The sequence below is a fragment of the Diadema antillarum genome, unplaced genomic scaffold (genome assembly GCF_040938485.1).
Source record: "Diadema antillarum isolate AM-2024a unplaced genomic scaffold, OU_Dant_1.0 scf00000180, whole genome shotgun sequence".
Taxonomy (NCBI): domain Eukaryota; kingdom Metazoa; phylum Echinodermata; class Echinoidea; order Diadematoida; family Diadematidae; genus Diadema; species Diadema antillarum.
The window spans coordinates 1533181-1605269 of NW_027271069.1; the positions used below are offsets into that span (position 1 = coordinate 1533181).

The 72089-nt window shown below is 36.3% G+C and overlaps 1 protein-coding gene and 3 long non-coding RNA genes across 4 annotated transcripts; all 4 read right to left on the reverse strand.

Annotated features, from left to right (window-relative positions):
* Positions 1 to 857: 857 nt before the first annotated feature.
* LOC139723076 (uncharacterized) lies at positions 858 to 2810 on the reverse strand. The gene is made up of 3 exons (XR_011710317.1): positions 2660 to 2810; positions 1890 to 1931; positions 858 to 972 (listed from the first exon to the last, which is right to left on the reverse strand). It is a non-coding gene; the product is annotated as an uncharacterized lncRNA (long non-coding RNA).
* A 16401-nt stretch (positions 2811 to 19211) lies between these two features.
* Positions 19212 to 30940, reverse strand: LOC139723008 (uncharacterized). Its single transcript, XM_071634287.1, has 9 exons — positions 30907 to 30940; positions 30546 to 30629; positions 28478 to 28753; positions 25226 to 25447; positions 24311 to 24373; positions 23473 to 23535; positions 22611 to 22725; positions 19872 to 20022; positions 19212 to 19310 (listed from the first exon to the last, which is right to left on the reverse strand). Exons 4-9 carry the CDS (start codon positions 25365 to 25367, stop codon positions 19212 to 19214), a joined length of 633 nt encoding a protein of 210 aa, XP_071490388.1. The 5' UTR covers positions 25368 to 25447; positions 28478 to 28753; positions 30546 to 30629; positions 30907 to 30940.
* A 111-nt stretch (positions 30941 to 31051) lies between these two features.
* Positions 31052 to 38174, reverse strand: LOC139723077 (uncharacterized). The gene is made up of 3 exons (XR_011710318.1): positions 38063 to 38174; positions 37248 to 37563; positions 31052 to 31122 (listed from the first exon to the last, which is right to left on the reverse strand). It is a non-coding gene; the product is annotated as an uncharacterized lncRNA (long non-coding RNA).
* Positions 38175 to 59613: 21439 nt separating this feature from the next.
* On the reverse strand, positions 59614 to 61486 carry LOC139723078 (uncharacterized). The gene is made up of 3 exons (XR_011710319.1): positions 61296 to 61486; positions 60558 to 60620; positions 59614 to 59731 (listed from the first exon to the last, which is right to left on the reverse strand). It is a non-coding gene; the product is annotated as an uncharacterized lncRNA (long non-coding RNA).
* Between the last annotated feature and the right edge of the window lie 10603 nt (positions 61487 to 72089).

A 72089-nucleotide genomic window follows, 5' to 3' on the forward strand; every position in this document is an offset into this window, starting at 1 on the left:
ATGGCAACGCAGTTTCTAACACATTCGAAAAATGTCTTGCACGTCTTCATCCCGACACTAATATTTGTGTGCCACGCTTCGTAAGCAGTTTGCTTGAAAAAGGAGGAACTTTTTCGATCCCTAATGTTTTCCCGATCAATCGCCGTAATATGCTGTTACCATGGAAACGCAGTTTTTGAGCCATGAAAGAATGTGACTTGTACATTTACCAAAGGCCAATGTGCGCGCCAAATTTCATGATCATTGCTCGAAACATGCGGAAGTACCTCGATTACCAAAAACGCTATTCAGTGATTTATGGTCATAATATGCCGTCACCTTGGCAACGCAGTTTCCAATACATTCGACAAAAATAAAATGTCTTGCACATCTCCATCCCAAAACCAATGTGTGTGTGCTAAACTTCATGAGCATTGCTAACAACTTGAGAAGACTTGCAACGCACCGATTTTATACTGCGAGCAGTGGACTTATCGGCTTTTGCAACAAAATGAGAAGTGGACTTATCGGTTTTTGCCGCAAAACACATTGAAGAGTACAAAATGTCAAATTGTCCCACCTTTGTGTAGATTTCTAAAGATTAAACCTTTTATTACGTAGGTAACCGGCATGCTCTCTACAACATTCGCGTTCTACGCCAACAGAGTGTAACAAAAAATCGTGAATTAAACGAATTGAACAAAATGGACTTACCGGTTTTTGCGAACAAACTCTTCATACATACATATATATATATTTTTTCTATTTATTTATTTATTCATTTATTCATTCATTTATTCATTTATTCATTCATTTATTTATTTATATTGGGTAAACACACAAAGATAACGAAGAGAAAAGGATGTGCTCTCACTCACTTTTTCCAGCGATGTTTGCACCAAGCGATAGATAAAATGGAAAGTACTAAAACAGCGAAACAGACGGGGGATCCAATAGTCAGTGCAGTATATTTTGTCTCCAGGTCTCCAGAAACTGACAAACAGAATTCATCAAATAGATAATTCGTCATCAAATAATGATTGAATGTTTGCAAACATGCTATGATCTTCTTAGCATCTCTTCTTCTTCTTCTTCTTCTTCTTCTTCGTTTGGGGGGGCGGGGAGGGGAGGGGGTCAAACTTCTTTTAATCCGTTCTATGCCAATGAGTCAAACATGCACGAATTTCACACACAGACCTATGGACAGGGACTATAAACGAGGCACGAGGCACTGAAGCAGTATGACGTGCAAGTGATTAATTGTGTCCCCTTTTTTTTGTCGATCACCGATCCCTAATGAATATAGAAACATGTCATCTGAAATGCGTGATCAACATTCAGTTATTGAATTTCCCGCATTTTCATTACTAAGATTGTAAAGCTCCGAGGTTTAAAGTTGTTTACATTATAGTCCTATTATGTCCATAATCATACAAGCGTAACGGTAAAAGAACGGCCAATAGACACAATTTTGTTAAACAATATGGCTCTTCAGTTCATCTTCTTGGGTGAAAGAAGTCTAATAAATACATAATATCATTGTAGCATACAACTAAAATTTGAAGATTATTGATTCTTTTTAAAAAATCGAAGGATTTGAAATGGAAGAATTTGTCGAACGGGCAAATTTATCGCATATAAAAACAAATCACCTCGTCTACCACTTCATGAGAATTCAACTCGTAATAATAGTTATATATGTATATATGTATAATACTCATAATAATATTCCATTATAATTGAAATACGAAAAAAAAAATGCAATACCGTCCTCTAACAACCTTTAATCGTACTAGCATTCGACACATTAAACATTTTCTTCAGGGTTTTGGACAAACCAAAATTATTTTTAATGAGAAATAAAAAAAAAAAATGAACGTACTGATTTCATTTAACGACACGATGCTCACCTGGAAAAGCTGTGTCCATTGTTTCTTGCAAAGCCGTCCATTCTTCAGTGGCAAAAGCAGACGACAAGGGAGTAGGAAGTGCACGCTCAAGATAACTCACTGCTCTGGGTAATATACTCATTTAGTCTACACGTTTCCATGACATCATACAACGAAAAGAAAAAATGTGCCTCTATGCCACCTCCTTTTTTTTTAAGGCGAACCGTAACGAAAGTTTGACCTGTGTTTCAAGGTGAACAGTGTTTCAGGCTAGTTATGGCGTCAAGCAACATGTTTAACATAATGTCGTTCTGTACCACATATCCACAAATCACTTATTACAGGGAAAGGGGTTGACACGATGTGAAAAACGATGGTAAACTGTTAGAAATGCATCCACCATAGACGAATTTGGTTTTAAGACACTGTAAATTATGTCAGTCATATCTTGGGGAATCCCAAACCCTTGAAAAATGAGAAGAAAAGACGATGATTAAATGACTTATATGAAAGGAATCCGGTGCATTATAAAGGACGACAGCGCATAAATCAACTACGGTTATAGGCATACTGTTAAGCCCCCCTCCGTAAATGATGGCTTAGATTATAGACATGACCACAAAAACGTCACTCAAACGGGACAGGTCATTATCATTAAACTGTTCTTTAACTGATGTAGGATCCTACTTATAACACGTACAGCATACTGTAAATACTTCATGAATACTCATTCTCACAACATGAATACTTCAGTTCAAATAACATACGAAATGTGCAATTACAGTACTCACTTGAAGTGAAGTCTGTGATTTGTGCTATCGTTGTGCTGATTTCGGCGTCATGCCACTCAATATCTGTGACAAAACTCACAAAAATACGTAAACATGTATTAACACGACTAACGGACTAGCGCGATAAGAGGCAGACGAATATCTCTGACAAAGTATTTTAATTGAAAACATTATTACCATGCGCATCGTTCATAATTCACTTCAAGCAAAAGGATACTTCCGTCGGGCAGTTTGGATAAAAGTTACAAGAAGACATGGGGACATTTAAAAGCAATCAAATGACTCATCGCGATGTAAAATAATCAACAGTTAAGACATAGAATACTAGTAGTGATAACAGGAAATGCAGATAATGAGCACACATTTCACATGACTTAACAAAATCACAATCATGAGTTACAAGCCTATTGAACCATTTCTTTTGGAAGCTATTGTATATGTGTATGAAATAGGAAATGTATGAATAACTCAATATACTGAAATAGATAACAGCAAATTGAGCAAATCTTCTTCAATTTTCTAATAAATGCTCTATAGATGTCATCATAACTATGCTTTCTCAAAGTTTGAAGAGAAAATATAAAATTGAATTTATTTGTTTGTTTGTTGTTGTTGTTTTTTTTTTTATGGGGGAGGAGAATAGTAGGTATGTCAGATGGCATAATAGCCATCACCTCGACTTCTTATATATCGAAATGAACAACTGTCTCATTTCTCTATTATACTCCCACTTATAAACTGTAAAATGAATTTGTACAACAGACCGTGTGTTGCATTTTCGATTGCCCGGCAAGACGGATCTGATGTGTTCCAAACAGGGAGGTAAGTTGACCATCCAGGTAGTCCCACACACTGCAGTGTCGCGCTGCCATTCAACATGAACCCTTCGTCACAAGTAACAGTCATCTTAGATCCAAAGCTCGTGATATTAGAGTCCCAAAAACCATCAGACACAGGACCGGGATGCTTACAAAACCCGACAGAAACTTTCGATAAAGAAGAAAGAGAAATTCCGATAAACAAATGTTTAAAAAGAAGAATAAGAAAAATGAAGAGAAATACTAAAACAATACAAAGAATTCAATATATAATTTACGGTTATCTTGAATTACTTATTTCTGCTGTCGCAACCCTCAAAACAGTTGAATTTAAATTGTTTGGATAAATCTTGTGATAATATAACAGCAGTGAAGAAAGTATGAACATCTTGTGAATTATCAATATACAAATTGCCCCAAATGAAAACCCACGTAATTATAACTGCCTCTTTTTGGGTGCGCTTTTAAGTATAAGCAGAAAATATGTAATACAGTTTATTATTTATTTTAGCGTCTTCAAGATTCTTTTAACAGGTATTAGCAATAACAGTTAACTTTCACTTCAAGTGATTATAATGTACGTTGAACATTTTGAAGTACCGGTAATGTCACACTCATCTCAGAAGCTGTGGTAAATCAACAGGTGTAATACAAAGTATGACAACCAGTGCCGTTATTGTAACCGACATGTTACCAATATGATAAAAAGCACACAGTGTTATATAGAGAGAAAAATGACATGAGGGAAGTTTTCTTACTCTCATAGGACACACGTTTTAATACTCACGGTCAAACAAACAATGGATTTGCGGACCGGGTTCAAGTTCTTTGTTGGTTTTAGGTGTCCAATAATGAGCACTGCTCACGTCAGAAATAAAGTTGGCAAACGCTTCTGATTGATAACATGTGCAGTTCCTTTCATTGACAATAGCAATGTCATGGTTTTCGGATTTTCGTCTGCAGGTAGACACGCACTCTTCGTCAGAATGAACGTTAAATCCAGGAACATATAAAGCCTGAAAGGAGCGACGATCGTCCCGGTAGCATCCAAGAAATCCAGGTTCTGTGTTCATACAGGATGTGATTGTTAAAATCTACAGGTGATTTCTAATCGCTGAATGGTTATTGATCCACACTTATGACATTCTACTGCTGACACTATTCAAAATAAATCACTTCATAAAATCCCGATTGTTGAAGTAATATAAATGCATCTGTTTATTTCAAACGAACCGTGCTTTCATGCAGACTAATTTCTCATTGTTTGAAAACAGCATACATAATATGTACATGCATGACGACCTAGCATTTGAACAGAATAATCTGACAAGACGAAGGAGCTTTATAACATTTTCAGGACATGAATGTAGGAGGGGAATTTCTTGGCGCTCAAAAATGGCTAGCTGAGATTTAGAGTCTTAACAAAGAGAATCCTCAGACGCCGATTTAGCGGATATAACTATACTATCACACTATCAACCCTTGTGAAGAAACCAAATGACATTCCACTTTCAGAGATAACCCGCAAAAGGTTTGTTAGACAAAAACAAGATTTTCTGTTTGATATTTATTTTGTATGTTATGTACTTGAACCACACGTAACATGTGACCTTCTTTTGATAAGTTAAAGGTTGAATGATGTGACGCTTTTGAGGTAACATCACGCGAGCATAATAATGTCTCGTATAATTGTATATTTCTGTGAAAATTCTTAAGCTATCACATTATGTTGTGTCCGTGATAAACTACATGAATCTATATCTATTCTTAAACATGAATTAAACAGTCACACATGGAAATTACAAACCATATCAGGCACTAAAAAAATGTCTACACATGCAAACACACTATCAGATGAATATACATTATGTGTGACTGTATTAGTTCCACTCTATTCCCCCAAACATATCACACAAACCATAGATAACAGATAAGCAGATAAACACCAATATTCGGACAGTCGGCGTTGTTGTTTAGATTCAGTCAAGCGTCTATTGGTGAGGGATAAATGCTCATTACGTCCTTTTTAAAGCAACAGTTGAAAATGGCGTGATTAATAAAGTCAGCAAACGTCATCCTATTTCTTAAAAGCAATTCATTTATGACAAGCTATTCATCTTTCTGTTTTTACTAGTATTCAGTGTCTTACTTCCAGTCAACTTCTCGTATTTATCATCTTGTCTTGGCTTTTATGTCCATGTCTTTATAAGAGCAAGATGAGAACACGTCAAATATACAAACCTACAAACATTACTCTTCCGCCAACCCCCCCCCCTCCAAAAAAAGAGAGATAATATTATGATAATATGCCTCATACATACATAATAAACTGATAAATTGCTAAAACTTTTCATGTTCAATCTCACCTTGGCATCTGAGTCTCACAGCCTTGTTCCGGCTACACTCAGTTTTGTTTGATAGACAGTCATTTACTGTTCCACGGTGACAACTTGTGCATTGATACATCGAAAATTAGTAAAGACATTAGCCGGTGTGAATAAACGTTTATCATATCTCCGTAAATTCTGCCACGCCAAGGTGATCGGAAGTTGGAGCAGCGGAAAATTCGTAGCAATGACCTATCTCGAGAATTTTACTCGAGTATTCCGAACCTTGCGTGTAAATTCAATTTTGTATATTCGTCTGTTTCTTCACGAATCACTATGTAAACATTTAATATACATTTTGTTTTTAATCTTTACGCAGAATATTACAGTTAGTCTTACCTGTAGAATATGAAAGCCATTGAGTGTTGTCCGACGGTGCTGTGGTTGGAATAATTTCAGCCGTATAATTTTTTACCGCTCGGAAGCCGAGCTCTCTGCAGACTAAGTCAGCAGCTATGAGGTTGAAGCCGTCATAGCACATCATGTCTGACTCCAAGACCACCAAGCCATCCAGCGGAGAGCGTCCGGCAACCAGCTTTACCAACGGCATTTCTTGAAATTGAATGAATTTAGCATAAGTGACAATAAAGTTGCACTTGTGATTTTTATGTTGAATCCATTTCTCATTTTTCAAATGAGAATTTTCCAACAGCCAAATACAATTCAAGACACTCTGGACTCTATAGATACTGCTTCGTCTAAATGCGAGTATGTAAAAGAGAACAAGATTCTTAAGGCATTAAAGGGGTGGTACAGTATTGATCGAGATGAGAATTGGGCTTATAACTTTTTGCAAGATACCTAGAAAACACTTGTGATACAGTACGAGGCACGCCATTTAAGAAGAACTTAAAGTTTATTTGATGAAAATCGGGTTTGGAATGACTGAAAAATCCAAGAACAACGTAAAGCAAAGCGATCGTAGTAAATTGTGGGTCCCACACTTCATTAGAATAATTATTGTTCTCTTTTGGATATCTCAGCCATTTCAAAACCAAGTTTCATCAAATAAATGTTGAATTCCTCTTAGAATTACGTGCTCTTTCATATTTTATTAGAGGTTTCTCATTATCTCACCAAAAATGTTAGAAACCCGAAATTAGGTCTCAACCAAAACTATACGATCCCTTTAATTGTCAATGAAAATAAAATATCAAGTTCTTCTTGGTATAGATAATAAACAAAAATACAGGAAGAAGAAACTCACTTCGGTACTCTATAGAAAATGCCGATATCCGCGTGGGTCCCAAAAGTGTTTTTAACTGCTTGTATCACAAGATGATATGATATATTCCTAGCATATTTTGAGGGCAAACAGATCTGATAAAGTGAATTACACAGAACGTGGTTATTCTCTGTTAAGAACAACGATAGTTCTAATTCACGGCTGATCAATTCGGACAAGAATGATGTAGGAAACTACGAAACACACGGATAGCAATTGATGTTGTGCCTCAACGACAAAGTCAGTTTGTTTTGATATTGTGAAAGTAGACATCCCTCATTCAGTGATTGTTTTCGTAAAGTGGACTTTATTTTACTTATTTATTCAATTTTGTTCGAAAAGCTTCCAAAACCGACAAACGGAACTAATAAAGTAAATTATGCAGAACGTGGTTATTCTCTGTTAACAACAACGATAGTTCTAATTCACGGCTGATCAATTCGGACAAGAATGATGTAGGAGACTACAAAACACACGAATAGCAATTGATGTTGTGCCTTAACGACAAAGTCAGTTTGTTTTGATATTGTGCAAGTAGACGTACCTCATTCAATGATTGTTTTCGTAAAATGGACCTTATTTTACTTATTCAATTAATTTTGTTCGAAATGCTTCCAAACCGATAATGTAATAAAAAATAACATAAACATATCGTTTCCGTTAATTGGAAATGAAGCTATTGACATCATCAATAATCTATAAAAGAAATTTTTAGGCTACCACGGATTCACAACGTTTATTGATGAATGTCGTGAAAGATATCACATTCCTTCCTATGTTTTGCTGAAATACATTTTTCTCGCGAAGACAGTTAAACACCCTTCTTGATTTCATATCAAATACATACATGAGGCCAGGGGTTAATTTCAGATTTTTTTTTAATTTTTCTCTCAATGTTACTTAAACATTTATGTGATATTTAGTCCACTTACCCACTTGAAAGTTCATAATCGTTTTAAAGTTTATATCGTCAAACACTGACAAGGATGATACATCTGAACAAACTAGTGTCTATCTCGCGGACCTGTTTTACTTGATGTCAAACTCATGGGCTGTATGATTCGTGGGTCTTTGGCTCGGGTGCACGAGCTCGACACGCACGAGTCACACAACCAAAGAGTCATACATTTCATGAGACAGACACTATAGAGTGAACATGGCCCACGATCTCGGCATGAAATGAAATAGGCCCAAGAGGTATAAACCAGAGATTAGTGTGTATTTTGTACAGCTGGGTGTTACGAGAACGGCATATATAGGGAAGAAATAACTAACGAGAGAGGCAACCGTTTCGTTAAGCTACCTGTCGCGGTGGATTGACGCCTATGAAGATCGAGGTTTTTCTAGATTGACCCAATTGAAAACTTTGATGCGCTTATTCAACTGGTTACAATCTCTATGAAATATGAGTTGTATCGTCCTTCATTACACTGTATTATCATTATTTTTTTTTTTATTTTGAGGGGTGGAAGACTGCCACGAAGCCAACCCTTCACTGCAAAAAGTCCGATGTTAAATATGAGACACCGAGCTGGTGTTCAATTTCCGGTGCTCATTCATGGTGTTATATTAACACCTCCGGGTGTCATTTAAAAATTTAAAATTGTTTTTTGAATAGTTTCTTAGTTACTGCACTTCTTATTAATTTTGAACTTCAACAAGACGATAAAGAATTTTCCGATAAAGTACTTGATATTTGAAAAAATGTGTAAACAAATTTACACCACAGTAACACCAGTTGGTGTGGTCCCCTATTGAAGCTGGACGGATGTTATACCATTGCAATTAACACCACCAATATCAAATCAACACCATGCGGTGTCATTATTGAATTAACTCTAGCGCAGTGTCAAAAATATCACCAGCCACAGTGTCAAATAAACACCACGAAGTGCCAGGCGAACACTTTTTAACACCGTCACAATTCATTTTCAACACCTGTGGGTGTGGTCCTCTATTGAAGTTTGATCGGTGTTAGATTTAACACCCATGGTGTTAAATCTAACACCGATGTTTTTACAGTGTTCCCTTTCCGCAGAACATAAATGTTTATTCAGAAAAAAAAAACATTAAAATTTAGACTAATTCAGACTGCTGGGAAAAAAATCAATAGTGATATACAGTTTACAATGAAGTGTTTCACAAATTGTCCATGTCGACAACTGATTTACATAAACTATAGGGGGAATAGATACGAGCAGTAGTTATCAGTGAAGATGTTGATTGAGTATGAATTCACAGAATAACGGTTTATCGAGGTATTTCTTATCATTCAGAAAAAGATGCATCCATGTTTACTATCATCTTTTCCTTCGCAATACTACCATTTTTAGGACAATTAATATGAACAAAACCACAAACAGATGATGCATCGCTTCAAAAGCGTTTACCAATTGACACCATTACGGAGTTTCACAGAAGGCTGCAAATTTCTTGTAAGTCGGGGGGGGGGGGGGTAATTTGCTTGTACGATAGGTAACTAGTGCATCGATAGAGAGTAATAAAAAAAAATACATTTCTGGCTGGAAACGTGGTAACTGTAAATACCACGACTAATTACGGAAGATCTAAACTTGAAGCCCTACATTGGTAAGAATCTCGCATCCGTGAGCGTGACTAAATTGGTAACAAAATTGTTACTATGTTTAATGCTGAAACTTGGAAACCAAACTTAGTGCAATTTGATTTTAAGTCATCGGGTTCTGCTGTCTGTTGTTCTAAACCAGTACCGTGAATATTTTTGTATAAGAAATGAGGTTTGGTGACATTTTTGCTTTTACACGCTCTTTTTATACGAATCATTGTGTTGTCTTTTAAATTGTTAACACATACATGGATCTATTTTCCGGCAAGAAAATGAGATAAGAAAAAAATTGTGCACGTTGATTGGGGAAAAACAACGGAGCAAATAAGAATTATGAAAAGCTTGCTTCTAAAAGGCGCTAAATCCAATAAAAATGATGGATTCAGCGCTTTTTGGAAGCAAGCTCTTCATAAATAAACACTGATACTGATTTTATACGAGTAAATTGATACTTACCCTCTAAACACTTCACGTTCATTTTGAAATTCGCTTCACCAGGTCTATATATGTTTCCATAAACTCAGCTTTGTCTCACGCGCCAGAGATAAAACGGGGTGCGGCAACTCGCCTTTCTTAATCAGAGTTTGAAACGTCCTGTTTGATATTACATCCAGTATATCGAATCCCATAAATCCATTATTGATGGATTTAATTTCTATGAGAAATCGCCGTCCTAGAGGAGCTTGTATAACCCAACTATTGTTGGCGATGTATGCTGTATTACACCATATGTCCAGGTCTAATGGCTTCTCCGAGCAGTTTAGAGTAAAATCTGCAGGAGGACAGAAAAGTAGTGCAAAGGCATACTTGCAAGTAAATGTTAATATTTAGAGAGAAAAAAAAGATTGTGTCATTAAGCATTCATAAATCATTAGTACTGTGCCATTTGTAGACATTGTGTGTAAAGAAATTATTGTTTTTCTTTCAGTGTTCGTCGCTTTACTTTCTGTACCGAATATCAAGAGTCGACAGGGACACTAGTATAATCATCAAACAAAGCATCAATATTATTCAACTAAATAGAAGGTTAACGTATAGGACACATCAGTGCTTTAATTACCACAAATATAAAGCAAAATAGCGAATGAAATATCGGAACTAGATTTGTTAGCTTTTTGTGTGTATGTGTGCGCGTGTTTTCTCACAAATGCATGTATGCCTCACCAAATAAGTAAAAAGGTAAGAAGCAAGAAGTGTGAATGATCTGTTGGAGAATATTTGTTTAAACAAAAATTAAAAAGAAAAAAATACTTACACGTCATGTTGCTTTCCGAAGTTGAGGAAGTGAACAAAGGCTGGTAGAGCAAGAAACAGGCAACGAACAATACGACAAAATACATTCTTAATCAATTTTAGGTGACATAAATGATAATAAATTCTTCATTAGTCCCTCTTTAGCAGCAACATTAAACAGTGACTCCAACTAGATTAACTAGATGAGGAACAACACCTCCGCCAAAATTAGGAAACTTCGCTTTATTTCCAGGTGTAAAAACGTGAAATCATATGCCAAGTCTCGATATTGTGTGGGTGAAGATCAAATAGAACTTGTCCAGTGCATTGTGGGAAAGTTCAGAATTCTCAAAGCTGATAAGTCTGCCTGTTGATGTCAGTGGAGAAATGGCCACCAAGCTTGCGTGCGCATCTACTTGGCAACTCTTGAGCAGCTGTGTGTGGGTGTATGAAACTACGAATCTGTACGTGATTGATTTTGTTTAATTTCCAACGGCTTGAAGAAAGTGGTGGCACATGAAGACAATTTAGACCTTTAGAAACCATGTCAGAATATACATGATTAGTTTGAACACTTCCATATCAATGCTGTCTCTTTATTTTGATTAATTGCTTTATACCCTCTTGTCTGTATTTGTGCTTTGTTGAAGACTTTTTTTATAATTTTGTCTAACGACAACCAGCATAGGTGATTCACATCGAAATCTCTAAGTCCCCCAATTATGGAACAATGTTTCGGTTCTCATATCAAAATTAAATTGTTCTCATTGCCACTAACCCTTGAACTTGTGTATCAAAGGCAAAATCTATGCATATTTGGAAAGCGGACGAGGCAGTATATGGATCATTGAATAAACTTACTACCTCATTTTCCAAGGTATTTTGGCATTTGTCGCTGAAAACGATACTGATTCTGCCTCATTTTGAGTGTGTGTGTCTGTGTCTGTGTGTGTGTATGTGTGTGTGTGTCTGTCTATCTATCTTAGAGTGTCTGTATGTTGTGGCTATGTCTTTCATATATTTATGGGCCTACACTCAATAACTGTTCAAATCCAATTACGTGCTGACATAATTCAATAATCATAACGTTTTAGCTTCTCACATGATTTCAAGTAACGAGATTATCAGTCACAAGGGAGACGAGGTGGTGGTGTAGTCACCTTTCAAATATTTATTCGAAATGTTATAGATTACTAAAACATGGTTTTGTTGCTATCATACTCTATAAATGACTGTATACAAAGCCCCTCCTCCATAAAAAATAGCTGTTGAGGTTTTGCAACTCCACAACAGGTTGATCACAAACACCAAGTACACTTCTTTCATTTTCATTCGAATATATTAATGTATATCTCATACATATGTACATGTATATGAGACCGTGCACCACTAAACAAATAAAAAGTCGCACCCCTTGATTTTACGTAAGGACTCAAAACAGGAAAAATTGGTCAACTAATTCAATCTTGAGTTTTTCATATTTTCTGAAAGAGCTATCTTTCTTCTACAATATTCTTTAGTTTGGGATCATAACACGAATGGGACAGTGTGTTTTCAGTAGTTTTTCTACAACCCCATTTTGGGAGAGAGTGTAGAATGATCAGGAATGTTTTGGAGGCCCCTTTTAATTTCTTGAAATCCTTTGTGCACTCTTCACTTTCAAGTCTAATAACTTTTGAAAAGTAATGCTATTGTGTTGTAAGTTGGCATTAATCATGGACAGAATGTGTAAATAGAACATGCTCAACTTCAGTTTAATTTGATAATCCCTTCATTGTTGGTACTCCGGTGCATGGTTGACATCCTGTATTTTGTCCCTTTCATCGCACAGCTATAAGACCGGCTTGGTGAAAGATTAAGCGATTGAATAGACCCTGTAATTTAGAGCCTCTTTCCTCAGTTCCCACTTTTGCAGAGTATGTGCTTTCTTTCCATTTTTAGGTAGGTTAAGGAAGTTCATTTGAAATGAGTTATGCATCATTTCAAAGCTTAGAGTCTGCTCTTCCAGAATCTGCCCCTACCTAAAAATCCATGTCTGGCGACTTTATATATATACATATATATATATATATATATATATATGCAATCGACATCACTGAATCATGAAAGCACGTACTATATTCCAATTTCATGATTTTGTTCCACATTGAATTCTAATGAAACTTACACTATTCTCTTTGATACTACTCTATCATTCGTCAACTTGTGAACATGAAGGGAGGTTTCACTCCATCGCCTTCCGAATTTCTTTTTTTTTCCTGTTTTGCGTTTGGCTTTTTTACTTTTTTTATTCCTTTATATGATTGCTTTTTCCATGTAAACTTTCGTGCGATATCCATTGATCAATTCAAACGTCTTAAACAAATTTGACTTGTATGCGTCTATTCATTCGTGGGTATTTCCAGATTGCTAACGTTGTCAAGTACACTAGCTCTGAAGCACCTCTTCTGTATATTGTAAAGTTTCGATCTACTCAATGACGATTTTGCCCGCTATCATCATTTCTTTTATGATCAATCCTCAGACTGACTGACAGTAAATGCCGCTTCGTTGGTTTCAGTTTTCAAGGTTTTGAAAATGGAGTCTAAACTGCCGTGATCGATTAAACCTGGACAGGCTTTAAGGGGGAGGGGTGCTTTTGCGGAAGGCTACGTCCGCCCATAAACAGACTTTATTTACTTACACAACGAATTTAACTTTTAAGATATGAAGACACTGATAGCCAGGCAGGGTTGGTGTTGACGTTACATGTATTACCTACTAACGCTTTCCATTAGGAAACAATGATAAAATCACCAAATTTGTCATAATGGAGAACAAGAGACGATAACGTTCGTTTCTGTGTAGTCTTACGTGACCCATGAAAACTATTTCGACTTTAATATGGAAATCATTTATCTATCATACTATGCTAAGTTCTTGGAAAGTTTTCTATGAAAATTTATTTCAGCATTTGAACAAAGTTTCCGGATATAAATGAAAAAATGTATCAAGTTATGTAATTCCGCAATCATTTTTCTGTCATTGAGTTTACTATAGACTGATCATGTAGCAAGTCTTACATGCTGTCTTATCACGTCATGAAGAGGGCTTCCCTTTGTTTTTCGATTTATTTAGTATTTAGCATACAATATGATATAGACAATATGATATAACAAGTATCACTCTCTTATCCAAATTCATGAAATTCTTCCGTCGAGATGTTTTAATTGCAACTGATTGACAAATTGCCCTACATCGACGTAAGTAAGCACTGAATTGATCAACAGCCGATGTAGGGCAATTTGTCAATCAGTTGCTCGGAAAACATTTCGACGGAAGAATTTAATAAATTTAAATAATTACCCAGTACCCGCTGCTTTCTGCAAGGAATAAAACCAATACTTGCTGTCCGGCGGAAGCTTCGTGGTCTAGAGGAGATGACGCCTGTCCGCAGATCAGGCAGTACTGTCAGGAGATGGTAGATTCGAATTCTGCTCGAGTACGTACTCCCGTAATTTCTTTTATCACGGCTACTACTAAAACAATAATCAGTTTAGCGCTCATTTACGTCGATGTAGAGCAATGTGTTAATTAATTGCAATAATACTCCCTATTTCCTGTTTACGCTTGAACAATGTATTATTCTTGCTCTCCGCACAACAGCATTCAGTATCATGTATTGGTAAAAACCACAAAGTGCCTGTAACTGGACAAGTTTTTTGCAGTACTTGTGTATACATTGGCAACTTGAAGCGAACAACAGGGAGAGCAGAAAATGCGAAAGGACAATTCAACATTTCAAGCATAACAAAAGAAAAATTGACTTACGTGTTTTAGAAAGGTTTGCTAATCCAAAATATAAACAGAAAGGTGTTTCTCGTATTTCTTAATCTGAAAACAAAGTAAGGTTCGAAATTCCGGAGGTTCTTCAGTACGCACCACTTTTTTTATTATTAAATGTTATGATAGCATAATTTTTTCTATAAGGGGCTAACAGATATGGATTACGTATGTTTTCTCGGTTTATAAGTGACTAGGGATTCACCACATATGACGGTCAGAGCAGATGGTTGTGCTGGGATAATCTTCTGTCGTTGCTGGAGGTATGGGGCGTAATAGCAGTTCGGGAATAGATCTGGCTCTCTAAGACTGTGAGTATTTGAGTTGAGTTTTGATATATGTGGCTATTAAGTATATATCTGTATATATATATATATATATATATATATATATTTATGTGACTACTACAGTACATAAGTATGTCATATTCAAAGCTTGATCATACCATCGACATTCTTCAAGCTTTTAGCGATCGAAATACCTAGGTCATTTGTAACAACTTGAGTATGTGAATCATTTATTTTATTTGAGTGAACGAAATATACATGATTGTAAGCATATTGTTCCTAGTGATTTTGTATCTCATTAAAATCTGCTGAAGGACCTATCATGTCTCTGTTACTTCATACATGTTTCTTCATGATTAAACAATAGCTCCTTAATCGTCACAATTTTGTTCAAGAGTGTATTGCATATTAGAGCAAGGTAAGTTTCTAAATATATCAAAAGCTTCTGGTTTCGAAGACGGACTCCAACCCACATCACGGTCTCTTTAACACATTGCATTCTGCAGTTGGTTTGATTCTGCTCAAATTCCACGTAGACTGTATAGATTGTCTATATAGAAAACCTGTAAAACTAAATCAGAAAAGGATGAATTCTGAGTGGTGATTTAGTTGCAATCTCTCTAGAGTAGGACAGACACTTCGAAAAGGGGGATATGGACACTCTACTTTTAATAACATGATCTATGATATGAATGTAGTCAAAGACATGCATGTTCATCATATCGTTCATTCCCTATTTTTTTTTACTCAAGGACAGATAAACAAGTCGTAACTGCCTGTATTAAAACATTAATAAGTTTTCAATTACCCATGTTTTCCCGAACTTTTTGTTTTTGTTGTTGTTGATGCTGTTGTGGCTTTTTTTTTGGGGGGGGGGATTTACGCTAAAGATTGACACAGGAGTCTCACTGTTTCTACAACCTATCATGAAATGTAAAGATCATTAGCATCTACAACAAAATACTTTATAACTTCCATCAAATCAGCTTTGAGGTTTGCAGCAGTCCTGTTTGCGGGATTAATTTGATAGCAACACCATACATCATGAAGGAAATCACACACAGAGTATTGTATCCTTTTTCCATCCACAGCACGTCGCAGTCCTTTTCATGCCCTATCTCTCTCTCTCTCTCTCTCTCTCTCTTTACATACATGTGTTATATAATATATGTGTGTGTGCGTATATATATATATATATATATATATATATATATATATATATTATCATTATATTCAGGAGAGTGTAGTTTAACACTGCATAATTTATGTACCGTTGGCTTTTGTGATCTTTGGAGATAAAGGATGGTAAAGGATGTCGCATGGAGCCAGATATTCAAAACCTTTGACATTTATGTCCACTTCAGCTTTATTTGTGAGTATAAACAGATGGCATGATAGAGAATTTCAACACAAATGGAGGTGTATGTGACTGAAATATGGATCATAAGCGTAGGCTACCCGGCTAACCCTATACCACAATTCGAATACGTAATTTTATCGTAACATTTTACGCAATTACAATTTGCTTTGTTAATACTTCTTCCACTGTACCTTATATTGAGGTCTGTATTCGTATGTCAACCTTGAAAATGTAATTGCAGTGAATTGTCTGCCACATATTTCATATGTTTTGTATTCGTCAGATACTTCTGAAAAAAAAAATGTGTTGAAATTACCCTCTGTTAAAACAATGTCATTCCAATTATTGTATTTATTAACCTGACGCATAATTTTACCTTATGTTCCATAATTTTTGGTTCTAGAAAATAAAGATAAAAACTATTCATTAAACGTTCGGCCTCAGAAACAATTCATCCGTAGGTTATGTTTTACCAATGGTAGATGAGGATGGTCATTATTATAACAATCATTGTAATGACAAAAGAACAGGTACGCGTATATTTGAGATCAACATTTGCTTTTGTCTGTACCAACTTTTTATATCTCCTTAAATTATGCTTACCCGTATTGCTACTTTTGAAATGTTTTTCAGTGCAAATCCTCTGTGCTCTTTCTAATGAAAGTGGTAGCATGTAATATATTTATATGTTTATGTTGGAAATGAAAAAAAATGAATGAATGAATGGCAAGTATAGGATACATAACATAATTATCTCATCACGTAAACTAATTTTTGAGACATCTTCATCACTATGTGTAAGACATATGATTAAGATTAAAACAATATGTTGAAATACAGTATGATAATCGCTTAAGGTTAGAGCGAAAACGTAACGCACGTGGTGCCACTATCATTCCATGGTAATTACCAGTATCTAACCTCTCCTTAAACAGATTTCAAAACATTCACCACTGGCAGCTGAAAATGCAAAAATCCTTTAAAGACTGTTCCATTTTATTAAAAGATCAGAATGAGATAGTGTATCTCACCCATTAAAGCTATGGCATTGGGCAATAATGATTTACCAACTATGACTACTTTACTAGAACAACGCAGGGTTAACCATTGCTTTAAAAAATGCAAGATAACTTGATGTGCAAATTAGTTGGACAGGTGTGAGACGATCGAAACATATTATGTGCAAATACTATTGTGGCTATCAACTCTTAAAGTATAACGCTTTATTCGACGACTTCTCTCCTTTACTTTGTTGTTCATGCCACACTTCACATGTCCTGTTAGTCAAAATACTATTTTTCTGTACAACATTTATCGGTGACTGCTAAATTGAAGAATTTAGATTTTTATTGGATGATCTTGTTTGTGATTACACTTTCTAAAGTTGTCTTTCTTATTCTAAAAGCAATTGTTGAAGAGATTCCATTCATTGGTTTAAAGTGCGTTATAGCGAATGTACATAAAACGAAGAAAATTATCTTTCAGAGGTGACATAGAGTACCTCAACTACAAAAATATACTTAAGGTAATTTAAATGCTGTCTATGCTGAAGAATCCGCAAATTCTTTTCAATAAATCTGAGGTCATTGTTTTTCGTCTGCTATTAGAGTTGCTCGAAGTGCCCAATAAATCCTTGCTACTGCTCTCAGATATACCTATAGTGTCTTACAGCAGTGATGCATACATAATTACACTATATAGGGGAAAAGAATCTGTATTGCGTATAAAGATTACTTCTTTAGAATATTTTTACTTCAAAGACACATCGATTGCGCTAATCTTGAGTTTCCACAGTGTTTTCACAGGGAGATGAGGGCATTTGTAAGTGTGTTCCCCAATTATGATGAGAACAGATCTTCTAAATGCTATGGAAACTTCTCTTCATGGACCACACTGAAAAAAGGAGGCGCAGCAACTATAAATAGCTAGCCTTTTCAAATTGTCGTTTTCCCCACGAGTTAGGGGAATCAATGACGTATAACACTTTCCAGCGTTTGTCACCTTATTCCATATTCAATCACAGTTCGGAATCGAAGCATCTCTAAATTTCTAGGGTTCAATCGATTATCATTATTATTAATATCATTATTATTATCAGTAGTAGTAGTAGTAGTAGTATTTCATTCTGCATTTCAGACATTGCACATGTGCATGGGTGAACACAAAACACATTTGATTCAGCACAACAATGCTTTTCTATACATTGCAATTTACATAAGTTAGCCTTTGGAATTATTTTGGCTATGGAGATTTGTTCTGGGGGAAAAGAATATCTTCATATAAAGATGCTGTGGTGAGTACCTCTTTGTCCATCTCCACATACTGATCTCCGGCGATTTCACCAGCACATGCTTCAAGAACAAGATAACCATTTTCATCCAACTCGCGCTCTTCCCTTTGCTTGCTGGAGTATATTGTCACAGAATAAAGAGAATTTAGATCTATCGCAAAAGGGACACGTTTCTCATTTCTCTCGATAGTAGCGTACTCGTGACCATGCTGTGGTTCTCTTAAGGGTGCGGATTGGTTGGAAGTTGATAAAATATCTTCGTAAACTGACCGTTCAGAGACCTCACATCTAACAGCGCTATCTGCCGGTCTGAACTGGATGGACACATCTCTGTTGATCTCTGATCCAAATGATATGGCATTGTTCATGTAGATAGTCTTTTCCTGTTCGCAACTCATAGGTCTGCGTTGACCAACGTTGGAAAGCATGTAACCGTTTTCATCAATGTCGTTTTCAGTTGTAGCGAAGCTCCTATATTGAACAAATTTGACATCTTCCTTTTTCTTCACATTTCCTGTCATGTCCATGTATAGCTCTTTCTTGACATTAGATGTGATGTCTATCTCGGTGAGGTATGACGTCACTGAGAGGTCGCGAAATTGTGTTCAGTAGATCGCTGACCACTTGCCCTTCAAGAGTGTGATCCTATCAAGGACAATAAAGAGTAGAGGGTAGCATGTTAATGCTTGGTGTTCTTTCGCTGACATTAACTTTTACATTTATTTCTAGAGATGCGCAATGTGTTTGAAAAAAACAACAACTTGTATTCATCATGGTAACTGATATGAGATTTTTCGTCCTGAATAAACGAATACATGGCATCACGAGGCTTCTGCCTACATAACTACATATGTAATAAATATCAGTGCCATGCACTGTATCAGAGAAAGGCAGAAGCACGTGATATTGGAGTGACAATTTACCTGGAAACCAAGCACGAAAAAAATCAAATTTCTGGTAGATTTGTAACAAAAGTGTGATTGATTCAAAGTAGAGTTTCTAAAATGCATACGTTATTCTTTTGAACATCAATTAAGAGTTAACTTTGCTTATAGAAAAAATAGTTAATATAACACTTGCTGCGAAAGAAATTCGTTATTTCAAAAGCCATGTATATTCCTCGGTATAAAACCAGGGAGTACTCTATGGAGTTCCGTTCGAAAGTAACGAACTGCTATATTCAACAATATAATCCAAGGTGACTACCTCTGTGCGGTTCTGGCAGATGTGATGCACGTCCTCCTGATTAGTTTTGTTGCCAAGATGTTCCGACAAAGCGCGATGCAGCGCGTCGGTATTGATAGAATGCAATGGCTGGGTACTCAATTTATTTGAATTTTCTAGGTGCCTACGTTTTCTGTTGAGTAAAAAGAAATGATACGAGATGAAAGGTTTGGGGGAATATATGTCGTTGTAATAAAATCTAAACACAGATTTGTGTGGAAACAACTTTGAAAAAATAATCAACATTTGTTTGGGTTTTTTTACGCAGATTTCTGGAACAAAATTTTCATACTGCAAATGTAGGAAACATGAAGTACTTTTACTTTCTGTGGTAACTTTAAGGCATTGAAAGATTGTTTGATTTCTTTTTTCATCGAAAAACTGTTGTGTTTGAGGCAGCGCTGGGAACAGTACGAGATATTTCTTCATTAGTTTGAGTGTCTACAATATGTCAAAAATTAGAATACATGATGGATTGCAAGGTAAATAAGCAATATGAAGAGTTTGTTCGCAAAACCGAATTATCAAGTCCATTTTCATGAAAATTAATCGACGTATACCGTGGTTTAAGGTATTGTGAGACCAATCTGAAGATATAATCAGTTTATAACAAAACGCAATATAACTCGGATTATTTCAGTCTAAAATCAATGTTTTGCGGCAAAAACCGATAAGTCCACTTGTCGTTTTGTTGCAAAAGCTGGTAAGTCCACATTAACCAATCAGCATTTCGTATATGTGTCAGGTGATTTAATTGATTATGCTGCGTTATGCATGCTGTACAGTAACTATGTTGGACTACATACACGCAGGATAAGGACTCCGCTAAAAGCGTGCAGGCTGCAGCGCCAGCGTCGCGACTACTGCGTGCTGATCTAAGCAATCGTGCATGACACTAATCTTCTAGAGGCTACCCAGCTTTCGTCCAACCCAGAACGAAAACGGGAGCGCAATAAATGAAATATGCCGTTGCTATGCCAACGCAGTTTCCACACATTCGAAACATGGTGTCCTGCTTCCCTTGTTCCAAAGAACAGCATGTGTGCCGAATTGCATGAGCATTGCTACAAAACACGAGTTAGTACTTTGATCCAAATATTTTGTCCTGGTTCATTTTCATGATATTTGGTAACCATAGCAACGCAGTTTCCAACACATTCAAAAAACGTCTTCACCACCACCATTGACCACACCAATGTGTGTGTACCAAAGTTCGTGAGCATTTGCTTGAGAAAATAAGGAGGTTCTGCGATCCACAATATTTTTCCCGATTTATTGTCATGATGTGCCGTTTACATGATTATCATTATTACCATAATGTGTTGTTATCATGGCAACGCAGTTTCTAACACATTCGAAAAATGTCTTGCACGTCTTCATCCCGACACTAATATTTGTGTGCCACGCTTCGTAAGCATTTTGCTTGAAAAAGGAGGAACTTTTTCGATCCCTAATATTTTCCCGATCAATCGCCGTAATATGCTGTTACCATGGAAACGCAGTTTTTGAGCCATGAAAGAATGTGATTTGTACATTTACCAAAGGCCAATGTGCGCGCCAGATTTCATGATCATTGCTCGAAACATGCGGAAGTACCTCGATTACCAAAAACGCTATTCAGTGATTTATGGTCATAATATGCCCTCACCTTGGCAACGCAGTTTCCAATACATTCGAAAAAAATACAATGTCTTGCACATCTCCATCCCAAAACCAATGTGTGTGTGCTAAACTTCATGAGCATTGCTAAAAACTTGAGAAGACTTGCAACGCCCCGATTTTATACTGCGAGCAGTGTATATACTTATCGGTTTTTGCCGCAAAACACATTGAAGAGTACAAAATTTCAAATTGTCCCTTTGTGTAGATTTCTACAAATTAAACCTTCTATTACGTATTGGAAAGAAAGCACAAACTCAGGAAAAGTGTGAACTGAGAAAAGAGGCTCTGAAGTACAATGTCTATTCAAGCGCTTAATCTTTACCAAACCGTGCTGGCTGTGCGATGAATGGGACAAAAAACAGGAAGTAAACCACCAGAGTAACAACAATGAAGGGATTATCAGATTAAACTGAAATTGAGCATGCCTCATTAACACATTCTGTCTATAATTAATGTCAACTTTCAAAGCAGTAGCACTATCCTTTCAAAAGTTATTACAGTTGAAAGTGAAGAGTGTGGACAGGTTTTTCAGAAATGAAAAGGGGATTCTAAAGACACACCTAACCACACTATTCTACCAAAAATGTTCGAGATAAACTGCTCAAAAAACACAATTTATTGCCCGTTTTATGATACCAAATTTTAGCATAATGTAAAAGAAGACCCGCTCTTTCAGAAAATATGAAAAAGTCAAGTTCGGCTAGGTTTACCCATTTCACTTATTTTCAGTCCTCACGCAAAATCAGTGTGTGCGACTTTAGGTTCGTTTTGAGGTGCACGGTCACATAATGATCTGTACGACATTCACGTTCTATGCCAACAGAGTGTAACGAATTGAACAAAAAGGACTTATCGGTTTGTGCGAACAAACTCTTCATATATATATATATATATATATAGACAATGTATATATATATATATATATATATATATATACAATGTATATATTACATATATATATGTATATATATATATATATATATATAGTCATTCATTCATTCATTCATATGAGGTAAACACACAAAGATAACGAAGAGAAAAGAATGTGCTATCACTCACTTTTTCCAGCGATGTTTGCACCAAGCGATAAATGAAATGGCAAGTGCTAAGGCAGCGAGACTGACAGGGGATCCAATGGTCAGTGCAGTATATTTTGTCTCCAGGTCTCCAGAAACTGACAGAATTCATCAAATAATTCGTCATCAATGATTAGATGCTTAGAAACATGCTATGACCTTCTTAGCATTTCTTCCCTTTTTTAGGAGGGGGTGGGGGTTCAAATTTCTTTTAATCCGTTCTATGCCAATGAGTCAAACATGCACAGATTTCACACACAGGCCTGTGGACAGTAAGGGAATAAATGAGGTGCGAGGCACTGAGACAGTGTGACGTGCAGGTGATTTATATTGTGTTCCTTTTATGTCGATGTGAAGAAACCTTTCCTTATTGAATAGAGAAACAAGTCATCTGAAATGTTTGATCAACATTCAGGCATTGAATTTCCCACATTTTTATTCCTAAGCTCCAGGTTTTAAAGTTGTTTAGATTATATTCTCATAATGTCCATAATCATACCAGCGTAACAACGGTAAAAGAACGGCCAAGGGACACAATTTTGTTAAACAATATGGCTCTTCAGTTCAACTTCTTGGGGTGAAAGAAATATATTGAAGATACAATATTATTGTAACATGTAACTAAAATTTGAAAATGATTGATCCTTTAAAAAAAGACGAAGGATTTGAAACGGAGGAATTTGTCGAAAGGGCGAATTTATCGCATATAAAGCAAATCACCTCGTTCTTGCGATACCCTCCTCCAACAACCTTTAATAGTACTAGTATTCGACACATTACACATCTTCTTCAGGGTTTCGGACAAATCTACATGATGACCGATTAAATTACACAACGAAGCTCACCTGGAAAAGCTGTGTCCACTGTTTCTTGTAAAGCCGTCCATTGTTCAGTGGTCTGAATCTCGTCTATTATTCAAAAGTAGACAACAGGGGAGTAGGAAGTGCACACGCTCAAGATAACTCATCGTTCTGGGTTTTATACTCATTTAGTCTACACGTTTCCATGAAATATACAGCGAAATGATAAATGGGCCTCTATACCCCTCTACTTTTGCAAATCAAACCATAAAAAAGTTGGTTCTCTGTTCCAAGTGCTTCTGGCTGATGATGGCGGCAAACAACATAATGTCGTTCGATACCACATATCCACAAATCACTTATTGCCATGATTAGAGGGAAAGAGGTTGACATGGTGTTGTGAGAGACGATGGTAACCTGCTAGCACACGCACCCACTGTAGATTTATTCGGTTATGAATACTACAAATGTGACCCTGCACCTCAAAACAAACAAAAAGTCGCCAGCCATGAATTTATGTTCGTTTTGAGGTGCACGGTCACAAATTATGTCAGTCATACCTGCGGGGGCTTCCAAAACATTGCAAAATAAGAAGAAAAGATGGTTAAATTGATTACGCAAGGAGTCCGGGGCATCACAGAGTACAACAGTGCATAAATCGACTCTTGTCATAAAGATACCGAAGCCCCCCCCCCCCCGTTTTGACTTATATAAACATTAACACAAAAATCACACAAACCAAAAAAGGATAGGATTACACTGTTGTTGATTCGAACCTATCAACTCACATCACATACAACATGAATACAACACGAATGCTAATTTACGTGAATACTAGTACATAATGTTATAACATACAAAGTGTGCACGTTTTAATACTCACTTGAAGTACCGTCTGTAATCAGTGATGAGGTTGTGCTGATATTGGCATCGTGACACGCGTTATCTGTTACAAAATTCACACAAATACGCAAACCTGTATTAACACGACAAATGGAACAAGTGCAATCAGAAGCAGAAGAATAACTCTGACAAAGTATTGGAATTTAAACTCATAATTACCCTATAAGACAAAGTGGATCATATCACTTTTCCCCCGTTCGTACAGTTCTAGCCCTTAAGACAATTACTTCTACCGGTCCTTCTTTCTGGAATGAGTTAGATTCTGTTCGGCTGCAATCAAGTTCTCTAAGTTCCTTTAAGCAAAATCTAAAGCCATTTTTTTTTAATCTTATTTATAGTTACTTGCTGTGACCATTTTGATATATCTGTTCTTATTCGCAATGATGCCCCGCTCGGGTGACTTCATTTGAATTCATTTGACCACATTTCTTTGACCAATAGTGCAATTTTATGGAGCATTGAATCCCTGAGTTTTACCTTAAATATCATAAACTATTTTGTACATTCCGTAGAGTTTATTATAATCTCGACATACCGATTTTCGCTTGTGTTCCGTCATCTTTCGTAATTAGCATGTTATACTAAACGCTTATATTATTTCTTTGGAACCTACATCCTACAAGCATTGCTTTTTAGTAGGTTCCTCATATTTACACATCATTTTATTACATGTCCTTATACATTTGTGAAATTATGTCTAAAATTGAATGTTGTGTTATACATATTTTACTGCGAAATCAAATGGAATATGAAACCTGAATATGGAATGTGGAATATGGAACTTGAATTTAAAAAAAAAAGACATGTCATGTCTCATTTCTCTATTCTAATATATAAACCAAAAAAAAAAGTTTGCGTTGGTTACATTAAGATGTACTAAATTAGCACGACAGACCGTTTGTTGCATTGTCGACTGCCCGGCAATACGGGACTGACGCGTTCCAAACCGGGAAGTAAGTCGACCAGCCAGGTAGTCTCACGCACTGCAATGTCGCACTGCCGCTTATTATGAACCCTTCGCCACAGGTAAGAGTCATCTTGGATCCAAAGCTCGTGATATTAGAGTCCCAACAACCATCGGACACAGGGCCGGGATGCTCACAAAACCCGACAGAAACTTTCAAGTATAAAGGAGAAAATTTGTGAAGAAAAAAAAATTATTATAAAAAAAGAAGAAAAAAAAGAGTTTAAATATCAAAGCAATAGAAAGAAAATACATGTATATTAAATATGGTAAACTTACCTCTTCTGTCGCAACCGTCACAATTGTTGACTCTTAAGCCCCTTTTACACTTTCACGAATTGCATCACGGATGACCACGGATCGTCGATCCGGGATCATCCGTACTGTTTCCGGCATGACCGTGTTGACTCCGTGAAGTCATCCGGCATTATCCTTGATCATCCGGCATGTCCGCGGAAAAAAAAATTAAGCTTGCTTAACTTTTCATCCCGGAAATCACGGATGTTAATCAATACGAACTCTTCCTTGTTGGCACCGTCTACTCCGTGCTGCATCCGTATTCCTTCCTTGTAGGCACTGGCTACTCCGTGTTACCTCCGTGAAGACATCGGGACGTCCGTATTAGCATCGGCTCCATCCGGGATGAGAAATTCGTGTATTTTGCCAATACAAGCTCAGAAAGTCTATGAAATATGCTCACATCTTTCCTCATCAGCAGGCCCTACAGCCATCAACTCCTCTTACTGTTAGTAGGCCTATACGTTGTAGTTGTCGCAAAAGAAGCTTCAGTCACCCACACACATCTTCTTGCCTTTTTTTTTTTTGGTCTTTTGATTCGTCTTATTTTGTTTTGCTTTGTTTATGTTACGATGTTCCCGCAAAATGAGATTTTGCAACAACAAAAAAAAAAGATATATGACGTTATAATTCGACAAGCAGAGGCGTATGTAGGCTGCTGTAGATTTTCTGGTCACGGTGCTTGTTACTTAGCTCTGGAAGTCGCCCTAAAATGATAAAGTATGAAAAATCAAAAGCAAATGTCATGTGTCAACTTTTTTGGGATATCCGTGTAAAGACCGCGAAGGGACTCATTTACATCCGTGCTCTTCCTTGATATCCGTGCTAGCTCCGTATCGTTTCCGCTGTCGGTCAGCGTTCATTCCTTGTCTGTCCGTGTAGGCACCGTACTTGTCCCTGTAGCTTCTGTACTTGTCCGTGTAGACACCCAGTTGTGATCGCATTCACACCGGCATTGAGAGGAAAATCGACAATTTGCATGCCGAAACACCAAGGATGACGATCCGTGGTCATCCGTGAAGCAATCCTTGAAAGTGTAAAAGGGGCTTAACTTATGATTATAATGTATCATTTTTCCGTGTCATACCCATCCCAGAAACTGTGATAAATCAGAGGGGTAATACAAAGTCTGAAAACTACACTTTTCTCAAATTGTTAACCTCAGTATCGAGCAAGCTACCGTACCCTTATCTTTAAAGAAAGGTCTGATCCGTCCTTTGCTGAAAAAAAAAAACCTTCATTGGATAAGGAATCATTGACAAGTTGTCGTCCTGTATGCAATCTTTCATTTTTGTTCAAGATTTTGGAGAGAGTTGTGTTTTCGAGACTCTCAGACTATATGCTGGAACATGGTCTATTCGATCCTTTACAGTCGGCTTATCGCCCTCACCATAGTGTGGAGACCCTTCTGATAAATGTTTCTAGTTATATTTTAAGGGAAATGGATTCCGGATCCGTCACAGCAATGGTTTTGTTGGATCTGTCTTCGGCCTTCGACACTGTAGATCACAGAATTCTTGTCAATACACTTAGAAGTTTGGGTATCCAGGGACAAGCTCTCGAATGGTTTAAATCATACCTATCACACCATTCACAGTCTGTTCTTTTGAATGGTGTCACATCGTCTTCAAAGCCATTAGGCTGTGGTGTACCTCAAGGCTCTGTTGGCAGGCCCACCCTTTTTTCTATCTATTTGATCGGTCTGCGGAAAATATTTCAAAGGCATTCTGTTCGGTATCATCTATATGCAGACGACATACAAGTTTTTGTATCTTTTCCACCACATCAAATCCAAGCATCTCATGCACTGCGCTGTCTAGAAAATTGCATCATTGATATTGATGCTTGGATGAGGTCTAACTCATTGTTTCTAAACCACAGCAAGTGTGAATTTATCCTTTTTGGTTCTAAATCTCACTTCAATAAGTTGGATATTAATTGTATTTCGATTGTAGGTAGTGATATTCCTCTGTCAAAGTCATGTCGCAATCTGGGTGTTATGTTTGACTCTCACATGGCTATGTCCGATCAAATCACCAACATTTTTAAATCAGTCCGTTATCAATTGCGCAATATTGGTTTTATTCGCAAGTATTTGACTCGCTCTGCCACGGAAAAACTTGTTCATGCACTTATTTCTTCACGCCTTGATTTCGGTAATGGTTTGTTTTTCAATCTACCAAACTCGCAAATTGCCCAATTACAAAAGCTACAAAATGCCGCTGCACGTATTGTTTCTTTGTCAAGTAAACGCAGTCATATCACACCTATCCTGAAGAGTCTTCATTGGTTGCCTGTACAGGAGCGTATTCGGTTTAAGATACTTCTTTTGGTTTGTCATGTTATTGAGGGAACAGCTCCTGATTACAATGTTTGTTTGTTTCGTCAATACCAACCTTCACGAACTCTTCGATCCTCAACTTCAGGTCTCTTACATATTCCGTTTTCTAGGAAATCTTGGGGGGAACGAGCTTTCGCTCACGCTGGACCAACACTGTGGAATTCACTTCCTCGTGAGCTGAAAGACTCAAGCTCTATAACATCTTTCAGGAGTAATTTAAAATCCTATCTGTTTAGCAGTGCATTTTGAAGACCAGTGTCTTTTGAAGACAGACTTTCATGCCTTTTTTTTCTGCTTCTTCATCCTTCTTCTATTACTGTGATGTACTTGTATTTTCAATCTGTTTGCTTTGATGTACAATTGTAAAGCGCCTTAAGCATTTAATCAAAGTGGAGAACGGCGCTATAGAAATTGTATGTATTATTATTATTTATTATTATTATTATTACACACACACACACACACACACACACGCTGTTATAGAGAGAATAATGAAAATAGGAACATTTTCTTCCTCTATAGGACACACGTTTTTTGATACTCACGGTTAAACAAACAATGGATTTGCGGACCTGGTTTAAGTTCTCCGATGGTTTCAGGTGTCCAATAAGGAGCACTGCTCACGCCAGAAATAAAGTTGGTAAACGCTTCTGATTGATAACATGTGCAGGTCCTTTCATTGACAATAGCAATGTCATGGTTTTCCGATTTTCGTCTGCAGGTAGACACGCACTCTTCGTCAGAATGAACGTGAAATCCAGAAACATACAAAGCCTGAAAGGAGTGACGATTGTCCCGGTAGCATCCAAGAAATCCTGGTTCTGAGTTCATACAGTATGTGATTGTTAAAATCTTCAGGTGATTCCTATTCGCTGAATGGTTATTGATCCACACTTTTGACATTCTACTGCTGACACAATTCAAAATAAATCATTTTTAAAAATCCCGATTGTTCAAATATTAAAAAAAAAATCCATTTATCTTAACACCACGAACCGTGCCTTCACGCTGACCAATAACCATTAGTTTGAGACAGTATACATATTATGTACATACATGACAGACCTAACATTTTGAACGGAATAATCTGAGAAGCCGGAAGAGCTTTACAACATTGTCAGGACATGGATGTAGGAGGGGGATATCTCACAAATGACAAGCTGAGAGTGAGAGTCTTAACGATAAGAATTTTCACACGCTGATCTTAAGCGGATATAACTACAATCACTTCAAACCTTGTGAATGAACCTAATATCATTCCAGGTTCAGTTATGTACTATAGACTACAATAGGTGAGGTAGACGAAATCAAGATGTTCTGTTTAATAGCTGTATGGTATTTAATTGGACCACACATGAAAGTGTCCTTATTCTAAAAAGTTAAAGGTTGAAAGATGTTAGGTTTTGGACGTAACATTACACGAACCTAATATGTCTCGTATAATTGTTTATTTTTCGTAAAAAGTCTAAAGCTATCACAGTATCTCATGTCCATGATAAAGTACACAAACAGTGACACATGAAAATTACAAACAATAGAAGGCACCACCACCACAACAAGAAAGGATTTGCATACACGTGCAAACGCACTATCCGATGAATATGTTATGTATAAAAACATTATAATTATTCGTTCGTCATATCACAGAAACAGAAAAGCAAACAAACAGATAAACACCAGTATTCGGACAGTCGGTTTTGTAACTTAGATGCAGTCAATCATCTAGAACGGTAATGGATAAATGCACATTTAACGTCCTTTCAAAGCAACACGTGATTATGACGTGCTTTATAAAGTCGACAAAAGTCTTCCTATTATGTTAAAAAATCAATCCATTTCTGACAAGCTATTCATCTTTCTGTTTCTACAAGTATTCAATGTCTTTATATACTTTCAGTCATCTTATCGTATTTACCATCTTGTCTTGGCTTTTATGTCTAATACTTCATAAGAGCAAGATGGGAACACGTCAAATATACAAACCCACAAACATTATACTTCCGAACCCCCCTCCCCCCCCCCCCCAAAAAAAAAAAGGAAGAGATGATATAGGAAAGAAAGCACAGACTCAGGAAAAGTGTGAACTGAGAAAAGAGGCCCTGAAGTACAATGTCTATTCAAGCGCTTAATCTTTACCAAACCGTGCTGGCTGTGCGATGAATGGGACAAAACACAGGAAGTAAACCACCAGAGTAACAACAATGAAGGGATTATCAGATTAAATTGAAATTAAGCATGCCTCATTAACACATTCTGTCCATAATCAATGCCAACTTTCAAAGCAGTAGCACTATCGTTTCAAAAGTTTATTTAGAGTTGAAATTGAAGAGTGTGGACAAGGTTTTTCAGAAATGAAAAAGGGATTCTAAAGACACACCTAATCACACTATTCTACCAAAAATGTTCGAGATAAACTGCTAAAAAACACACTTTCCTGCCCGTTTTATGATACCAAATTTTAGCATAATGTAAAAGAAGACCCGCTCTTTCAGAAAATATAAAAAAGTCAAGTTCGGCTAGGTTGATCCATTTCACTTATTTTCAGTCCTCAATATGCATCATACATACATGATAAACTGATAAATCGCTACAACTTTTCATGTTCAATCTCACCTTGGCATCTGAGTCTCACAGCCTTGTTCCACTCACACTCAGTTTTGTTTAATAGACAGTCCTTTACTCTTGCACGCTGACAACCTGTGCATTAATGTATCGAAAATCAGTGAAGACATTAGCCACGGCGTGAATAAACGTTTATCATATCTCCGTAAATTCTGTCACGCCGAGGGGAACGGAAGTTGGGTCAGGGGAAATTCGCAGCAATGACCTATCTCGAGAATGTTACTCAAATATTCCGAACCTTACGTGCAAATTCAATTTTGTATATTCGTCTGTTTCTTCACGAATCAATGTGTAAACATTTAAGATACATTTCGTTTTTAATCTTTACGCAGAATATCACAGTTAGGCCTACCTGTAGAATATGAAAGCCATTGAGTCCAGTCCGATGTTGCTGTATTTGGAATGATTTGCGCCGAATAATCTTTTACCGCTGGGAAGCCGAGCTCTCTGCAGACTAAATTAGCAGCTTCGACGGTAAAACCATCAATACAAATATACCGGTCTGACTCCAGGACCACTAAGCCATCCAGAGGAGAGGGTTCGCCAACCAGCTTTACGGATGGTATTTCTTGAAATTGAATAAAATATAGGTGACCATAAAGTTTCATCTGTGATTTTTGGAATTGAATTCATTTCTCCTTTTCACAACAACACCCCAAATACAGTACACGACACGATGGATTCATGAAGATTATTTTGGGTAAATGCAAATATATGATAGAGAACAACGTTCTTGAGAAATGAATTGCCAATGAAAATAGAGATATCAACGTCTTCTGATATAGATAATAAACAAGAAAACAGAAGAAGGAAAGAAGAAGGAAAAGAAGAAAGACAAAAATTCAAGATTAAAGAAAAAATGATACAGAATGTCGAATTAACTTTTATTCGCCTAAACGCCAAATGATGAAGAAAATGCCTTGTAATTATCTTTCTAAAAAAAAATAATGATTTGAAATGATTTTGGTTTTGCTTTAACTTACAAAGTGGCATCATTGCATCTTGATTAATTCGGGTTCCGTATGCTTCTAGTCGGATAAATTGTGATACAAAGGGGAGAGGGAAGAGCTCATATACATAATTATCGCCTTGGAAACTGGTTCTAAACAACCTCATATAGCCCATTCTATGATTGTTTTCGCATAGTGGACCTCACTATATTTATTCAATTTATCTCATTCGAAATCTTTCCAAAAAATAATAATGATACAATAATAACAACATCTGATGTTGTTTCGCTAAAATTGGAACCCAAGTTATTGACATAATTAATAATCTGAAAAGAAATCTGAAGAGTCAAGGCTACGGCGGAATCACAACGTTTATTGAGGAATGTCGAGACAGATACATACTTTTGATTTATGATTTGAAATTGCATTTCCACTTAAAGATAACTGTAAAGATAGCAAACAATGATTGAACTAAGTAAAAAGCAACCCCTGTCAACTGGACAACTTTCGCCCATATCCCTATCAACGTTATTCTCGAAGATTCTGCGGTTGGGGGAGGGGTAGTTGTTCACGACCTAATTGTGTCCTAAATAAGTGGAATATAGTTTATGGTGTACAGTTTTGCTTCCACCAAAACCGATCCACAACCCAAGCATTCTTTATTTTCCCCAATAAGATAACAATCTATGATGCTTATCACACATTTGAGATTTTCTTTGACCTCTCCAAGACCTTCGCCGTAAGCAACGATGATAATTTGTTCAGGAGCTATCTTTCATGCAGACAAGAATTTTTTTTTCTTCATAATGCTTAATCTTGCTGCAAACAGGTGTCTTGTGCTGTCATTCAGAGATACTGGTCCACTCCTATCCATATCATACATTAATGTATTTCAAATTTGCTGAAATACATTCTTCTCGAAAAGAAATCCACACTGTACTTGATATGATATCCAATACATACATGAGGTCAGTAATTTTCGCTCAGTGTTAAAACAATACATATTTTATTATATTTAGCCATTCTCTTTTGTCCCTTTCAGAGCCTGTAAAAAGAATGGATCCCCCTTGAAGGATTATTTTTTTTTAGAAGTTTAGAAGTTCAGTTACGCTAACTCGCGAGATGGATTGACGCCTTTATCGGCATTAATACCTCGTTTGTGTTTGTAATGTGAGATCGTTTGTCTTCTGTGATTTATAAAGATCGAGGCTTTTCTAGATAGACCCAATTGAAGACTTTGAAGAGCTTATTTCATATTATTTCAAATATGAGTTGTGTCTTCATCGTCTATCATTACACTGTATTATTATTTTTTTTTTGAGGGGTGGAAGACTTGATCACACGAAGCCACTCCTTCCCTTTCTGTAGAATAAAGATGCGTATTAACAAAAATAACCCAAAACAAACATGTGTTAATTCAGATCAGACTGCTGGGAAAATAGTGATAAACAGTTTACAATGAAGTGTTTCTTTTCACAAATTGTCCATGTCGACACCTGATTTACATAATCTAAAGGGGGAATAAGTACAAGCGTATGGCAAGCCAAATTACTTTTTAAAAAGATTTTCTGATATCACGAATTCCCTTTCGTGATATCAAAAATTCGAATTTCTGATATCACAAATTCAATTTTTGATATCACAAATACCCATTGGTTTATCACGTAAAACCAATTTTTGATATCACGAAATCGAATTAGTGATATCACAAATTCAATTCGTGATATCACGAATTCAATTCGAGATATCACGAATCATTCTTGATATCAAGAAATACATTTTGTGATATCACTAATTCCAATTTGTGATATCATTAATTTACATGGAATTTCAGCACATATCTTTCGCAAAGAAATCATTTGATTTCGAGCATTAGTTTTGCGCTCAAATTCAACCGTAAATTCTAGCGTTAGTTGAGGGCAGAAATACACAGGGAATTCGAGCTTAAGTTCAGTGCAGAAAACCAACGGGAATTAGAGCGTTAGTTGAGCGCAGAAATACACACGGAATTCGATCATTAGTTTTGCGCTGAAATTCAACTGTGAATTCAAGCGTTAGTTGAGAGCAGAAATACACAGGGAATTCGAGCAGTAGTTTTGCGCAGAAATTCAACTGTGAATTCGAGCGTTAGTTGAGCGCAGAAATACACAGGGAATTCGAGCATTAGTTTTGCGCTGAAATTCAGCTGTGAATTCGAGCGTTAGTTGAGCGCAGAAATACACAGGGAATTCGAGCATTAGTTTTGCGCTGAAATTCAACTGTGAATTCGAGCGTTAGTTGAGCGCAGAAATACATAGGGAATTCGAGCATTAGTTTTGCGCTGAAATTCAACTGTGAATTCGAGCGTTAGTTGAGCGCAGAAATACACAGGGAATTCGAGCATTAGTTTTGCGCTGAAATTCAACTGTGAATTCGAGCGTTAGTTGAGCGCAGAAATACACAGGGAATTCGAGCATTCGTTTTGCGCTGAAATTCAACTGTGAATTCGAGCGTTCGTTGAGCGCAGAAATACATTGTGAATTCGAGCATTAGTTTAGCGCAGATATTCCTATGGAATTTCAGGTGTTATCTTTACATAGTATAATATAGTTACAAAAAAACCTAAATGAAGAGTCTTCATTTAAAGTGATTAGGAATTGGTTTTAAAAAAATCGAAAAAAATAAATCGTTTAGCAACATATCTTAAATGCCATTATTGATATGTTGTCAATTACTTTAAGGTCACATATTATCATATTCTTATTTTTCTCCATTTCTCGCCGCTGATTTGGCAGAGACTGGTTGACTTACAACTTTTATTTGCGTTTCTCTTTACTCTGCCACGTGAAAGATACTCTCTCGCGACCCCCCCCCCCCCCTGTTACTCCTCCGAGTTAATAAGAGAAATTTCTCATTGCGCAGATTAACAAAATTGAAGTCCTTCGTACCACTGTTTTTTTCTTACTACAAATTCTAACTGTTTGTTTGCCATGCATACTGCTGCATAAACTCCTCATAAGATCTGGATATCTTCACTCTTCTTGCTCTGGTCTGAAGACTTTTGGGCTTGTGCATTCCAGTTTTGTTCTCCCCGGTTTTGGTTCTTGAATAAACCTGCCTATAATGAATTACACTTTAAATTATTTTACAAAATCATAAACATATTGGGGCAGGCAAACTGTACACCCAACACATATTGGTCTTAATGGATACACCCCTTTGTTCTGGAGGACTGATTTTGAGGAGTGAGAAAATGTCTTTAGGAGAAACACGTTGCTTTATGTGACCACCAACCGACACCAGTGGTGGACATTTGGCAAGTTTACGACTCCCTCTCGCACCCTGCATGACTCACAGTCTCTCTATCTTATTCTCCGCTGCTGACATACACAGACCAGAGGGGTGATTGCCCTCGGTCGGTCGTCCGCAATACAAACACATGGTATGCTTTTATAACACACATACACATACAACCACACATAATTATCATCGATTTGGTGGAAGAGTCTTACTGTAAAGGGGATTACCACATGAAAAATGTATCATAATTAACAATAATGTAGTAACAGATGACAATTTGGGGTCCAAAAAGATGAATTAAATGTAGGCCCTAAGTGAACATAGTATCATTGAATTCATGATAACATGTTGCAAAACAATTGATTTGTATCAATAATTCATTGAATATACCTTGATGATCATTTAGGGAATGATGGATGTGTAAATCTCTCATATATAGTTATTTTTATTTTGAACATTGTTCTAAAACAAAGTTAGCAGTAGTATACATTCCATCTGAATATCAGCTGAAAAGTAATGTTCCAATTCCCTGTGTATTTCTGCGCTAAAAAAAAAAAATGCTCGAATTCACAGTTGAATTCCAGCGCAAAACTAACGCTCGAATTCCCTTTGTATTTCTGCGCTAAACTAATGCTCGAATTCACAGCGATTTTCTGCACTGAACTGACGCTCGAACTCCCTGTTTATTTCAGCGCTCAACTAACGCTCGAATTCACAGGTGAATTTCAGCGCAAAACTAACTATCGAATTCACTTTGTATTTCTGCGCTCAACTAACGCTCGAATTCACAGGGATTTATTGCACTGAACTAACGCTCGAATTCCCTGTGTATTTCTGCTCTCAACTAACGCTCGAATTCACAGTTTAATTTCAGCGCAAAACTAACTCTCGAGTTCACTTTGTATTTCTGCGCTCAACTAACGCTCGAATTCACAGGGATTTACTGCATTGAACTAACGCTCGAATTCCCCGTGTATTTCTGCGCTCAACTAACGCTCGAATTCACAGTTGAATTTCAGCGCAAAACTAACGCTCGAATTCCCTGTGAATTACTAATATCACATATTCGAATTTGTGATATCAATAATTCAATTCGTGATGTCACAAAATGGAATTTGTGATATCAGAAATTCGCATTTGTGATATCCCAAATAAGAATTCTTGATATCACAAATTCAAATTCGTGATATCACAAATTTATTTCGTGATATCACAAATTCGAATTTGTGATATCAAAAAATCATTTTGTGATATCACGAATTACCATTGGTTTTTCACGTGAAACCTATTTTTGATATCAATAATTCGAATTTCAGATATCACAAATTCATTTAGTGATATCTCAAATTGAATTTTAGATATCACAAATTCGAATTTCTGATATCACAAATTGAATTTGTGATATCAAGAATGGATTTTGTGATATCACAAATACGATTTCTTGATATCACAAATTAAGTTCATGTGTTACACTTACGGGAATTTGTGATATCACAAATTTAATTCTTGATTTTTTGATATCACAAAATGGAATTTGTGATAGGGCCTATCAGAAATTAACATTAAATGTAAAAAAGGCTTGCCATACGAGCGCTAGTCATTCAGTTAAGATGTTGATTTAGTATGAATGCGCAGCAATTGACATGAGGGTTTATCGAGGTATTTCTAATCTTTCAGAAAAAGATGCGTCAATGTTTACTGTTATCTTTTTCTTTGCAATACTACCGTTTTCAGGACAATTACCACAACAAAACCACAAACAGATGATGCATCGCTTCAAAAGCTTTTACCATCTGACACCATTCGGGAGTTTCCACAGAAGGCTACAAATTGTTTCTCTGATAACGTGGTTTCTAATTTTTTGTCAGACGGGTAGGATAATTTGCTTGTGCGATAGGTAACAAGTGAAGCGATTGAGAATAAAAAAAAAAACCGCTAATATTCTGGCTGGAAACGTGGAAAGTGTAAATACCACGATTAATCACGGAAGATCGAAACATGAAACCCTACATTGATAAGAATCTCACGTCCGTAAGCGTGGCTAAACTGCTAACAATTTTTTAGATGTTTTTATTGCAAAAACTTGGAAACCTATCATATAGTGCAATCTCATTTAAAGTCACCGGGTTTTGCTGTCTGCTGTTCTGAACAAGATTACTGTGAATATTTTGGTGTAAAAATTGAGGTTTGGTGACATTGTGGCTTTTACACGCTCTTTTATACGAGCCATTGTGTTTTCTATTAAATTGTTAACACATATAAATGCATCTATTTTGCGGCAAGAAACTTAGATAAGAAAAAAAATTGCACGTTGTTTAGGGAAAAAGCAAAAGAACAAATATGAAGAGCTTGCTTCTAAAAGGAGCTAAATCCATTAAATATGATGGATTTAGCGCCTTTTGGAAGCAAGCTCGTCATAATATAAACACTGATACTGATTTTATACGAGGAAATTGATACTTACCCTCTAAACACTTCACGTTCATTTTGAAATTCGCTGCACCAGGCCTATATATCTTTCCATAAACTTAGTTTTGTCTCATGCGCCAGCGATATAACGGGGTGCGGCAACTCGCCTTGCTTAATCAGAGTTTGAAACGTCCTGTTTGATATTACATCCAGTATATCGAATCCCATAAATCCATTATTGATGGATTTAATTTCTATGAGAAATCGCCGTCCTAGAGGAGCTTGTATAACCCAACTATTGTTGGCGATGTATGCTGTATTACACCATATGTCCAGGTCTAGTGGCTTCTCCGAGCAGTTTAGAGTAAAATCTGCAGGAGGACAGAAAAGTAGTGCAAAGGCATACTTGCAAGTAAACGTTAATATATTGTATCCGGTTTAGAGAGAAAAAAAAGATCGATATCATTGAGCATTCATAAATCATTAGTACTGTGCCATTTGTAGACATTGTGTGCAAAGAAATTATTGTTTTTCTTTCAGTGTTCGTCGCTTTATTTTCTGTACCGAATATCAAGAGTCGACAGGGACACTAGTATAATCATCAAACAAAGCTTCAATATTATTCAACTAAATAGAAGGTTAACGTATAGGACACATCAGTGCTTTAATTACCACAAATATGAAGCAAAATAGCGAATGAAATATCGGAACTAGATTTTTTAGCTTTTTGTGTGTATGTGTGCGCGTGTTTTCTCACAAATGCATGTGTGCCTCAGCAAATAAGTAAAAAGGTAAGAAGCAAGAAGTGTGAATGATCTGTTGGAGAATATCTGTTTAAACAAAAATTGAAAAGAAAAAAAAAATACTTACGCGTCATGTTGCTTTCCGAAGTTGAGGAAGTGAGCAAAGGCTGGTAGAGCAAGAAACAGGCAACGAACAATACGACAAAAGACATTCTTCATCAATTTTAGGTGACATAAATGATAATAAATTTTTCATTAGTCCCTCTTTAGCAGTAGCATTAAACAGTGACTCTAACTAGATTTGCTAGATGAGGAACAACACCTCTTCCAAAATTAGGAAACTTCGCTTTATTTCCAGGTGTAAAAACGTGAAATCATATGCCAAGTCTCGATATTGTGTGGGTGAAGATCAAAATAGAACTTGTCCAATGTATTGTGGGAAAGTTCAGAATTCTCAAAGCTGATAAGTCTGCCTGTTGATGTCAGTGGATTAAAGGTCACCAAGCTTGCGTGCGCATCTACTTGGCAGCTCTTGAGCAGCTGTGTGTGGGTGTACGAAACTACGAAACTGTACGTGATTGATATTGTCATATTGTTTAATTTCCAACGGCTTGAAGAAAGTGGTGGCACATGAAGACAATTTAGACCTTTAGAAACCATGTCAGAATATACATGATTAGTTTGAACACTTCCATATCAATGCTGTCTCTTTATTTTGATTAATTGCTTTATACCCTCTTGTCTGCATTCGTGCTTTGTTGAAGACTTTTTTTTTCAAATATAATTTTGTCTAACCTCAAACAGCATAGGTGATTCATATCGACATCTCTTAAGTCCCCCAATTACGGTACAATGTTTCGGTTCTGATATCAAAATTAAATTGTTCTCATTGCCACTAACCCTTAAAGGGTGTGTACAGTTCTGGTCGAGGTGAGGATTTAGCTTTTAACGTTTTGCGAGATATTCAGAAACCACTCTATGAGATGTCAAAGAGCATGCAATTCTAAGGGGTATCAAAAGTTTATTTGATGAAAATCGGTTTTGAAATGGCCGAGATATCCAAAAACAAGGTGAAACAAAGAGATCCTAATAAAAGGCGTGGCCTGTCGCCTTTTATTATTATCACTTTTTTGGATAACTCAGCCATTTGAAAACCAATTTTCATCAAATAAATGTTGAATCCTTCTTAAAATCACATGCTCTTTCATATTTCATAAGAGGTTTCTCATTATCTCACTTAGGAATGTTCAAAACATGAATCCCCACCTCAACCAGTACTGTACAGTCCCTTTAAACTTGTATAACAAAGGCCAAATCCATACATATTTGGAAAGCGGACGAGGCAGTATATGGATCATGGAATAAACTTATTACCTCATTTTCCAAGGTATTTTGGCATTTGTCACTGAAAAGGATTTTGATTCTGCCTCATTTTGTGTGTGTATTTGTGTGTGTCTGTGAGTGTGTGTGTGTGTGTGTGTGTCTGTCTGTCTGTCTGTCTGTCTATCTTAGTGTGTCTGTATGCCGTGGCTATGTCTTTCGTGTATTTATGAGCCTACTCTCAATGACTGTTCAAATCCAATTACGTGCGGACATAATTCAATAGTCATAGCATTTTATCGTCTCACATAATTTCAAGTAACGAGATTATCAGTCACAAGGGAGACAAGGTGGCGGAGTAGTCACCTTTCAAATATTTATTCCAAATTGTATAGATTGCTGAAACATGGTTTTGTTGACATCATAATCTATAAATGACTGTATACAAACCCCCTCCTCCATAAAAGTTAGCTGTTGAGATTTTGCAACTCCACAACAGGTGCACAAACATCAAGTACACTTCTTTCATTTTCATTCGAATACATTAATGTATATCATGTACATGTGCATGAGACCGTGCACCATTAAACAAATAAAAAGTCGCACCTTTGATTTTACGTATTAACTCTTTATGTGCCACGTTCGCACGTCCGACTCAGTCGACGGCGTGCCAACTTCGCATATTCTGCTCAACAAACAAAGCCGCCAAAATCCACGTAAAATCACGTAAAACCAATTTTTGATATCACGAAATCGAATTAGTGATATCACAAATTCAATTCGTGATATCACGAATTCAATTCGAGATATCACGAATTCACATTCTTGAAATCAAGAAATACATTTTGTGATATCACTAATTCCAATTTGTGATATCATTAATTTACATGGAATTTCAGCACATATCTTTCGCCAAGAAATAATTTGATTTCGAGCAATAGTTTTGCGCTAATTCAACCGTAAATTCTAGCGTTAGTTGAGGGCAGAAATACACAGGGAATTCGAGCTTTAGTTCAGTGCAGAAAACCAACGGGAATTTGAGCGTTAGTTGAGCGCAGAAATACACAGGGAATTCGAGCATTAGTTTTGCGCTGAAATTCAACTGTGAATTCGAGCGTTAGTTGAGAGCAGAAATACACAAGGAATTCGAGCATTAGTTTTGCGCTGAAATTCAACTGTGAATTCGAGCGTTGGTTGAGCGCAGAAATACACTGGGAATTCGAGCATTAGTTTTGCGCTGAAATTCAGCTGTGAATTCGAGCGTTAATTGAGCGCAGAAATACACAGGGAATTCGAGCATTAGTTTTGCGCTGAAATTCAACTGTGAATTCGAGCGTTAGTTGAGCGCAGAAATACACAGGGAATTCGAGCATTAGTTTTGCGCTGAAATCCAACTGTGAATTCGAGCGTTAGTTGAGCGCAGAAATACAAAGGGAATTTGAGCATTAGTTCAGCGCAGATATTCCTATGGAATTTCAGGTGTTATCTTTACATAGTATATAACGATAGTTACAAAAAACCTAAATGAAGAGTTTTGGCAACTCGTCTTCATTTAAAATGATTAGGAATTGGTTTTAAAAGAATCGATAACTAGATATATCGCTACGGCGACTGATATGCCTCCGCCATAATGCATGGTTCTCCTTATAGGTCTATAGTACAATGTCTTGACAATGTGTGATGACAGTTTCAAACAATTGGCAAAATATTAAAATGACAGGTTTGACACAAATGTGCTGAATGTTCACTTTCCTAGAACTAGGTTCAATTGGATGAATGATTAAAATGTCAGAGTGCAAGTATTTGGGGACCTGATAATTTTTACTTGACTTTTGACCCTTTTATAAGTTTATGCATTGAGTAATTTTTCAAGGTATCGAGAAAAAGTATAATTTCAGTATCAAATGGGAAAATAGCATTATCTAAACCTGGCCTTTGACCTTTGACCTCACAGTTCCAAAGAGAATCACTGTTAGGTTGAACATGCATAAATATGCAAGTTTCATGATGATACCTTGAGTTACTTTTGATATATGGAGGAAAAAGTGCAATTCAGCACTTTCACTTGACCTTTGACCTTTTGACCTTTGTCCTTTTGGCAAGAAACTTCCCACAGAATATATATTGGTTAATACATGTATACATCAAGTTAAAAAAAAAAACCTTCATTCATTGCATAGATATAAGGAAAGTAGTGATATTTTGAGGAGTTGACCTTGACCTTTGACCCATGACCTTTGACCCATGACCCCCAACTTCCCTAGATAATCACTGCCCATCGGTACAAGCATATATACTAAGTTCCATGAAGATACCTTGAACCATTTGCGAGATATGGAGAAAAACATGAAATTTCAATTTTTTTCGCAAAATAACCTGTGACCTTTGACCTTTGACCTTGTGACCCTAAAATCCACAAAAAGTATTATCCCCCAAGGATATACGCTCATATCAAGTTTGATGTAAAACCACCACACGGTTCTTGAGATATCGACAAAAACAAAACCGGACGGACGGACGGACGGACGGACGGACGACCCGAAAACATAATGCCTCCGGCCACTTCGTTGCGGAGGCATAAAAATAAATCGTTTAGCAACATATCTAAAATGCCATTATTTATATGTCGTCTATTACTTCAAAGCCATTATTATATTCTTATTTTTCTCCATTTCTCGCCATTGATTTAGCAGAGACTGATTGACTTACAACTTTTGTTTGCGTTTCTCTTTACTCTGTCAAGTGAAAGATACTCTCTCCCGACCTCCCCCTGTTACTCCTCCGAGTTAATAAGAGAAATTTCTCATTGCGTACATTAACAAAATTGAAGTCCTTCGTACAACTGCTTTTTTCTTACTACAAATTTTATCTGTTTGTTTGCCATGCATACTGCTGCATAAACTCCTCATAAGATCTGGATATCTTCACTCTTCTTGCTCTGGTCTGAAGACTTTTGGGCTTGTGCATTCCAGTTTTGTTCTCCCCGGTTTTGGTTCTTGAATAAACTTGCCTATAATAAATTACACTTTAAATTATTTTACAAAATCATAAACATAATGGGGCAGGCAAACTGTACACCCAACACTATTGGTCTTAATGGATACACCCCTTTGTTCTGGAGGACTGATTTTGAGGAGTGAGAAAATGTCTTTAGGAGAAACACGTTGCTTTATGTGACCACCAACCGACACCAGTGGTGGACATTTGGCAAGTTTACGACTCCCTCTCGTACCCTGCATGACTCACAGTCTCTCTATCTTATTCTCCGCTGCTGACATACACAGACCAGAGGGGTGATTGCCCTCGGTCGGTCCTCCGCAATACAAACACATGGTATGCTTTTATAACACACATACACAAACAACCACACATAATTATCATCGATTTGGTGGAAGAGTCTTACTGTAAAGGGGATTACCACATGCAAAATGTATCATAATGAACAATAATGTAGTAATAGATGACAATTTGAGGACCAAAATGATGAATTAAATGTAGGCCCTAAGTGAACATAGTATCATTGAATTCATGATAACATGTTGCAAAACAATTGATTCGTATCAATAATTTATCGAATATACCTTGATGATCATTTAGGGAATGATGGATGTGTAAATTTCTCATTTGTATAGTTATTTGTATTTTGAACATTGTTCTAAAAAAAGTTAGCAGTAGTATACATTCCATCTGAATATCAGCTCAAAAGTAATGTTCCAATTCCCTGTGTATTTCTGCGCTAAAAAAAAAAAAAAAAGAACGCTCGAATTCACAGTTGAATTCCAGCGCAAAACTAAAGCTCGAATTCCCTTTGTATTTCTGTGCTAAACTAATACTCGAATTCACAGCGATTTTCTGCACTGAACTGACGCTCGAACTCCCTATGTATTTCAGCGCTCAACTAACGCTCGATTCACAGGTGAATTTCAGCGCAAAACTAACGCTCGAATTCCCTTTGTATTTCTGCGCTAAACTAATGCTCGAATTCACAGCGATTTTCAGCACTGAACTGACGCTCGAACTCCCTATGTATTTCAGCGCTCAACTAACGCTCGATTCACAGGTGAATTTCAGCGCAAAACTAACGCTCGAATTCACTTTGTATTTCTACACTAAACTAATGCTCGAATTCACAGCGATTTTCTGCACTGAACTAACGCTCGAATTCCCTTTGTATTTCTGCGCTCAACTAACGCTCGATTCACAGTTGAATTTCAGCGCAAAACTAACGCTCGAATTCACTTTGTATTTCTACACTAAACTAATGCTCGAATTCACAGCGATTTTCTGCACTGAACTAACGCTCGAATTCCCTGTGTATTTCTGCGCTCAACTAACGCTCGAATTCACAGTTGAATTTCAGCGCTAAACTAACGCTCGAATTCACTTTGTATTTCTGCGCTCAACTAACGCTCGAATTCACAGGGATTTACTGCACTGAACTAACGCTCGAATTCCCCGTGTATTTCTGCGCTCAACTAACGCTCGAATTCACAGTTGAATTTCAGCGCAAAATTAACGCTCAAATTCCCTATGAATTACTGATATCACATACTGTATTTGAATTTGTGATATCAATAATTCAATTCGTGATATCACAAAATGGAATTTGTGATATCAGAAATTCGCATTTGTGATATCACAAATAAGAATTCTTGATATCACAAATTCAAATTAGTGATATCACAAATTCGAATTTGTGATATCAAAAGATCATTTTGTGATATCACGAATTACCATTGGTTTTTCACGTGAAACCTATTTTTGATATCAAGAATTCGAATTTCTGATATCACAAATTCATTTAGTGATATCTCAAATTGAATTTTAGATATCACAAATTCGAATTTCTGATATCACAAATTGAACTTGTGATATCAAGAATGGATTTTGTGACATCACAAATTCGATTTCTTGATATCACAAATTAAGTTCATGTGCTACACTTACGGGAATTTGTGATATCACAAATTGAATTCTTGATATCACGAATTGAATTCTTGATATCAAAAATTTGATTTTTTGATATCACAAAATGGAATTTGTGATATCAGAAATTAACTTCAAATGTAAAAAAGGCTTGCCATAAGAGCGGCTTGGTTACAGATTAAGCGCTCGAATAGACCCTGTTAACTTCAGAGCCTCTTTTCTCAGTTTCCCCTTTTCCAGAGTATGTGCTTCCTTTCCATTATTTAGTGAGGGTAGGGGAGTTCATTAGAATTGAGTTATATATCATTTTAAAGCTTAGAGTCTTCTATCTGTCCCTAATTAAACATTCATGTCAGGCGACTTTATTATTATTATTATTATTATTATTATTATATATATATATATATATATATATATATATATAGATAGATAGATATAGATATATATATATAGACAGATAGATATTTGCAATCGACATCATTGATTCATGAAAGCATGTGCTATATTGCAATTTCATGGGGAGAGGTTTCACTTTATTCATTTATTCATTTCATTCATGCATTTCATTGTTTCTTTATGGTACAATATAATAAACTGTGATCACGTTCAGAAATAAACACATGGTTCATAATAATTCATGGCTGATTTGGCACATGACAGGTAATCAAATCATTGTGACAAAGAACGGAGACATAATGATAATAAACAAAAAGTCGAGGAACCATACAGGAGGATCCCAAGTAAGCCGAGCATAATATTGGGGCCTCGTGCACAAATGAAAAAATAAACAGTTTCAACCAACTATTGATTATCACCTTCCGAATTTATTTATTTTTTTTGTTTCGCGTTTGGTTTTCTGACTTTTCTTATTTCTTTATATGATTGTCTTTTCCATGTAATCTTTCTTGCGATATCCATTCAATCAATTCAAACGTCTTAAACAAATTTGATTTGTATGCGTCTATTCATTCGTGGGTATTTCCAGATTGCTAACATTGTCAAGTACAATACCTCTGAAGCACCTCTTCTCTATATTGTACAGTTTCGATCTACTCAATGACGATTTTACCCGCTATCATCATTGGTTAATGATATATTTCTTTCATGATGAATCCTCAGACTGACTGACAATAAATGCCGTTCGTTGGTTTCAGTTTTCAAGGTTTTGAAAATGGAGTGTAAACTGCCGTGATCGATTAAATTATAGAGGCTTTAGGGGGGTGCTTTTGTGGAATGCTGCTTCCTCCCATAAACAGACTTTGTTTTACTCACGCAACGAATTTTATAACATTAGACGACACTGATAGCTAGGCAAGGTTGATAATGACGTTACATGTAGGTCTATTACCTGCAGACGCTTTCCATTAGGAAACAATGATAACATCACCAAATACTTGGTAATTTGTCATAGCATAATGGAGAGCAAGAAGTGATAACATTAGTTTCCTTTTAGTCGTACGTGACTCATTATTTCGTCTTAAAATATGGAAATCATTTATCTAACATATTATGCTAAGTTCTTGGAACGTATTGTATACAAATATATTTCAGCATTTGAACAAAATTTCCGGATACAAATGAAAAAAAAAAATCTGGTCATGTAATGGTCATTTAATTCCGCCATCTTTGTCCTGTCATTGAGTTTGCTAGACTGATTATTTAGCAAGTCTTACACCATATTGTCCTATCGCGTCATGAAGAGGGTTTCCCTTTGTTTTTTTTGATTTATTTGATAGTTAGCGTACAATATAATATAGAAAATATAATATAACAAGTATCACTCTCTTGTTCAAATTCATGAAATTCTTCCGTAGAGATGTTTTCATTACAACTGATAGACAAATTGCCCTACATCGACGTGATTAAGCACTGAATTGATCTACAGCGCTATTGGGCGGAAGCTCTAGTGACTGACTAGTCTAGTGACTGGTCTAGTGAAGATGACGCCTGTCCGGAGATCAGAAAGTCGTAGGTTCGAATCCTGCTCGAGTACCTACGCCCATGAACTCCTACTAAAATACTGATCAGTTTAGTGCTTATATTTAGGTCGATGTAGAGCAATTCGTCAATCAGTTGCAATATCACTCTCTTGTTCCTGTTTACGTTGAGCAATTGCCATATTGTTGCTATCTGCACAATGACACCTATTATCATTTATTGGTAAGATCCACATAGTGCCTGAAAATGGACAAGATTTCTGCAGTAATTCTGTTTATAACTTCTTTGAACAACCGGCGGACCACATGCAGAAAATTCGAAAGGGGAAAAGGGAAATTGACTTACGTCTTTTAGAAAGGTTTGCTATTCCCAAAATACAAACAAAAAGTGTTTCTCGTGTTTTTTAATCTGAAAAGAAATTCCGGAGGTTCTTCCATACACACCTTTTTTCTTTCTTTCTAGATAATTGAATGTTACTAATGCTTCGTGGGTGTGGCGAAAAACAAGGTCTTGGGAGGGATATATTCTTTTATATACTTTCTCGTTTGTATCTGTTGTACTCAGTACTATACGATTGAGATTCCAATTAACAGAAAATTTTACGCATTTTTATGTTCATATACAAAAGTCTTGGCTGTACGGACTGGTAGAGAGAAACTGTTTTCCCCACGATCTGTCAGTACGTAATTATGTCATATTGAAAGCTTGATCATATCGTCGAATAAATTCTTCAAGCTTTTTAGCAATGGAATTACTTGGGTCATTACGACAACTTAAGTATGTCAATCATTTATTTTATTTGAATAAACGAAATATACATAATTGTAAGCATATTGTCCTCAGGGCTTTTGTATCCCATTAAAAGCTCGAGGACCTATCCTATCTTTCTTTATTTCATACACGGTTCTTCATGATTAAACAATAGCTCCTTAATCGTCACAATTTTGTTCAAGAATGTATTTCATATTAGAGCAAGGTAAGTTGATGAATATATCAAAAGGTTTTGGTTTCGAAGACGGACTCCAACCTACATCACGGTCTCTTTAACACACTGCATTCTGCAGTTGATTTGATTCTGCTCAAATTCCACGTAGACTGTATAGAATGTCTAATAGAAAACCTCTAAAACTAAATTAGAAAAGGATGAATTCTGAATGATGATTTAGTTGCAATATCTTTAAAGTAGGACAGCCACTTCGAAAAAGGGGATATGGACACTCTGCTTTTAACAACATGATCTTTGATGTCAATGTACTCAAAGATATGCATGTTCATCATATCAATCATTCCCTATCTTTTTTTTTACTCAAGGACAGATAAACAAGTCGTAACTGCCCGTATAAAACCATTACTAAGTTTTCAATGTTTCCCCGACCAGTTTGTGTTTTTTTTTTTGCTGTTGTTTTGTGTGTTTTGTTTTTTTGGCTTTATGCTAAATATTGACACAAGAGTCTCACTGTTTCTAAAACTTATCATGACATTTTAAGATCATTAGCACCTGCAAGAATATACTTTATAGCTTGCATCAAATCAGCTTTGAAGTTTGTAGAAGTCTGTTTGAGGGATTATTTTGAAAGCAATACCATTTCATGATCTCTCTCTCTCTCTCTCTCTCTCTCTCTATATATATATATATATATATATACATATGCTCTTTTCATATCCAGATATGTGTAGTGTGTGTGTGTTTGTGTATAATGAATTTGTAATACATATGTATATATATATATATATATATATATATATTATATGTATGTATATAATATATATATATATATGTATATATATATTATATGTATGTATATAATATATAATATATATATAGATATATAGATATATATACATATATATATATATATATATATATATACATATATGTAAAGGTATATTGTAGTTTAACACTTACAATTTATTATGTAACGTTGGCTTGTGTCATGTTTGGAGATAAAGGATGACAAAGGTTATCTGATTGAACCAGATATGAAAAACTTTGACATTTATGTCCTCTTCAGCTTTCTTTGTGAGTGAAACAGATAGCATGATAAAGAATTAAACACAAATGGAGGTATATTGGACGGCAGTATGGGTCATAAAATGAAACAACAATCTACACAGCTAATCCTATAGTACAATATTTGAACACGTCATCTGAACGTAGAATTTTACGCTTTAAAATGTTTGTTTATTTTTGATTTGTTAGTACTTCTTCCACTGTGCCATATTATGTTGTGTTCTCTATTTGTATGCCTACGTTCAAAATGTAATCATCTGCCACAAATTTCATAAGTTTTGTAATCGTCAGATGCTTCTAAAAAATCATGTGTTGAAATTACGTCAGTTCAAATAATGTCATTCCAAATACTGTATAGATTATCTGGCTTATAATTTCACCTTAAGTTCCATATTTTTATTTTTTTCAGATAAGAAAATTAAATATTTCAGATTAAACTTTCAGCCCCAGAAACAATCCATTCTTTGGTTACCTTTTTTTTTTTTCTAATGAAAGTTGAGGATGGTCTTTATGTAACCATTATTATAATGACAAAGAACAGGTACACGGAAATTTGAGATCAACATCTGCTTTTATCGTTAGCAACTTTGTATACCTCCTTAAAACACGCTTACCTATATTTCTACTTTTGAAATCTGTTCAGTGCAACATCTATAACCGCGAATCAGTGCTCTTTCTAATGGAAGTGGTGGCAAAGCAAGTAGGATACACGACTTAATTATTTCATTGTGTAAACTATAAATCTTCGAGACAACTTTATTCCTCAGTGTAAGACATATGCTTAAGATTAGAACAATATATTGAAATACAATATAATATCGCTTAAGGTTAAAGGGAAAACGTAACGCACATGGTGCAGCTATCACTCTATGGTAATTGCAAGTATTTGATTTCTCTTTCTCACAGATTAAAAAGAAACCCTATTGGCAACTAAAAATGCAGAAACATAAAAAAAAGTTTCAATTTTATTAAATGATCAGAAGGAGATAGTGTATCTCCCTCATTACAAATATAATTTATCGATAATGATTTACCAATTATTACTACCTGTTACAACTCAGGGTTAACCATTGCTTTCCACGATACATGGTAATTTGATGTGCACATTAGTTAGACAGGTGTGAGACAATCGAATCATATTATCTGCAAATATCATTGTGACCATCAACTCTTAGAGTATAACGTTTTATTCGACGACTTTCTCTCCTTTACTTTTTGGTTCATGCCACACTTCCCATATCTCGTTATTCAGGATACTATTTCACGTCGACTATTTTTCTTTTAAGGTCCTACTGTAAGTGTCAGTGACTGCTAAATTGAAGAATTTCGATTTTTTTTTTTTTATTGGATGTTCTTTGGTGTGATGACACTTTTTTCACTTTTCTATATTTTTCTAACTGTTATTGTTGAAGAGATTTCATTCATTTCATTATACTGGATGTATATATAATGAAGAAAATTGTCTTTCAGAGATGATACAGATTACAACAAATACAAAAATATTCTTAAGATAATGTAAACGTTGTCCATGCTGAAGAATCCGCTAATTCTATTCAATAAATGTGAGGTCATTGTTATTCTTTTTCAATTGCAGCTGCTCGAAGTCCCATTAAATCTTTTCTGCTGCTCTCAGATATAATTATCTTTAGTAATTTACAGCAGCGATATAAAGATAATTGTACTCTCGGAATAAGAACCATAATTATCTCTATTCCGTCAAGATTTTTACTTCTCTAAAATATCTTTTATTTTTAGGACAGATCGATTGCGCTAAATTTGAGATTAGTTTCCCCCGTGCTTTCACAGGGAGATGAGTGAGTTTGTCAATAACATTCCCCATTCATGACGAGGAAAGTTAATATCTTCTAAATTTTTATTATAACTATTGTTCACATTTTGTTTATTTAACAATACTTAACCTCAATTTTACCGATTCAACTTTTTTTACAGTGATTGTTTCTATCCCTAACTCACATTTGAAGAGCTCAGTCGAAAAAGGTACTACATCCATTTCCTATCAAAATCCACTTTTTGGTCTAACAGCGTTGAAAAAATACAGTACATTCAGATATTGCTTTTCCACCTTTTCCCTTCGAAGTTCCATTGAAAAAAAAATGAAGAAATAAAAAAGAAAATGAATACAGTATTCCAGAGACACGTGGAGACACGTGAAAAATAGCCAAAAAATTAATACAAAGAAAAAAAAAGAAAGGAAATCATGAGATAAAGCTCTTGAGAGAAAAACAAAAGGAGAAAAGGGAAGAGAGAAATCACCTGGTAAAATATTGTGACCCCTCCCCATCTATATCCGTTTACCCATAATGGACCCCCCCCCCCCCGTTCGATGGATCCAGAACATTCGAAGCATGTGAAATTGATTTAATGCTTATGACCAATGACAATCATTCAAAATATTGGTCAGCAATTGAGAAGTGGGGCATCAAATGTTCACATTGGTTTGTTATTCTTGCTGCTATAGGGCATAGTCTGGGTGCCAAAGGCTGAACCTTGTTTTACCGTCCACCCAATGTTTTTTGATGGTTTTACCCTATTTCTGGGGTGCTGAATCCGAATCTGCATGATGCAACTCTTGCTTCCATGAGGGTTTTGAGATATTCAAGATGGCCGTCAAAATGGCTGCCCAAACCGGAAATTCCCATGTGTTTCGTTCTAAATGGTGAGAAATTAAAACAATTGATGGTTCTAAGCTATTTCGAGGGTGCTGAATCCGAATCTGGCTGATCCCACTCTCGCATCCTTGAGGATTTTGAGATATTCAAGATGGCCCCAAAATGGCCGCCCAAATCGGAAATTCCTATGTATTTCCTTCTTAGTGGTGAGTAATTGAAAACAATTGATAATTCGAAGCTATTTCGACGGTGCTGGATCAGAATCTTGATAAAACTCTTGTATCCTTAAGGGTTTTGAGATAATAAAGATGGCCACCAAAATGACCGCCAAAAATGGAAACTCACATGTAGACCCCCTTTTTCCTTCTAAATGGTGTAAAATTGAAAACAAATTGATGGTTTTACCCTATTTTGAGTTTGCTGTATTTGAAGTTGCTGGATACAGCTCTTGCATCCTTGATGGTTTTGAGATGATAAAGATGGCCGCCAAAATGGCCCTCAAATGGCCGTCAAAAACGGAAATTCCCATGTAGGCCCCCTAATTCGTTCTAAATGGTGTATATAAAATTGAAAACAATTGGTGGTTTAACCCTATTTTGAGGGTGCTGAATCCGAACCTAGTTGATGCAACTCTTGTGTTTTGGGGTTTTTGAGAATTCCAAGATGACCGCCAAAATAATTGTCACAGAAATTGAAATTCCAATGTCAATTTTTTTTTTCTAAATGGTGAAAATTTGAAAATAAATTGATGGTCTCACCCCATTTCGAGGGTGCTGAAGGTTTTGAGATATTTACAAATGTCCTGTATAAACGGAAATTCATTGATATTTTCTTATAAATTGTGAAATATTGTGCTTTAACGTGAAGCGAGGGATTAAAAGCAATAATCCGTATTCTTGAATTCAACTCGGTTGAGCAAATTTGTCAAATCAGCCAACAATTAATGGCACCCAAAATGACTGTCACTATGGTATTGTAATATACTGAAATATTCCGATATGTCTCAAACGGAACTTTAACACGTAATGGAAAAAAATGATATTGACATACTGAAACGTACAAACACAAAGATAAGACTGAAAATAATTGTTTATGCAAAATTGTTATAAAGTAATGCCTGTGGTAGCAAAGAAGGGCTCCGCAGACTGATGTGAAGTTAATCCTTTTTGGCTATAAGAGTAATATTGAATTATGGCCAGCTGGTATTTGGTGTTGAAATTTGTCTTCTATTCTTATGAGTCTCGCCGCGTACTCTTATGAAACTTGTGGCATATTCTGATGACGTCACTAGAAATGGTTTCATCCATGACCATTATAGTAGATATCAATATAAGGGTAATTTCAAAAGCACTCTGCGTGATTATGATATTCGTAAGTACCGGACTATCAACTATTACCTTACATTTTGTCGTTTGTTTGTTTATGTTTGTTTGTTTGTTTGTTTGTTGTACTGCGCGTTACCTGTGATCCCCTCGTGTGTATATATGATATCGTCGCTTGGGCGACAAGACCCTGTATCTGAAATTTTAGTGAAAATGATTCTTTTAAATAAACAGTCAGAATATAATCAGTTAATGATGTCTTGTCCAAACCTTAGCAGTCTTACCCCAAAAATGAAGCTACCATGCATGGCATGTCAAAGAAAAGGTTCTCTCATTTGTCATGGTGCTTTGGCTGCCATGTTTGTTTGCTTTTTGTTTTTGTTTTTCTCTTCTGAACATGTGACATTTTGTAGATACGAGGTTTGTCGCCCCATATATATATATATATATATATATATATATATATATGATATTACCTCATATTGAAGAAAAATTTGAAGCAGAACTATAAAAATGTCCAACTCTTGTCTTCAACAATGTCATCAAGACCACCAATATAAACCAAATAACCAATGTGAGTGTTCATGGATGAAACGGATAAAACTGTTCATGGATTAAAACAGGTAGTGTTGGGAATCTCAGTAAACTTCTCTACATCACTATCACAATATGATCGAGATGGGTACGTCTTGTCGACTGATTGTTAGTGTTCAGAACATATCCATGATATGTAGATGAAACAGTGTAATCTTTCAAATATTCAACCGCATCTGTAGTCTTGCAGGATTCATTCCTGGCACAGCTGTATCTTACAAACTCCAAGATATCCGGTAAAGCTGGTTTCACAGTACAGCAAGTTCAAACTGGGATGTACAATATGTGTTCGTTTATCAGCAGAGTATGGTTGGGTTTGGATTTTGCCATTGACGGAAACCTGAAATAGGGTAAAACCATCAATTGTTATCAATTTTTCACCGTTTTGGCGAGCATTTTGGCGGATATCTTGAATATCTCCAAACTCTCAATGATGCAAGGGTGGTATCGTCCAGATTCGCATTCAGCACAGTGATCGAAATAGGGTAGAATCATCAATAAAATTGTTCTCATTGAGAAACATTGAAATTGAAATACGTGGTAATTTCCGGTTTGGGCGGCCATTTTGAAATCGGAATAGGATAGAACCATCAATTGTTCTCAATTGCGAAACATTGAAATTGAAATACGTGGAAATTTCCAGTTTTGGCGGCCATTTTGGCGGCCATCTTGAATATCTCAAAATCCTCAAGGATGCAGGAGTTGCATCATCCAGATTTGGATTCAGCACCCTCCAAACAGGGTAAAATCATCAACTGTTTTCAATTTCTTACCATTTAGAAGGAAATACATCGGAATTTCTAGTTTTAATTGGCGGTCATTTCGGAAGCCACTTTGGCGGCCATCTTCAATATTTCAAAACCCTCAAGGATGGAAGAGTTGCATCATCCAGATTCTGATTCAACACCATCGAAACAGGGTAAAACCATCAATTGTTTTCAATTTCTCATCATTTAAAAGGAAATACATGGGAATTTCCAGTTTTGGGGGCCATTTTGGCGGCCATCTTGAATATCTCAAAATTCCTCAAGGATGAAAGACTTGCATCATCCAGATTTGGATTCAGCACCCTCGAAATAGGGTAAAACCACCAATTGTTTTCGATTTCTCACCATTTAGAAGGGAATACATAGGAATTTTCGGTTTGGGCAACCATTTTGGCTGCCATCTTGAATATCTCAAAATCCTCAAGGATGCAAGAGTTGTATCATCCAGATTTGGATTCAGCACCCTCGAAATAGAGTAAAACCATCAATTGTTTTCTATTTCTCACCATTGAGAATGAAATACGTGAGAATTTCCGGTTTTGGCGGTCATTTTGGTGGCCATCTTGAATATCTCAAAATCCTCAAATATGCAGGAGTTGCATCATCCTGATTCGGATTCAGCACCCTCCAAACAGGGTAAAACCATCAATTGTTTTCAATTTCTCACCATTTAGAAGGAAATACATCGGAATTTCTGGTTTTAATTGGCGGTCATTTCGGCGGCCACTTTGGCGGCCATCTTGAACATCTCAAAACCCTCAAGGATGCAAGAGTTGCATCATCCAGATTCGGATGCAGCACCATCGAAATAGGGTGAAACCATTAATTGTTTTCAATTTCTCACCATTTAAAAGGAAATACATGGGCATTTCCGGTTTTGGCAGCAATTTTGACGACCATCTTGAATATCTCAAAATCCTCAAGGATGCAAGACTTGCATCATCCAGATTCGGATTTAGCACCCTCGAAATAGGGTAAAACCATCAATTGTTTTCAATATCTCACAATTAAGAAGGGAATACATAGGAATTTCCGGTTTGGGCGGCCATTTTGGCGGCCATCTTGAATATCTCAAAACCCTCAAGGATGCAAGAGTTGCATCATCCAGATTCGGATTCAGCACCCTCGAAATAAGGCAAAACCATCAAAAAACATTGGGTGGACGGTAAAACAAGGTTAGGCCCCAAAAATGGCTTTGGCACCAAGACTAGCAGGGCATTGTCAATTACTTTGGCCCCCTTGACCTCGTATCCCATCCTCATCAACACCATTGTTGGAAAAAATAAATCCGCGAAACATGTCATAGCATCACACTTAATATATCTCTGGTATGTAAAATGTCGGTATCAAAACGTGCTACATCAAATTTCGGTTTCAAAAGGTACTACATCTACAAAAATATAAAAAAAATGATTAATTTATCAGAAATAAAAGAACGGACCTTGATTTTCTTAGAGAGTGGTTTTGGTGTTGTATCATTTAACAGTATAACAGGGGAAAATGTCATTCCAGTCTGAACTTGCTAAATATGATTTAAAAAAAAAAATCACGTTTTTCTCAGAACTTGAAATTATGGATGAAGTACCTTTTGAAACCGAACTCTTCATTGTAAAACTATTTTAAAGCACTAATGCTGGGTTTCTATTTCATGGGCAAATGGTGCAAATTATGTCTTTAAGTTTGCGATCATAAAGCGAACATGAAATGTTGTTTTTAGCAGTTTTTTTTTCTCGAACATTGTTTGGTAGAATAGTGTGATTAGGGATGTCTTTCAGAGTCCCCATTCCATTTCTTAAAAATCCTACTCATAATCCTCACTTTCAACTCTAATAACTTTTGAAAGGATGATGTTACTGCTTTGAAAGTTGGCATTAATCTTCTACAGAATGTGTTTAAGGGTATATATTATGATAATATGGCAACATATACAGGGAGTATCAAAACAAACTCTCATTTTAGAACAATTTTATAGCGCTAATGCTGGGTTTCTGTTCCATCTGCAAATGATGAATTATGCCTTTAAGTTTGGGATCATAAAGCGAACATGAAATGTTGTTTTTTAAAACAGTTTTTTTTTTCTTCTCTAACACTGTTTGGCAGAATAGTGTGATTAGGGATGTCCTACAGAGTCCCCTTTCCATTTCTTAAAAATCCTATTCATAATCCTCACTTTCAACTCTAATATAACTTTAGAAAGGATGGTGTTACTGCTTTGAAAGTTGGCATTGATCTCCTACAGAATGTGTTAAGGGAATATGTTATGATAATAATTATGGTAATATATACAGGGAGTATCAAAACAAACTCTCATTTTAGAACTGTTTTATAGCACTTATGCTGGGTTTCTGTTTCATCTGCAAACGGCAAATTATGCCTTAAGTTTGGGATCATTAAGCTAACATGAAATGTTGTTTTTAACATTTTTTCGCTAACACTATTTGGTAGAATAGTGTGATTAGGGATGTCCTACAGAGTCCCCTTTCCATTTCTTAAAAAATCCTATTCATAATCTTCACTTTCAACCCTAATCACTTTAGAAAGGATGATGTTACTGCTTTGAAAGTTGGCATTAATCTTCTACAGAATGTGTTAAGGGTATATATTATGATGATATGGTAATATATACACGGAGTATCAAAACAAACTCTCATTTTAGGACTATTTTATAGCACTAATGCTGGGTTTCTGTTCCATCTGCAAATGATGAATTAAGTTTTTAAGTTTGGGATCACGAAGCGAACATGAAATGTTGTTTTTTAAAACAGGTTTTTTTTTTTCTCTTACACTGTTTGGCAGAATAGTGTGATTAGGGATGTCCTACAGAGTCCCCTTTCCATTTTCAAAAAAACAAATCATATTCATAATCTTCACTTTCAACCCTAATCACTTTAGAAAGGATGGTGTTACTGCTTTGAAAGTTGGCATTAATCATATGTAGAATGTGTTAAAAAGCATGCTTAACTTCAGATTACTCGAATAATCTATCCATGCTTGTTGCTCCGGTGGGCTTTCATCCTATTTGTTGTTGTTGTTGTTGTTGTTGTTGTTGTTGTTGTTGTTTCATCCATCACACAGCTAGCTTGGTAAAGATTAAGCGCTTGAATAGACCCTGTACTTGAGAGCCAATTGTCTCAGCTCACACTTTCCAGAGGGCGTGCTTTCTTGCCAATATTAGGATGGGTAAGGAGAGTCCACTTGAATCGAGTTAAACATCATTTTAAAAATTAAATTCTCTTTAAGAGTCTGCTCTTAACTGAAAACCCATGTCTGGTGACTTTTTGTTACTTTTATGATGCAGGGTCACATATGTTGATCTTAGGAGATCTTTTGCCTATGGAGATTTGTTCCGGGAGGAAAAACATATCTTGATAATTATATAGATGCTGTTGTGAGTTGCTCTTTGTCCATCTCCACATACTGATCTTCGACGATATCACCAGCACATGCTTCAACAAGGAGATACCCATTTTCATCTAACTCGTGCTCTTCTCTTTTCTTGCGGGAGTATATTGTTACAGAATATAGAGAATCATTCAGGCCCATTGCAAGAGGGTCACGTTTATCATCTCTCTCGATAAACGAGTATTAGTGACCTTGTAAAGATTCTCTGATGGGTGCTGATTGGATGGAAGTTGAAGGAATATCTTCGTAAAATAACTCTTCAGAGGCCCCACGACTACCAGCGTTATCTGCCCGTCTGAACTGAATGGACACATCTCTGTTCATCTCTTGTCCAAAGGATTGGACACAACTTGTATTTTCCTGGTCAAATCTCGTAGGTTTGCGTTGAACCAATATGACATCTCCCTTTTTCTTCACATTTCCTGACATGTCCACGTATAACTTTTTCACGGCATTGGTTGTGGTGTCTTGACATTGTGCAATGTCTTCATCATTTCGGTGTATTTGTGAAATCGTGTCCGGTAGATCGTTGTGTATGACCATTTCCCCTTCAACAGTGGGATCCTATCAAAGACAATTAAGAGTAAAAGATAGCATGGTGATGCATCATGTTGATTGCTGACAACAACTTTTAATTTTAATTCTAAAGATGCGCCATGTGTTTGAACAAAAAAAAATGTATAATTGTATGCATAATGGTAACTGATAAGATTATTATCTTTCAAATCAACCTAATGTATGGCAACATGAGGCTTCTGTGACTCAATATGTAATAAACATTAGTGCTCTGTAGTGTTTATTGGAGAAGCAAGAAATCTTGATATTGGAGTGAAAATCTACCTGGAAAACCAAGCTCCAAAAAATACAAATTTCTGGTTGCTTTTTAACAAAAGTGTGATTGATTCAAAGTAGAGTATCTTTAAAATGCTTCTAAAAACGCATACGTTACTCTTTTGAATATGAGTTAAGGGTTAACTTTGTATACAGAAAAACAGTAAATATAAGACTTGCTGCAAGAGAAATTCGTTATTTTAAAAGCCAGCTATATTCCTCGATATGGAACCCAAGAGTTTGAAATACTACACGGAGTTTGTTCGAAAGTGACGACCTTTCTTCAACAATGTAATATATGTGACTACCTATGCAGAGTTCTGATAGATGCGATGTACGTCCTCCTGATTAGCTGTTGCGTCGTCAGTTTTGTGGCCCGGAAGTTCCGGCAAAGGGCGATGCATCTCGTCCGTATTGATAAAATGCAATGAATTGTTACTCGATCTATTCAAATCTCCTCTCCGCCTAAGTTTTCAATTGAGTAAAAAGAAGGATACGAGAAAAAGTTTCTGGGAAATAGATATATCGCTGCTGAAAAAAACAAAACAAAACAAAACAAAACTCGTATCTCAAAAACGTTAAATGACAGTCAAAGCACCACTCTAAATGGGATTGCCTTTCGTTTGATATGCCGTTGTGTAGGATTTAGGCATCAGTTAACTAATCATCTGACACTCAACATATTCAATGGGGAAAAAAAGTGATTTTCACACAAATTTAAGATACAAGGTCTTGTCACCCTTACCGACGATGATAATATGTCGTAATTATCATTGTAAATCAAAACACTATTTCATAAGAAACAATCACGCTACATGATTAACTTTTATCGTTAAATTTCTGCCTGATAATTACCCTATTTGATATTGGTTTAAATTGGTTTCTTTTTTATGCTTACCTTCAAATACACTGATGTATTGGATAAATTCGTAAAGTAAATTGCAATATGGGGCAACGTTAGGGATAGACCTAAACATTTCTTAACTCATTGTATTTGTCCTTATCGGAATTTTGAACTGAATTGAATTACGCCAATTTTTGTGGTACACAATATATCGTAATGTAAATTGAAACATAATCTCTCTCTCTCTCTCTCTCTCTCTATATATATATATATATATATATATATGCATATATATATATATATATATATGTGACAGTGCACCTCAAAACAAACAAAAAGTTGCCAGACATGAATTTTTAGTTAAGACCATATTCTGAAAGAGCAGACTTTAAGCTTTAAAATGATGTATAACTCAAATCAAATGGACTCTTCTAACCTATCTAAATATTGGAAAGAAAGCACAAACTTCGGAAAAGTGTGAACTGAGAAAAGAGGCTCTGAAGTACAGTGTCTATTCAAGCGTTAATCTCTACCAAACCGTGCTGGCTGTGCGATGAAATGGGACAAAAAACAGGAAGTAAACCACCAGAGTAACAACAATGAAGGGATTATCAGATTAAACTGAAATTGAGCATGCCTCATTAACACATTCTGTCCATAATTGATGCCAACTTTCAAAGCAGTAGCACTATCTTTTCAAAAGTTATTAGAGTTGAAAGTGAAGAGTGTGGACAAGGTTTTGGAGAAATGAAAAAGGGATTCTAAAGACACACCTAATCACACTATTCTACCAAAAAATGTTCGAGATAAACTGCTAAAAAACACACTTTCCTGCCCGTTCTATGATACCAAATTTAAGCATAATGTAAAAGAAGACCCGCTCTTTCAGAAAATATGAAAAAGTCAAGTTCGGCTAGGTTGACCCATTTCACTTATTTTCAGTCCTCACGCAAAATCAGTGTGTGCGACTTTATGTTCGTTTTGAGGTGCACAGTCACATATACCTATATGTATCAATTGATTTGATATGGGAAACACACACACACAGAACAAAATACTCAACAGAATGGATTATACTCACACTCGTTTTTTCCAGTGATTGTTGCACCAAACCATAAATAAAATGACAAGCACTATTGCAGCGGAACAGACAGGGGATCCAATAGTCAGCATGGTCAGTGCAGAATATTTTGTCTCCAGGTCTCCAGTAACTGACAAGCAGAATTCATCAGATAGATAATTCGTCATCAAATAATGATTGAATTCTTGGAAAGATGCAATGACCATCTTAGCATTTCTTTTTGGGGGTGTCAAACTTCTTTTTTTTTTTTTGTAATCCGTTGTATGTCAATGAGTCAAAAATGTACAAATTTCACAATAAACGAGGCAGGAGGCAGAACATCGGAAGCAGTATGACGTGCAGGTGATTAAGTTTGTGTCTTTCGTATCAATCACCGATCCATACTGAATATAAAACAGGTCGTCCCAAACGTCTGATCAACATTTACGCATTAGATTCCCCACATTCTTATTACTTAGAGCGTAAAGCTTCCTCTTTTTAAGTTGTTTACATTATAGTCCCATTATATGTCCATAATCATACCGGCGTAACTGTAAAAGAGTGGACGATAGACACAATTTTCTTAAATGAAATGACTCTTCAGTTCATATTATGGTAGGACACAACTAAAATTTGAAGATAACTGATTCTTTAAAAAAAAAGTCGAAGGATTTGAAATGGAAGAATTTGTCGAAAGGGTTAATTTACCGCAAATACAGTGTAAGCAAATCAACTCAAATAGCACTCAGTGGGAATTCAGTTCATTATCATAATAACTCTAGTGCACGTGTTGATTCCACTATAATCAAAATACGAAAAGTAAAGATTTTTGCTATGATATCCTCCACCAACCTTTAATCGTACCAGCATTCGACATATTACACATCTTCTTCAGGGATTCGGACATATCAAAATGATGGCAAATGAGAAATAAAAAAGGAATGAATTTACTGATTCCATTACGACACGAAGCTCACCTGGAAAACCTGGGTCTACTGTTTCTTGCAAAGCAGTCCATTCTTCAGAGGCCCGAATCTCGTCTATGATTCAAAAACAGACAAGGTAGTAGGAAGTGCACAAGATTACTCACTGTTCTGGGTATTATACTCATTAAAGTCTACAAGTCTCTATGATATTGCAGATGCGCCTCTCTGCCCCTCATTTTTGACCAATGTTTGTCCTGTGTTTCAATGTGAAGAGTGTTTTCAGGCTGATAATGACGTCAAACAACATGCATGATACATTATAATGTCGTTCAGTACCACATATCCACAAATCACATATTACAGGGAAAGGGGTTAAAATGATGTGAAAGACAATGGCAATCTGTTAGCACGTGCGCATACGCATCCACTGTTAATAAACTTATTCGGTTTTAAAACACTGTAACATATTAAGTCAGTTGTATAGAGCTGGCGGGGGTTTCAAGACATTGCAAAATAAAAGAGAAGATGATTCAGTGGATTATGCAAGAAGTCCGGTGCGTTACAGAGTACGACAGTGCATGAATCGACTACTGTTAAAAACGTACTGACCCCCCCCCCCCCCTTTATGGCTGATATAGACATTAACAACAACAAAAACAAAAAAATAACTCAAACCAAAAAGACCTAGCATCACACAGTTGTTGATTCGAACTTCTGTAGCTACTTAAAGCACATACAACGGAATAGTAGTTCATATAACATATAAAGTGTGCACCTTGTAATACTCACTTGAGGTACCGTCTGTAATCAGTGATGGGGTTATGCTGATGTTGGCATCGTGACGTTCATTATCTGTGACAAAATTCACACAAATACGCAAACCTGTATCAACACGACTAATGGAACGAGTCCAATAAGAAGGAGACAAAGTTATGGAATTTAAAACATTATTATCATATGCATCATTCTTTTACATGAAGCAAAGGGAAACTTCCGTCGGGGGGAGTTTGGATAAAAGTTTACAAGAAGACATGCGGACATTTCAAAGCAGTCGTAGGTTCGGTTTTAGTCATGACACATCGCGTTGTAGAAGAATTAACAATTAAGACATAGAATAGTGATAACAGGAAATACAAATAATGTGCACATATTCCGGATGACTGACCGAAATTACAATCAAAAGTTGCAAGCCTTTTCAACTATTTCTTTTGGCAGCTACTGCATATATCGGGAAATGTATGAATAACTAAATACGTGTATACTGAAATAAATAACGCCAGTGGTTTCTGATAGTAGCCAAATATTGAGGAAATCGTCTCCAATTTTCTGTCTCTCTAGATGATATCATAAGTATGCTTTCTCAAAGTTTAAAGTAAAAATATCCGATTAATTTTGTTTATTTTTTGTTTGTTTGTAGGGGAGGAGAATAGATATGTCAGATGGCACGAAAGCAATCACCTCGACATAAGATTTGGTCTTCTCATATACTGTCTCTTTTTTCTATACTGCCACTCATAACTGTAAGACGATTTTGTACAACAGACTTTGTGTTGCATTATCGACTACCCGGCAAGAAGAATTATCATTTAATGCACACTAAAACCAAATTAATTTGTCAATGAGTCATCCGGCTATTAAATAATTGTCACTTGCTACATAGTATAATGATACACGATCGTGTAAGATGCATGTATTTAAATAAGGAAATCATGGTCACGATTGACAAATTTAAATAACCACCTCCTTTAGCAGGTAGGCCTCCTATATATGATAGAAAATAATAGTTTGATCAATTTGAATAGAGATAATTCAATTTAATTGTATTTATTCACGAAAGTAATATCAGCCAGTGAATTTTTTTTTACCAAGTCTATGTCATAAAAGCATAACGCAGACAACAAAATAATACATGAAACTACTCATATCCATACTATTAAAGTTCACAAATGTCCTTTCAAATATCATAACCAAAATTACTTATAGATTACAAGCAAATTTATTTATCTGAAATGATACTGCGTAATATTGAATATGATTAAGATTAACATATGAATATTTTTAAAATGGCTTTATGAAAACTATCAAAAAATATAAAAAAAATATGGAATGTAGGTTCCCTTTGGGCGAGTTGTCTTTATTGCTGAGATCTACTTCTGATCTTATGCTTCCTCAAATTTTATGTGAAATTCTGCAATTGACCTTACAGTCTATGCATTTTTTTTAAGGGGAGGTTTTGATATCTGCTGTCAGAAGACGGAATACTGATGATAACATTCTCGACACTTGGTCTTCTCATATATCAAGATAAACAACCGCCTCATTTCTTTACTGTAACTTTAAACAAACAAACAAACAAACAAACAAACAAAAATCGCTTCTGATTGCATTATGACATACTGCATACTGTAAGGTAAATTGTACGACAGACCGTTCGTTGCATTATCGAGTGCCCGGCAAGACGGGACTGAAGCGTTCCAAACCGGGAAGTATGTCGACCATCCAGGCCGTCCCACACACTGCAGTGTCGCGCTGCCAGTTAGAATGAAACCTTCGTCAGAAGTAAGAGTAATCTTGGATCCAAAGCTCGTGTTATTAGAGTCCCAATAACCATCAGACACATGGCCGGGATGCTCACAAAACCCGACAGAAACTTTCAAAAAAAGGGGAAAATGCGATAAAAGAATATGAAAAAGAAGAAGAAGGGAAATATCAAACCAATACAAGAAAATACACGTATATTAAGTATGGTAATCTGTAATACCTCTGTTGTCGCAACCGTCACAATTGTTGACTCTAACATGATTGTAATGTATAATTTTTCCGTGTCTATACCCATCCCAGAAACTATGATAAATCAGAGGGATAATACAAAGTCTGAAAACTATAACCATTGTTACTGACATTATACCGGTATGATTAAACACACACACACACACACACACACACACACACACAGACACACACATACACGAACAAAATGCCACCAGACTGGCAAAAAGATCGAGAAGTTTAAAGTGAGGCAGTCATCACGAATTTTAAGAAATGATGTTGTTGTTGGTAGCTCCAATGAACTACTTTCACCAAAAACAAACTTTCAAATCACCAAATAAGCTCGTAAATTTTGGTTGAAAAAGTGTGAATCTTCGTGGTGAATATGCTAATGAGCAAATCCTGTCGGAGAGTCAGACGTCACCGAGGCACAACTCTTCCAAGCCGTGTTCTGCTCGTTATCCGTACGCTCCCTAGTTACCCGGGTGTATGAAAAACTCGGTGGCTACTATTATTTGACATTGTTTCTACGTACTGTGTGTGTGTGTGTGTGTGTGTGTTTGTGTGTGTGTGTGTGTATCGTATATTGTATATTCGCACAGTACACGTGTGGACGGTACAACTAGATCTACGGTAGATACCCCGAACCGTACGCGGTTTGCCCTTCGCACTTTTCCAGTCAATCACGAGCGCAGCTGCAGCCCTGTCGCCGCGCATGCATGTTCTGTGTACAGATTGTAGGTAGAAACGGTTCTACACAGACCAACTGTACTTGTACACTAGAGGGGCGATTGCATTCAGCGTCGTCTGGTCAGGCTAACTTACATCAGTAGTTTTGCTCGAATTGTGCAGAAAATTTCCCAGGAAAATCCTTTTTTTCCGTCCCAGACCCACAAAAGTATTGTGAAAGGTGAGCTGTATGGCTGGGAAATCACGGTAAGTTAACAACGAAGCCGAATATAAGAAACGTAGGGCCTACAAAATCTCGATATCGTGTTGTGACCTACGTACCTGTGCGTGGACCATTTGAGAAGCAATGTTTTTACGTGGACCGGCAGGCTGTGGCCCTCGGTTATAAACCGAGAAAACTCCTGAAGCCAGATGCAATCCCGACCATTTGCTCAGATGAGCTATAAAACAGAAACACCTGGAGCATCGACTTCGAAGAGAATCGAGGAAAAAATCGTAGAGAGGTAAGAAAAGTGGCTGGCTATGTTTCATTTACGGTGGGGCTGCAGCCGGGGTTGGACTGCAGTACAATGCCACTGAGCTAGCTGCTGCCAGTGCCGACTGGACATGCACGGCAAAATGGAGCGAAATCTCATCCCTACGACCCCCTGTGTTTACCCTGCCCGGCAGACGTCATTTTTTTTTCGAGGAAAGGCGATATTTGAGTACTTACAGAAATATCGAGATGCAAAAGATATTTTCTTTGAAGAATTCGACTCTCTTATGCACAGGTTATCTTCGGTTTGAACGCCAAGTTCTGCTAGACGGAGAACTGTGTACATTATAGTATGGTAAGAATTATGCAACACGGACGGAAGCTAGAAAAGGACCGTGCCTATTTGATGTGAAGTTCATGGTATATTTGATTTTAAATTACATATAAATTTATGTTAACAATATCAATTCTTCATGAATTATATATAACTAAGCTTGAAATATTTTGTTTGAAATAATAAAATCACATACATTCACATTTTATGATAAAATTACAACTGATCTTTTGAACACTTAAATTGGTTTTTAGAGGCACGGCTCTCAACTTGGTGAGTAGGGCATGCATGACGTAGCATCTTTTTTGCCGGCTCTTACACGATCGCTCGCAGGAATTATTTTTCAAAAATCGCGTACGGAGGCAGTTTTTTTTTTTATTTCCACGCTTATAAACTGGTCAAAGATTTTGTTTTTTACTCTTATTAATCATCATTAGAGTGAAAATCTCAGGACTGCCTCCCTTTAAGATCGCGAAGTTTTGCCAGTGTGACCGCAAATTTCCCGCGAAACTTCCCGCGAAACTTCTACATCTGTTCGCGGGCGGTGTCTCCGAAGCATGAGGCCATTGTCATGTACAGATGTGCATTGTTACGTCACAATCACTAGCCATCGGACGGCGCACTCTTTCTTGCGCGCATACCAATATCCAAAACTTCGCGATCTTAAACTTCTCGATATTTTGCCAGTCTGACCGCGCCTTAAAGAGAGAAAATAAATAAAAATAGATACATTTTCTTTCTCTCATAGGACACACGCTTTGATATTCACGGTTAAACAAACAATGGATTTACCGACCGGGTTTAAGTCCTTCGTTGGTTTCAGGTGTCCAATAATGGATATAACTCATGCCAGAAATAAAGTTGGCAAACGCTTCTGATTGATAACATGTGCAGTTCCTTTCATTGACAATGGCAGTGTCATGGTTTTCGGGTTTTTGTCTACAGGTAGACACGCACTCTTCGTCAGATTGTACGTTAAATAAAAAAAAATAAATAAATAAATAAAAGAGCCTGAAAGGTGTGACGATCAACCAGGTAGCATCCAAGAAATCCAGGTTCTGCGTTCATACAGGATGAGATTGTTGAATTCTGCAAGCAATATCTATACGCTGAACGGTTATCAATCCACACTTGCGACATCCTTCTGCTAACACAATTAAAAACAAATCTCTTTATTTTTTCCCGATTATTGAAATAGTATAAAACATCCATATATTTCAAATGAACCGTGCTTTCACGCAGACCAATTAGTTTGAAACAGTATACAGTCATGACACAATATCATGCATCCATGACGACCAAAAATTTGTACGGAATAACCTGAAAAGACGAAAGATTTTTACAACATTGTAAGGACATACATGTAGGAGGGGGATAGCTTCACACTCACAAATGGAATGCTGAGAGTGAGAGTCTTAACAATGAGAATCTTCAGACGCCGATCTTAAGCGAATAAAATTACAATCGTTTTAACCCTGTGTGAATAAACCAAATGTCATCCCAGTTTTCAGTTATATACGTGTAGACTACAATATGTGTAGTAGAAGAAATCAAGGTGTTCTGTTCAATATCCGTTATGTAATTGGACCGCATGTCACAGGTGTCCTTATACTAATAGGTTAAAGGCTGAAAGATGTGATGTTTTGGACGTAAGATTATACGGGAACATGATATATATATTTCGTACAATTGCGTATTTTTGTGCGAAGTCTACACAGCTATCAATGTATGTTAAACTTAACATAAATTTAGCAGTCACACATGGAAACTACTAACAATAGAAGGCACCAGAACAATTACAACAACAAAATTATTTGCATAAACATGCATGCAAGCGCACTGTCAGATGAATATATTATGTGTTTGTATTAAAAATATATATGTTTATAATTATTCGTTCCACTTTATTCCCAAAACATACCACCAAAATATAAAAAGCGGACAAACAGATAAACACGAGAATTGAGAACGTCGGCATTTAGTTTAGATGCAGTCAAGCGTCTAGACGGTTAGAAATAAATGCACACAGTGTCATATCCTTCCAAAGCATTAGTTAAGAATTACATAAAGTCGACAAAACTCTTCCTATTTCTGAAATAAATCTGTTTCTGACAAGGTATTTATCCTCCTGTTTTTACAAGTGTCATAGTCTTTTCAGTCAACTTATCGTATTTTCCATCTCGTCTTTGATTTTATGTCTACGATTTAATAAGTACAAGTTGGGAAAAAGTCAAATTCACAAACGTACAAACATTACTCTCGACCCCCCCCCCCAAAAAAAAAAGACAGAGAGAGAGAGAGAGAGAGAGAGAACAAAAGATGCATCATACATAAATGATAAACTGATAAGTCGCTATCATGTTTAATCTCACCTTGGCATCTAAGTCTCACAGCCTTGTTCCACCTACACTCAGTTTTGTTTGATAGGCAACCTTTCACCTTTGCACGGTGACAACCTGTGCATTGACATATCGAAAATCATTTAAGACATTAGCCGCGGTGTGAGTAAACGTTTTGTCATAATTATCTGTGTAAATTCTGCCATAACAAGGGAATAGAAAGTGGGGACAGGTTAAAATTCGCAGCAATGAATTCGCAGCAATCTCGAGAATTTTACTCAAGTATTCCGAACCTTACGTGTAAATTCAATTTTGTATAATCGCCTGTTTCTTCATATTTAAATTCATGAATCACTGTGTACACATTTTACATACATTTTGTTTTTAATCTTTACGCAGAATACTATTACAGTTAGGCCTACCTGTAGAATATGAAAGCCATCGAGTCCTGTGCGATGGCGCTGTATTTGGAATAATTTCGGGAGCACAGTCTTTTACCGCTGGGAAGCCGAGCTCTCTGCAGACTAAATCACCAGCTCTGAGGTTAAAGCCATCAAAGCAAATATACCGGTCTGACTCCAGGACCACTAAGCCATCCAGAGGAGAGGATCCGCCAACCAGCTTTACCGATGGTATTTCTTGAAATTGAATGAATATATAGTACAGGTGAATATAAAGTTGCATCTCTGACTTGCGGAATTAAATTTATTTCTCGTTTTTCACAACAGCCCAATCACAGAGCACGACCATGGATTAATAAACACTACTTTGGCTGAATGCGAATATATGTTACAAAACAAAATTCGTGAAACATTGTCAATGAGAGTGAAGTTATCAAGTGCTTCTTGATATTAGTACTCCTACGGTATCCATGGGAGGGCTTTAGAGTGGTTTAAATACTACCTCACAAACAGAAAACAATTTGTTTACGTAAATGGTTGTGAGTCAAGTATGACGTCCACTATTTGCGGTGTCCCCAGGGTTCTCTTCTTGGCCAACTTTTATTCATCCTGTACATTAACGATTTCGAAAATTCGTCACAGATTCTTTCTTTTGTTTGTGTCGCTAATGACACAAATTTATTTCTGTCTCACCGCAATCCCAATACGCTTGTAAGTATGATGAATAATGAATTGGAATCTGTTCAGTCCTGGATTTAAGCCAACAAGTTATCATTAAATGTTGATAAAACACATTATATGTTATTTAGCAATTCTCTGCAAGTTATTCCTGATAATGTTAAGATTATTGATATTAATTTAACCCGAGTAGATGGTACTAAGTTGTTAGGATTTTGCATCGATAGCGACTTCTCCTGGAAAAGTCACTTTCATTTTTAAAGTATTAAACAATTTGTCATGAAACACAGGAATCCTAAACAAACTGAAACATTTTTTGCCCAACCATATTTTGCAGATTGTATATTCAACCATGATTTCCCCATATCGTAATATGGAATTCTTGCGTGGGTTAACGCATCAAGATATTTTCTGGATTCGCTTTTTTCTCTTCAAAAGTGAGCGATCAGAATTATCAAACATGCTGGGTATTAATCTCACACAAACGCCGTATTTCAGAAAAATAAAAATCTAAAATTGATAGATTTGTTTGTTTATAACTTGTTTATGTATAAATTTTCCTCAAAAGATCTTCCTGATGTTTTTTTTTTTTTTTACAGATGTTCATAAGAAACAATTCTGTCCCCACTATTCAACTCGCCAGAGGGACGCTTATCACCTTCCACGCACTCGAACAATTTTCGCTAAAAACACAATTATGAATACAGGTCCAAAATATTGGAATGATCTCCCAACAGAAGTTACAAGCTGTTTGTCATTATCATCCTTTAAGCGTAAATTCAGACAACATGTATTGAATAGCTACAACACACAAGCGCACTAACATTCCTTTTTATTATGCTCATGGATGTTCTGCTATACTGCTCGGTTGTTGCCATGTGAACAGAGTTATGCATATACATGTTGTTGCATGCTCTCCAAAATTCCTGCTAATCGGTGATTTTTCCTTCCACTTCTAGTAAGACCCGCCATCGGTCGCGTCACATAGCGTCATACTTTCCCCTTCTTTCTTTCCTTTTTCATGAAGCATTGCAGCTGGCTGGTATAACACATATGGGAATCGTTGATTCATGTCTTTCCCCGTGTCAATGGAAGTCGGAATGTTAACCCTAGAATTATGTCGCATTCACATTACCACTCCCATATCAAAATTGCTATTAGGGCAACTGTTAGTGTGCAGCATGTAGCTACTTGTTCCCATTTTATCACACACATAAAATTATGTGAGGAGAATCTTCAGTACCCACGAGTATTGATAATCATTCTCTTTTGTTTATCCTTTAGTTTCGTCTTTAGTTGTACCCGTGCTCCTCATCCTGTTCTCCACACTAGGCTTTTGTTGGGACCTATACACTCAACAAGCTTTGCTTTTTAGTAGGTTGATTGAAAATGACACAAGGACCACTATGTACTATGTTTGTATTTCTATTTCTTTTGTACATATCCAAGCTGGACATTCTGTATTATTACATTTTGTTAAATTTTATGTATTTTCCATCAAGACATACCAAATCAAAGTTAGAATTGAAAAATTGAAATTAGATAATAAACAAGAGAATAGGAAAAAGGGAAAATGGTAAAGTTTGCCTTAGATAAAAGTCTTCTTCAAAACACCAGTGAGAAAAAGCTTAAAGGGTGGATTCAGTGGCAGATTTCTGTGGACTGTTCAATTGTGACCGGGCATCACAAAACGACGCAACCCTTCATTTTATGTGAGGACTCAAAAAAGGGGGAAGCGGGTCAATTAAGTCAATATTGAGTTTTCCATATTTCTGAAAGAACTACAATTCTTCTACACTATTCTTAAGTTTGGGATCATAAAATGAATGGGAAAGTGCATTTTCAGCAATTTTTCTACAACTCTTTTATGTAGAGTAGTGAGATCAGGTATGTCTTATAAGCCCCTTTTCATTTCTTGATAACCGTTTGCACACTCTTCACTTTCAAGGCTGATACCTTTTAAGGGATAAGGCTGCCAACTGCTTTGAAAGTTGGCATTTATCATTCAATTTCAATTTAATTCATTCATTTTTCATTCTTCTTTTTCCAACAAAACATAACGCATAATATATTTGGAATTACACCATAAACATAAACATTCGACTTTGTAAAAGATAAATGATAAAAATAAACAAAAGAATGCATACTGGCAAAAAAGTACAAAGTTATGCTTCAGTTGAGAAAAAAAAAAGAACTGAGAGGTCCACTAAAAAGCAAGCTGGTAAGTTGTGAACCACTCAAAAAATGAACAAAGTTATGAATTAATTATTTACAAATACTTATCACAGATATAATTTACGACAGAACGGAACAAGACAGGAGAAATGCAAAAGACATGACACGACTTAACAAAAAAGACGGAAAGAATGGAGAGAGAGAAAGGAAAAGAAAAAAAGAGAATGCCTACACGCTGAACTAGGGAATTGGAACAGGGGGTGATTGAGAATGTGCTTCAGAGGGCTGGTACTGCACGCAGCTGTGCAGGGATTTAATGGCTATTGCATAATAATCCACGTAATCCGTTACGTAATAATGAAGTCAGTAATCGAAAGATTGGTGGATGGATGATAAACCCTGAGGTTGATGAGATCTAACTAATAAAGAAAATTATATCAAAGAGGATTTAACAGAAATGATTTCAACTTGCGCTTAAAAGAATGCAAAGAAGGGGATTTTTTTTTTATTTCACAGCTTAATGAATTCCAAAATCTAGGACCGGTGTATGTAAATGTACTCTGAGCTAATAAAGTTCTCAGGAGGGGCAAATGAAACTCATTAGATTGTCTAGTGGGATAATTATGAAAAGACTGGTCTAAATGTGTTACTAGAGCATGCCTAATTTCAACTTAATCTCATAATCCCTTAATTTTTGTTGCCCAGTGGTTTACATCCTGTTTTTGTCCCATTCATCGCACAGCTAGCAGGGTTTCAAAAAGATTAAGCGTTTGAATAGACAGGTAGACCTTATACTTCAGAGTCTCTTTCTCGGTTCACACTTTTCCAGAGTGCGTGCTTTCTTTCCAATGTTAAGATTATGGTTAGGAGAGTCCATTTCAATTGAGCTATACATCATTTTAAAGATTAGAGTCTGCTCTTTCAGAATCTGCCCTTAACTACAAATCTTTGTCTGGCGACTTTTTGTTTGTTTTGTAATTCAGGGTCACAATTCTTCTAGAATTTTGTGACCCGTGTAAATACAGACTCCCGCTATAACGAAGTCCTCGGGGCAGGCAGTTTTCTTGCGTTATACCGAAATTTTCGTTCTAACCGAACAATATAGTAATACGTAGAGTAGATACTAGATAATGTTGCGGGCAGAATTTTTTAAATTTTTAAACTTTTTAAACTTTTCCAGAGTGCGTGCTTTCTTTCCAATGTTAAGATTATGGTTAGGAGAGTCCATTTCAATTGAGCTATACATCATTTTAAAGATTAGAGTCTGCTCTTTCAGAATCTGCCCTTAACTACAAATCTTTGTCTGGCGACTTTTTGTTTGTTTTGTAATTCAGGGTCACAATTCTTCTAGAATTTTGTGACCCGTGTAAATACAGACTCCCGCTATAACGAAGTCCTCGGGGCAGGCAGTTTTCTTGCGTTATACCGAAATTTTCGTTCTAACCGAACAATATAGTAATACGTAGAGTAGATACTAGATAATGTTGCGGGCAGAATTTTTTAAATCGTTCGAACCGGAGTTTCGTTATAACCGTGCAGGTTATAACAGGAGAGCAATGTGTTCTGTAAAAGTCAGACAGGAACAAAGTATAGAGTACCCAAATGTGGTATGACAGCATTCATCACCGTGGAAATTGGTTCTAAACAAACTCATCTGGCCCAAGTTAGGCCGTGACATCGTCACTTCGGTACATTATAGAAGAATGTCAATATCCGCATGGG

Excerpts from the sequence above, each read along its gene's own strand:
- LOC139723008 (XM_071634287.1), bottom strand. The coding sequence starts at position 25,367 with ATGACTCTTACCTGTGGCGAAGGGTTCATAATAAGCGGCAGTGCGACA. Across the intron at positions 23,536-24,310 it reads GATTACAGACGGTACTTCAA|ACGAGATTCAGACCACTGAA; the intron begins GTGAGTATTAAA and ends TTTGAATAATAG. Across the intron at positions 19,311-19,871 it reads TCTGCCAGAACCGCACAGAG|GATCACACTCTTGAAGGGCA; the intron begins GTAGTCACCTTG and ends TGTCCTTGATAG.